We start from the raw sequence: 72,089 nt of genomic DNA on the forward strand, positions 1-72,089 counted from the left end.
ACACACATCCACCCACAGCCTACGATAGCAACAACAAACGCAAGTGGAAAAATATTTCAATGCGAGAACAATTCTAATTGAGTCGAGCATGATTTATGCACCCTACTTCGTTGAGTATTGTCGTGCTTATTGCACCGGAACAGGAAACAAACGTACACGCGTAGATACAAGCAGGTACATGTCGGCACATAACACCTATTACATATATGCACACACAAAAAATAGGCACGTATCAAACGTTTGCACCGGCTGAAAACATTTGCTTGTATGTGAGGGCGTTATACACCCTTGACCCCTGCACCCGGTGACACTCGCCCCCACCTTCACACTGTGTTATGTGCCACATGCCGATATAAATATGTAACTATAATGCCTATTCGGATACTTGGATGCTTTGGGGCACAATCGCGCTCGGCACGTTTTGGGTGTAGAAAATCAGGATTCAAATTCGAATGCGTATAAATCGCATCACTTCTACGAGTGCGACAGGCATGCCTGAGGATTATGCAGCAACAAAGTAAAAATCATAACGCAGCGTACAGAAGACCTCTCGTCGAGACGCTTAGCGTGTTGCTGTTGACGGAGGATGAAAATCGAACTTGTCAGCGATGTTAAATTGGTTTTGTCATATTTTTGTGTTTTTGAGAAGTTGATGGGATATCTTGTGCTATACTCGTACGTACGTGTGCATACATAGCACAGGCTGACGAGTGTGAGTGCGCACTTAACAGGTGTAGTTCAATGTGAAGGACATCACAGCCATTGTATTTTTAAAGCTAACTGAGAAAGGAAAATGAATTTGGTTGGTTTTCAAGTATTTCGAATTAATGGAAAAGCGAGGTTTGATTAAAAGGGCTGCTCACTCGGTGGCTTTAAAAGCCAGTTGTTTGGAATGTCGTGTACCATGAGCAATTCTAAGGCGTTTTTCAATAGGTGCGCTTCAACTTTTTCCCGATAGGGAGGGCGAACGACGCAATATTTTTTATTCTTCGCTTGTCATTTGTAAACTTCATTAGTATACATTTCATCATGGAACGCTACACACTTGAGCAACGCTTGCAAATCATTGAATTTTATTATAAAAATGCGTGTTCTGTTAAGAAAGTTTAAAGTCGAAAAATCATCTTCAGTGATGAAGCTCACTTTTGGCTCAATGGCTTTGTCAACAAGCAAAATATGCGTTACTGGGCAGAAAGTAATCCACACGTGATTCATGAGGCACCGTTGCATCCCGAAAAAATCACTGTTTGGTGCGGTTTACATGCCGGCGGCGTAATTGGCCCATATTTTTTCGTTGACGAGAACGATCGCCACGTTACTGTGAATGGAAATCGATACCGCGACATGATAAACGATTATTTTTGGCCGCAATTGAATGGTATGGACTTAGACGACATGTGGTTTCAACAGGACGGGGCCACAAGCCACACAGCACACGCTACAATTGATTTGTTGAAGAGTTAGTTCGATGAGTGCATTATTTCTAGAAATGGACCGGTCGAATGGCCGCCGCGCTCGTGTGATTTGATGCCTCTAGACTATTTTCTTTGGGGTTATGTGAAGTCATTGGTCTACAGTAACAAGCCGGCGACGATTTGTGAGCTCAGAGCCAATATTGAACGCGAAATTGCTGGAATTTCGGCCGATTTATGCAAAAGAGTGGTCGAAAATTGCGTTCAACGATTGGACTTCGTAAAACGTGCACGCGGTGATCATGCAAAAGAAATTGAATTTCATACTTAAATGTATATGTTCAAACTCGATAATAAAAAAAAAATTAGTTAAAAAAGTCACACCGTTTGTGGTTTATTCAAAAAAGTTCAAAAGTTGAAGCGCTCTTACTGAAAAACGCTTTACATATTGTATGCCAATTGGTCCAAGTATTGTAGGTGTTGTTGTAAATTTTTCTAAATATTCGTTTATTCGTTAACAACAATAATTCAATTGAGCAAGATTTCGAACAAACTTTTATCATTCTGAGATTTCTTCAATGTTGAAAGTTCTGGTGGGGTTTTTTTAAGTTTAAGTTAAATATTTTCGATTCTTTTCAAAATATTTAGATTTTTAAAGAATGAAGTATACTTGAAAAAAAACTTTTTTGGTTTTTCAAAAATGAAAATTAACTTTTTTTGTCAAAAATTTTGTTGGAAACCTTTTTTTGTTATTTTTGAAAAACATTCCCGCCACATTGTTCTCTTATAATTTTGATTAACAGATGAGGCTATGTATTATCAGTAATCCCTGAAAGCTTCATAATGAAATGCCCATAACTTTTCGAGTTATATTCGTGTAACAAACCAGCTGAAAATCAGTGCAAAATACTGTTTTAACGAAGCGCTGGCAAGCAGACGCGTATATTGGTAAATCGATCGAGGGGTCGCTACATACATTACCATTCTCTGAGTTGACGCGAGGCCCATCTTTCCAAGGCCAGACCACAGGTTCTCGAAGGAATCCCAAATTTCTCATTTTGCGTTGAAACCGTCTCGAGAGTTCCCTGTCTGACCAGCTCATCAGCCCTGTGACCGGGGACTCAAAAGAGCCTAATATCGAAATACTCGGATGTAGTCGAGAGAGAAATCAGGCGTTCCCTGACTATTTTCGAACACAGAAACAACGAGGCCAAAGCTTTAATTACCGCCTGGCTGTCGAAGCAGATATTTACCTCAATTACAGCAGTTACAGAGGTAAGCAACTAATCCACTGCTATCTCCGCTTGGAAAACACTGCAGTGATCCGTTGATTCACATTTTAGCTTGATGGGCCGCTCCTCGCAGAATACTTCCCAACCAACCCTTCCGTCCAACTTCGTGCCATCCGTAAACATGTTTGCTATGGTCCGTCACTAAATGTTGCACACCGTCCACTCCTCCCTTGACGGAATATGAATGGAAAAGTACCGCGCGAGCCCAGATAGAGGGTACATTAATCTGATCACAATCTTAAACTCCATCTATATCGAGAATGACCCCTGCGAATCTCTGGAAATTAAGTGAGGTTTTAGGCAAGGCAACTCTCTTTCGTGCGACTTCTTCCATCTCATGCTATCTGACGTACTACGAGTATGAACTCTTAATCAAAATCCCAACACCACACATAGAACAAGAATACGATAATGCTTTCGTATGTGTAAAGCGCTGCTTACCCAAGTTTGTAGAAGGAACTTAAACGAGGGCAGGGCAAAGTACGCAAGATTTGTGACCCCTGAAGACATCGGCGAAGGGTACCAACGTAGATGGAATAATGAACTGTATGTGGCCTTAGTCAAATCCATAAAAATAGAATAATCGCGTTGACTTCGGCATGTCGTACATTGGGATGGTGATGTCGCGGCGAAAATATTCTTCTGCTCGGCATTCACGGGGGCTAGTGAGAGCAAGAACGCTCTCTGCAGTTGGTATGTGCAACTGACGGAACTTGGCAAGAACAGAGTCAAATAAGAGGAAGAAGTTTGGAAGTCTTAATGCTTCCCTCTGTGAAAGTTAATGGGATTAGATGTCGCATCCTGTTGCTCAGGCGCTTCATGAACTTTATAGGAAACTCGTTGTTACTTAAGAGGATACCAGATTCCCAATCACTTCTGTTGTAAGAGTGAAACTTGAAGTTGTAACCAAAGATGATCCATGTGATGTGATAGCCATAGCTTCTAAATTCGATCCCTACTCCATTAAATATAATATAAGCGTATGGCTTCTGTTCGTCATCCATACCCTATTGCGGACCGTAAATTTTAGGAAATCTTTAGTGGCAAAGATTTTTAAATATATGTATATCTGTTCCTTTAAACCTGGACGTACCAATCGTTGAACCTCTTGCAAGTAGAGCAAATGGAATGTGGTCTTAACACTCTTGCGCTAGACCAACGCGCACTCTTATAACCGGTTATAGTAACCAGTGCTTATCATTTGTATGGCTCCACCGGTACACAGTCTTTGGAAATTATTCAGTAGCCTAGATGGCCATAGGGGCTGTCAGTGTGGAACTTTACCCTCCAGAGGATGCTCGTCAAAAACCTTGGTAAGTTCACACATCTGATTCGTCAGTGCAGACCGGGCAAAAGGAGGAATGAATATGCTGGTGGTCGAAATGAATCTGCTGGTGGCCGAAATAACTACATAAACTATCTTGTTTTTGAATATTTGTTTAGTATGGCTTTTCATAGGCTAAACTTCCTCTTAGGAGTGCCTCGTATAACTGTTTTTTTTTATTAGTAAACGAAATTCAGGGAATCTGTAATCGAATTGGTTCATAACTAAGTACGTTTTCAAATCTTCTACTTGGAATAAAATCTGATAATAGGGAATAGACAAAAAAAAAAAAAGAAGTTACTCGTCTTAACTTAACTTCTCTTACTTACTTAGAAGTGCTAATTTTAAATCAGTATGTGGCCTTTGATTACTTTGACTTACCTACTGACTTACAGAACTGACTTACAGCTCCCAGTATAGAAAACTCCACTATTGTACAAACTCCACAATGAAGAACAAGAGTGAATAATAATAACCACATCTGACCCGGCCATTTTCTTTTACTACCGCACATATAATATCATCTGCACAAGGTTCGAATTTTTTTCTTTGTGACTGCTGATTGGAAGTTGTGGCAAGGACCACCAAAGAGCACCCCAGTCGCCCTACCACTATGCCTGACCTGCCATGACTTCCGCCCTGAACAATAACACGTACCCATGTATGCATAAATATCGTAGCGGAAGTGATTTCGTACTAAACATCCTCTGCAATGACAAACAGTTTGTCAAATTGTGCACATAATCACTGCTATAATTTATTGCCGCCATTTTCTTTGCTGCATACTTGAGCGCGAACTCATTTGCCCCGATATTCATAAAGGCGCGAAACAATATGACAAAAGGGCAAAGCCAGTATCTTTGGCAAGATGCTACGGGTTAGTAGCAGTATGTAATTAATTACACAAAATTTGCTCAGATTCCCTTGTAAATAATAATTAAAAGCAAAGCATAATAAGCAAAACACTTGTGAGCAAAATATGTTAGCATTTATGAGTAGCTTATCTGAGAGTGCTTACGTAGATACCCCGTAGGGAAAACTTGCGCTAGTGAATCGAGAGTTATGGCTCGATTTTGCCAACAGTGAATAGCTTTACGATGTATGTGGCATGAAGCGATATTTGCCTCTTAGCGTGGCTAGATTGCTACGGCTTCTGGTGCAATAAGTCTGCTTATTAGGGACGGGCGCGCAGATGTTGTATGCCAGTAAATTAGCGCAGCCATGTCAAGTGTTCCAAGTATTTTGCACATTGTCATCGGACATTTTTCTGAAAATTGGCTTGTTTCAAAGCACACGGAACAGGCACTAGCAATAGAGCAAAAAAAACTTTTCTTTGGTATTCTGGTTTTGCTATTTATCCCTAGAATGTCAAACAAAAATTTATAGATTGAAATAATTCTAAATATGACAATTTCGAGACTAATCAAATAGAAAAATTTCAAATCGACTACATATTTGTTCAACGGGTCTTGGTTTATTTGTAGGCTAACTGACACAATTTTGAATACAAAACAAAAAAAAAAATTATAATAATAGCTTCGAGGTTTATTCAATGCTGGACGTTTTGGAATAATAAAGAGTGACTACCATTCGGCAGTGCGTAGGTTCGAATCTTCGTGCATGAAACAGCAAAATGATAGAAAAAGTGTTTTCTAATAGCGGTCGCCCCCCGGCAGGCAATGACAAACCTCTGAGTGTATTTCTGCCATCGAAAAGATTTTCATAAAATATATCTGCCGTTCGGAGTCGGCTTAAAACTGTTGGTCCCTCCATTTGTAGAACAATATCAAAACTCACCCCACAAATAGGAGAAGGAGTTCACCCAAACACCTAGCAGAAGTGTTCGCGGCAATTATTTACTTTTTTATTTATAGATTTTTTTAAACGAAATCTCTTCAGTTCTTTTTAACCTTTAGCAATTTTTTTTTTTTTGGGTTAAAGCACACCCTATGATCTGAAAGTACCGGAAGTGTTTAAATACAACAAAACAGAGTTAAATTTCAGGCAAATTTATTTTATATCCTTCAAAATATGACCCGTCTGAAGCAACACATGTGCCCTAACCACGCACCCCTTGTAGGTCGACGAAGGGATGGACTTAAGCTCCTTCGTCGCATTCTCTTTGATGTCCTCTATCGACTGAAATCTCCTTCCACGAAGTGGTAAGTTCAACTTGGGGAAACAAATAGAAGTCGCACGGGGCCATATCAGGTGAATACGGTGCTTGCACGATGGTATTTACTTGGTATTTTTTCAAATAATAAAGCGCTTTCGTTACTTATTTTGCCTCGAAAGTTTTCGAAGCTAGCAAAACCGCCTTTCATAAAATTGTTGACAGTTCCCTTTCGAGGATGGAAATGTTTCACGCCTAAAAGAATCCTCTAATTCTAATTATTTAAATTATTTAAAATAATCTTCTTATTATTTAAATAATTAGAATAAATTTAGATTAAGTAATTAGAAGATTCTTTTAAGCGTATTGGTTGAATTAAAAAAAAAAATGGTGTAGCTCCCTTAAGACCTTGTGAGGTCAATTACTAGAAAAAATATTTGACAACATGAAATTTTGTTTAAAAAATCAATTTTTGAAAATATTTTTAGGAATTTCCAACAAAGGGATAGTTTTGTGATGAAGCAAATTACTTTACTGGATTTTATGGCTTGTTTGGAAAATTAGTAGTAAGGCTTTTTAATAGGGAGCATTCTAGAGCACTCTTACAGGAAAGCTTAGAATTTTGAGAATTGCTGCTTTTCAAATAAAAACTTACAGTTTCAGTAACAAACGACACTCCTTGCGAAAAAATATTTCCTTCCCATCATTCGTTGAATTTTTTACTTTACCCTCATCAAATCATACTTACACGTCTGACTTGGACGTAATGCAATAATATAGGCCGTCATTATTTGATTGACTTTCCGAACCAAGTAACATACAACAATTTTCCAAAGATTTCTTATGTGCTAATTCCACAGCTTTATACGTAATTAATGATTTTTTTTTACGTAAGAACCAGACCATCTAATTTCTATGTAAATTCCGTTGCTGAGTCCAAAAATCCACTCAATGTTATTATTATGTAGCTTTATCACTTATGTTCGGTCGGCAAATCGTGCGATTAGAAATCAACCTGTTTGGCCGAGCTTCTCCTCTTATTGGTGGTGTGAGTCTTTTAGTTTTCCACAAATGGAATTCCGGCTACGAACGGCAGATAGTTTTTATGAAGAGCTTTTTCTTGGCAGAAATACAATCGGAGGACGAGGGGCGGCCGTAATTAGAGAACACCTTTTCCATTAGTTGGTGTTTCGGGCCCGAGATTTTGAACTTAGGCACTTCCGACTCGTCGTCAGCCATGAATCCATTTGGCAACGATGGACGAAAAAATGTATTACTTTCATTAGAAATATTCAAAAATATTATGAAAAAGCACAGGTTTTAAAGAAAAGTCTTAAGTGCTATCACAAAAATTCATTCTGTGTAGGCTCGTGGATAATATTTACTGAGTATTTACAATATATTCTCATGCGAATAACTTTTTCTTCTATTGTCTCTTTATAATATATTTTCTAGATATGCTTGCTTTAGGAAATTAGCAAAAACACAATTAAATAGGTTTCTTATACATAATGCCAGTGCCAAAGAAAGTTTGACTATTTATTTAAAGTTTTATAAAAAATAATGGAAATTAATAAATAAATAAATAGCCAAAACTTGTCTTGTTTTATGCTTACTGTATATTGCTTCCAATATAACTTGAAAATTTCCATATTTTTGCGAAAAAAATGGCGTATGGCGCAGAAGCGTGGACGATGACAACATCCGATGAAGCGACGTTTGGAGTGCTTGAGAAAAAGATTCTGCGTAAGATTTTTGGACCTTTGCACGTTGGCAATGGCGAATATCGCTGGCGATGGAACGATGAGCTGTATGAGCTTTACGACGACATACACATAGCGCAGCGAATAAAGATCCAGCGGATACACTGGCTGGGTCATGTCGTCCAAATTGATACAAACGCTCCGGCTTTGAAAGTATTCGATGCGGTACCAGCTGGTGGTAGCAGAAGGACAAGAAGGCCTCCTCTGCGTTGAAAAGATGAGGTGGAGAAGGACTTGGCTTCACTTGGTGTCCAATTGGCGCCGGTTAGCACGAGAAAGAAACGACTGGTGCGCTTTGTGAAACTCGGCCAAAATCGCGTAAGCAATTATCGCGCCAATTAAGAAGATGAGAAACTGTGTAACACTGACTTTAAAACCTAAGCCTCAGCATGTCACTGTTACGTGATATTCCGGCTTAAAAGTGCGAAACACACTACTTTGGACTATATTGGAGGTTATGAAAGATCATGAGTTATTTATTTTTTAGAGGCATTCCAAATATTTTAAGGCTAAAGCTTTGAATGGCTCATATGAATGAAAATATGTCACGAATACACCAATATACATAAAATTTCCGCTTTCTGTTCTTTAGCAGTTCAATCATGTATGTCGAAAGAGACAGTCTTTGAAACGAAAAACTTCCAAAATTAATGATTGACTATTCGTATAAACCAGAAATAAAATCAAAAGCGGCTTTCATTGCCTTACCATTACCATATATGAGTTTAATTTTAAATATTTTTCTACATACAGGGTTGCCCATATTCGACGGACCCGACGGATTTCAATGACTTTTTGGGCCCGTTCCAATCGACGAGGCTTGTCCGCAGGCAACAATTTTTGCGTCAATTGAATCTTATACGAGAATAAATGCAAATAAATGCGGATGATTCGTTGTAAAGTGGTCCGAGCAATGCCCAACTGCTGAGAACGGCGATTTTGGGATGTCCTTGGCGACGTCTCAACACTGGCCCGTACAAAAGCAATATTCCCATCCGATCGTACAAACCTTGGTCGTACCTTTCGTACAAACGTTTAATGGTGTTCTTAGAAGGCGCACTTTTCACATTATTTAATTTTTTATACGCACGTTGAGTTTTCATAATTGACTTCTTTTGTTGAATGCACCAGGACGTTCAATAATGTGTGTGACTGACACATAGATGGCGGTACTAGTACTAAATCAATATTTTTTTCGAAAGTTGGCAACCTTTTTAGGCTTACTGTCAAAATCATATGTTAATCCGACCATTTGTTTACAGTGCTTTAAGTGACGCTACTTTTGAGTTTTAAAAAAAAATGAATTCAAAGCAATTCCGTGTGCTGATTTATTATTGTTTTTTAATGAAAAAAAAAATACTGTTCAATGCCAGGAATGGCTTGAAAAACATTATTCGGACTCCGCTCCATCAAAAAGAAGCATTTGTTATTGGTATGCCGAATTCAAACGTGGTCGTACAGACACCGATGACATTCCATCTACTGGAAGGCCAAATGACGCTGTTATGCCGGAAAACGTTGAAAAAACATTGAAAATCATTATGTCCGACCATAAAGTGAAAGTGAGGGAGATTGCTAACGTTTGGGTATGAAAAAGGTGTTTTCCAAATGGTTTCCAACGAATCGATGATTCAAAGAGCTGTTTGGAAATGTTTACGCGCAATAAGTCGGAGTTTTTGCGTCGGTACATCACAATGGATGAAACATGGATCCACCATTTCGCTCCAGAGTCAAATCGGCAGTCTGCTGAGTGGCATGCAGCCGGTGAAAGCCGCCCAAAGCGACCAAAAACGCAGCAGTCGGCTGGCAAGATTATGGCGTCTGTATTTTGGGATGCGCATGGAATAATATTCATCGACTATCTCCAGAAGGGGCAGACCATCAACAGCGACTATTATATAGCGTTATTGGAGACGAAATCGCAAAGAAACGGCCTCATATGGCGAAGAAAAAAATGTTGTTCCACCAAGACAATGCACCGTGTCACAAATCAATGAAAACGATGGCAAAATTGAACGAATTGGGCTTCGAATTGCTTCCCCATCCACCGTGTTCTCCAGATTTGGTCCCCAGCGACTACTGGCTCTTCGCAGACCTCAAAAAGATGCTCCGTGGTAAGAGATTTGGCTCAAATGATGAAGTAATCGCCGAAACTGAGGCCCATTTTGAAGGCAAAGAAAAATCGTTTCACAAAGGCGGTATCGAAAGATTGGAAAAGCATTGGAATGATTGTATCTCCCTAAAAGGGGACTATGTTGATGAATAAAAACGAATTTTGGCAAAAAAATGTGTTTTAATTAATTAGTCACACACATTATTGAACGAAGTGTTAAATTTCAACAATTTGGGAGCGCTCGCGTGGCGTGTACTGTTCCATGGTAAAAATCTGCTTGGACTGATGATTCCAACGCGGTATGTCATTAAGCGATCTAACGTCTCTGCCGAAAGATACGGGGCTGCCAGATGAAACCGTCGAATATTGGCAACCCTGTATATGACTTGGCCTTCAGTTGCATGTTTGCGGCGCAATCTTTTTTAATGTATTTTGGTATTTTTTATTTAATTTGTCTATCGGGTTTACAAAAATATGCGAGGATATGCACGAATTGCTACAGGGAGATTGGTCAAGAATATTGTTCAACATTTACACCTACGATCGCCATCTACTCGCAATGCTGCTAAAGATTTGTTTCAGAAACTTGTTGCTGGCAACATTTTCGCTGGCGCCTACCAACTGGCATTCATTTCAGCACTAGAGTTATAATATAGTATTTGACTGTAATTTGACTGTAAAAACGTTTGCTACGAGCAAAATATGGTGCATATAGAACTCATTAAGTGCAATCTATCTATCCACCATTTTGTCTAGCCTGTCGATTTCGTTAAAATATTAATGATTTTTTGATATCGACACTGCCCGGTCTTAATCTTACCCTACATTAGATTTTAAATTATCAGTATTACACAGTGAAAACCAGTGTAATTCGTAGAGCAATTTTTCCAATGTTTTATTCGATAATTGCTTTAAGAATTTCGAAATTTTTCCCACATGTTTACGGTATTTGCTTTAAGAATTGATACAAAAAGTTCCATTTCCGCTTTCCATTTTAGGATTTTCCATTTCACACGTAAAAACACTTTATTTGGCTCTATTACACATATCACCTTCGGCATATTGCATTCTGGTTCTTAGTTCAAAATGTATATCGGCCTGTGTAATCTATAAACAGTACAATAAAATGCGCAGTTGACTAAAGTTGATTTTTTCTCTACAAATATGTATGTATGTGCGTGTGTTAAATACACACGTGCAAGTTTTTTATAGGTGCACGTATTCGTATGAATTTAAAGATGAAGAAAGGGGGGGTGGGGCGAGTTCTCAAATGACATATATAAAATTATTCATCCAAAGGCCAACAAATGTGAATCCAGGGAAAAAACAGACACACCTACCAAATATAAAAGTATACCGCATTTACAGAAATGCCGCTAAAAATAAATAATGTCAGCATAAAATGATGACAAACAAGTAAAAATAAAATCAAAAAACGCCTAGACACAAATTGTGTGGGCCGACGATACGCATGGCGACACCGACAGGAAGAGGGTTAAAACTGGGTTTTGTTCGGGCCCCCACGAAACACTCTACCACTTGGTTTCCGCTAAAAGTTGGTTATATAATATCGCATAAGTAATATCAACGCCAGCAATGTCGCTAACACCAACGACACAGCACCCCAACACCACTACCCATTACTCCTCCGATCTCAATGACTTTACGCCCCCTCAGTTGCTGTACTTAGTTAAGCTACAAAAGCGCTTGTTTTAGAGTTTACATAACAAAGACCTACACTTAGCTGGAATATAAACTAAAGCAAAAAAGAAAACAAAAAAACCAAGAAGACAACAACAACCAAAAACACTCTCCTAATGTCACTTTATTTGCTGCACCATAAAGTTATTTTGATTTTATAATGTGTTCTTATTCCGTTAGTGTTGTTTATGCCATAGTTGCTGCCATTTTTGAGTCCTTTCGCTGGCAATTTTCTATTTCCGGCAAACTCATTTTCATTTTAATGTGCCTACTACCAGAAGTACTCCCAGGGAAACGCGTATACGGCCAGACAACAACCGGCACGTCGTAATTGGAGGGGGGAAAGTGACTTGCAGGCATCATGAAGCAAAAGTGGTGGTGACTGAACTCTCCTCCTAGCTTTTACAGAAGTGAGCAACAACTCGTTTGCTTGTTGTTGTTTTTTTTTTGTAACTTTAGTTGCGAATACGTTAGGTAAATAAAATTCTCAAGTTACATGTTGGCTGTCGCTTTTCACAAACAGAGTTATTGCTGCGGTGATGGGGCGTTGTTGATGTTTAGAGTGTAAGTGAGGGTGGTAGCGAAGGCGGTGGTGCTTTGTTTCATTGTTTAAAAGTAAGCAAAGTATAGTTTGCATTTTAAATATGGCAACTCTTCCGCTCGGTAACCGGAAATTAGTGTCTACTGTAGTAGTTGTCGACGTCAACGAGTTACTTTGTTGCCTGGCTGCCTGACTGCCTGACTGTCTTATTGCATGGTTGCCTACATCATCACCACTTTATTTCGTTATTGTGCTATCATTGTTGTTGCACTTCTAAGTAATATACATACATTAACGTACTATATAAATGCATACACACACATACATATTTACCTAAATACATTGTTGCCTTCCATTTCGATGTGCTTTTGATGCTGATTTTGTGATTTTATCGGAATGTCAGAAATTTCGGACTTCCGCTTGCTTGGCAACAATTCGCAAAGGTCAAAAAACTTGAAAGGATTGAAGTAAGTTTATTGCGCAAAGAAAATGTCCAAGTTTGCATTTCGCATTGTCGAAGTTCTGGCACAAATTCAAACACATATTTACAGTATCTGTTCAATGAGTTACGAACGCTAAGGAAATATTACAAATTTCAACCTCCACTGGCAACAAAAAGAAAGTGTTCAATATACGAAGGTAGGTCAAATAGTTCGCCGAACGGGGTGATTGTTGAGTACAGGGATAGTTTTTAACTACCACTACTTCGTGACTTTGAACAACTACAAAACGAATGAACCGTCAAATCGGATCTTCAAAGCCGGATAAGAAGATAATTGTGGACCCTTTTTGGATGTTTGGCCGTGTTCCTCCCCCTATTTGCGGTGTGCATCTTAATGTTTTTCCGCAAACTGAGGGACTTAGAGTTTTAAGCCGATCCCGAACGCGAAATGTTTCTTATGAGGAGCTTTTTCATGGCAGAAATGCACTCGGAGGTTTGCCATGGCTTGCTGAGGGTCGACCGCTATTAGAAAAAACTAGTTCTGTCATTTAAGTGTTTCACACACGCGACAACAGATAAATGCTTTATTAATCGCAGATATTCGAGATATGTTATGAGTTCAACATTAACTTACATTGTCTCTTTGTACGTTTTAAGCAAACGTTTGATAAACCTAATAGAAAATATATTAATTATCGCCTGAAAATAGTGGGTATAACACAAAAATGTAAACACTTGGTATTTCCGATGAAGTTAAATATCTAGGAGTAATCTTGGATATGAAGGGGACTTGGGAGACACATGTTTCACTGAAGGTCTTTTCCATTGTTTTCCTAAAGAAACAAAGATCAACACCATTAGCATAAAAAGATGTCATCTGGTACTAGAACTTTTTGTCAGGAAAAGGCCATGACTTAAATCTGCATAGTTTATCCAAGCAAGTTAAGTAGTTCTGATTTCGCTTAAAATACTTGTTTGCTCATTCATTAGCTGGTCCACGTTACATTTCGCCCCTCTGAGTTCATGGTTATACCGTATACGGTATGTACCGTCTTCTAATCATATAGGCCGCATGTTTTCCTAAGGTATCACAACTTTAGGTTAGAACCTGTCTTATGACAGTCTGCCGTTTTTGAGATATTGGTGAAGATTTTAAAAGTTTAATTTGTCCAAAAGAAGCTCTGTTATCTGCCTGAACGCGATCTTGTATTGATAAGGATGCATTTTTAATTATACTGAGTTCTACGCTCAGATGTTTAAATTTCTGTACGAGCTGAAAATTATAACTTCCGATTTTGATGTAATTATCTTGAAAGGATCGTATCATTTACTTGAAATTGAAATTTGAATAGGTCGAGCCAAGGAGCACCAAGAGATTTGGTGGCTCCTAAAACACTCAGGTTAAAAAGCCCATTGTATTTAGAGCTCTGGAAAGGGGGTAGATAGTCAAGGAGGGAAGGAGAAAAGTATTAGAAAAAGCGATAGGTAAAAATAGAGACAGAGATAGAGATATTTAGTCCTGTCAGAATTTTCCAGATTCTTTGTCAAATCTGTAAATATCCTTCAGGTTTAGAGAACGAATATTACTCATTCTCATGACATCGGAACCCAATACTCGTAGTCGTGCTCTAGCAAAGGCAGGACACTCACAGAGAAAGTGCTCAGTGCTATCCACCCCCTCCAAGCATGACAGTCATACCGGGTCGTCGATGATTCGAATAGTGGCCATATGCTGACCCCATGGGTTGTGTCCTGTAATGATGCCGACCATCAACCGAATGTCTTTCCTTCTAAGTTTTAGTAGAAAGTTTGACAGTTTTCTGTTCGGACTTGTCACAAAACACTTTGCAGCGTTCTAGACCGGACCATCGCTCCTTATGTAGATTGACTATATAATCGCTGATCCAATTCTTGATTCCTGCGGAACTGATTTCGATTATTGGCTCTGGCTCTTGTGGGGGAACCCCTGATCCACGGTTGGCAATTCATCGGCAATTTCCTTTCCTTGAAGACCAGAGTGTCCTGGAATCAATAAAAGTCCAAGCGTGATTTGTCTTGCGACAGAATTAAGCTTTTTTACATTCTTGAACAATCTTAGAGGTTTGCTTCGCGTTCTCCAGGGCCTTCAGTGCAGCCTAACTGGCACTGGAAACTCCAATCTGTTGCCCGCTTCTTCTCCTCTCGATTATCTATTCGGCTACTTTCAGGATGACAAAAATTTCCGATTCGAAAACAGTTGCCATTTCCCCCATAGCATAGTGATACTTATTACTATCGTTTAAGTACCATCCGGCTCTAAACCCTGTTTCATTATTGAACCCATCGGTAAAGAAAATATCCGTCAAACCTCCCTGAATGCAATGTGGACTGCTCTATTGCTCACGCAATGGAAATCAGACCTCACATTGCCTTCCAAATGAAACTATGGGTATCAGGTCGTCCTTAGGTGCCAAAAACAGTGGATAGCAACTTAAAGATTTCTCTGTGTCCCGAAGTTCGGTCTTGGTGCCAGAAACCATATTTATGGAGTCTATACATTGCTTTTATTGCTTTTTGTTGTATTTTAAGATCCAAGCGGAGCAAATCAGGCATAGCATTTAGGGTATCGCCGAAGATTGTTCTCATGGCAGCCGTAATGCATAAACATACGCTTCTTTGCAGCCTTTATAATTATCGGAGTGTGGGCTTAACCATGCTCCGTCGCCACCAGACCCCAGAGGCGTAAATGGTGATTAGTCTGATAGGTGCTGTGTATATCCATAGGACCACAGCAGGTTTCAGACACCAGGTCTTACCAAAGGCTCTGCGGCATTGCTGAAAAATCCTTAATGCGCGATTCACCTTCAGTGAAACATGTGTCTCTCCAAGATTACTCCTAGATATTTAACTGCATCGGAAATACCAAGTGTTTACATTTTTGTGTTATACCCACTATTTTCAGGCGATAATTAATATATTTTCTATTAAGTTTATCAAACGTTTGCTGAAAACGTACCAAAGACAGTGTAGGTTAATGTTGAACTCATAACATTTCTCGATTATCTGCGTCTAATAAAGCATTTATCTGTTGTCGCGTTCCGCATACAAAATTAACTAGAGCATATTTGATAGAATTTCATAGCTCACATTGAGAAGGGCTATCCTTCTATAATCTGCACTGTTTAATTTGTCCCATGTCTTATAAATTGGAACTATTCAGCTTGTATACCATTCTTTAGGCATATCTTCTGTTTGAAGTATTATCTCATGTTTCAGTTCAATCAACTCTTCCCCGCCATCTTTTGTGAGCTCTGCATTTATACAATTATCTCCACCTGACTTCTCTTTGTGATGCCGTACCGAATTGGTACAAAAGAAGAAAGTGGGGTCGAACGCATAGAGGCTCAGTCCCAGAAGTAGTCGATGTAATGGCACAAGAAAGGTGCAGTTCCATCTAAGAAGTTCCAGGCGTCGCAACCATCTATCTATTGCTTTTTGGGATTTCGAAGTAATAGAAAAAGCTGTCACTCGTATGTTGCAGAGGCGCTTCAAATGCCCAAGTCAAAGGGTCTATTCACAAGAGTCACATTGAACCACCCTTCCAACAGTCCAGATTTAACTCAATCAAATGTGAGTTTCACGTATAATTGTGGTAAGTTTTTAGCTGCGTCCACAAAATGCTTTCATCGCACGAAATTTATTAGTTCGATTTTTCGAGGCCGAGGCTATGCCTACCCAAAAGTGTACATTTTAAAATACTCGTACGCATAAGCTCTTCTTTTTCTTCTTGATTGGTGCTATAACTGATACCAGGGGCTGCTGGATCTTTATTCGCTGCACAATGTCTATTTCCCCGTAAAGCTCATACAACTCATTTTTCCACCGCCTTCGATACTCGCCCTAGCCATTGTGCAAAAATCCGAAAATCTTTCGCCGAATCTTTCTGTCAAATACTTCAAGGGAAGCCTCATTGGGTATTGGTATCATCGAAGCATCTGCCCTATACGATAGGACAGGCATAATCAGAGACTAATAAAGTATTATTTTTGTTCTCCAGAGAGGACTTTACTACTCAATTGCGTTCTTAGTTGAAAGTAAGGGGAATCCATTCACCAAAAACACCTGTTATTGGAAAATCCATTAGCTTTTGTTGGAAAGAGAGACTCTCCGTTCAATTTCAAGAACTTCAAAATAATTACTGTCAATAGAGATGTGGGTATCGATACGCAAATGCGCCGACTGCTTGTTTGATGAAGTCTCTTATCTTCATTCACCTGGAAGTGGCGAGCACGATTCTTCTGCATATGGTTCACGAGCTTCGCCTAAGTATCCTCTGGGTAGCTTCCGAACAATCGTTTGAGGGCGTGCTAATGTGAGTAAGCGAAACAGGCCAGGATATCTGGTTGTGCGCTGGCTTTGAGACCCATCGCATAAAAACTCTTCCCCAATGAAAAATCTAGCAAAGCCTCCTAGAGGATTCACTACTCTGATGACGACCTTTTTTATATCGTTCGTCATATACTGAGTACATAGATAAGAGGTGTGGGTCCTATATACTGAAAATAATGCAGTATTCCAACTTTTTTTGAAAATTTCTACTTAATATCACCTTAACTTTTACTGATTTCATCTCTTTGTGAAACTTCTATTATTTGAAACAGTGTTGGAAGTCTTTTCTGTCAGCTCGTTCAGGACACATGTCGCTTTGTTGTTGTTGTTATTGTTGTTTAGCAGCTTATTACACCCTGCTAGACGTCTTACTCCTCTAACGGTAGGCGCTGGACGCGTGGTGTTTCGACAGGTTGGGTACAGAGTGAGTAGGCTTGATAGGCCATGTGAATAAGTGGTTAGTAAAGCGCGGTGTACCTCCACATGTCGGACATATGAATATTAAGTATGCCGGGATCGATTCGAGATAAGTAAAAGTTTAACATACTAAAGGGTGGTTAAGTTTCAAGGGCCGGTGTTGATTTTAAATAAAATACAATTTTTTTAGGAAATTATTGTCTTTTCTCTTTATTATGATAATACTGGTACGATTCAATTACGTATGGAGCAAAATATCGGCCAAATGGTCAAATGGTCGTCATGCTAAGATGTAGCTTAATGCCTGTCTACAGACTGTCAAAAAACAACTCTAATGCGAACAGAGGCTCTGTCTATAGCGATTTTTTCACAGCAGCGAGAGGCACTGCATCCTATAGAGCTGGTGGTCGAGGTAGTTGACGCATGCGTAATTTTTCTATACCTGCGCCAGTCTCGTTATTTAAAAGATACACCTGGTGTACTGATACATATGTAAATCTTTATGTTGGCTTTGATGTGCTTCATTTCTTATCTATTTTTTGTACTGCAGGTATCTGATTCACTAGTGCCAAATATGAGTGACATTTGCGGCACCTTGTATAGCCTTTAAATAGAAACTTTTAAATTAAAGCACTTTTAATTAATTGAATGACTTGAATCAGGTGCCAAATTAAGGACGTCTGTACGGACTGCCTACAAGTACATTTTGCAATACATAACTTGGCCAATAGCTTAATCCAGTTTTTAATTCAATCATTTAGTTTTCAAAATAAAATATGTCAAATAGTTCATAAAAAGGAATTAATGAAGTTTGCACAGAAAAACCAATCTGAAAAGAAAAAAAATATTTTGTAACGTCAAAGCACTTTTTTAACCTGGCGCTGAGTAAATATTTAAATATTTATATTCAAAATAAAACGTGGATCACCAAAAAAGCGTATATCTGAGGTAAATATATAGTATAACAATGTTAAAATTTCAGTCCATTACGCAACTAAATTTATTCTTTTTTTCCCATTTTTTAGTGCACCTGGACAATTTTCTAAACGTCAGTGCCAGTGTTGCCAAATTCATCCCGGCAAACACTCGGGACCTCGGAATATTTAAATTACATTTCGGAATCTCCTGATAGACATTAGGCAAAAACTATCATGAGTGTGCCTTAAATAAGTATTGAGGCTGCAAAGCACAAAGAAAAAATGTTGGTACTCATAGAGTTGCCAAATACACGGCTGAAGCAAATAGGCGGTCGACACGGGACTAAAATCTGACAAAACTCGGGACAGCAGTTAATAATGATCTACTACGCTTCTTACTGAAGGAAATTACTGTCCTCTGAAAACTGGATGCTTCGTTCATTTATAGAAGTATAAACAGTTACTGTACATCGATAAAATATAAAAATCAAGGGCGTAAAAGTAAGTAGGTAACAGGTGGCGCAAAAGTAACCTTGCGATGTGTTTTGGCTGTAATTTAAAAAACAAAAAATGGAAAACTTTAAATCTTCTTGTGGATTATTTTTATTTGATCTTCTAATTTTTTTTATATCAAGTCGAGAATATGATGTCATGTAAATGGCCGCCGCCACAGCTGATTGCCATTTGAGCCCTTTTTATGGCATTTTCTATCACTTTGGCTAAAACTTCCGGCGATAGGTCCTCACATTCTTGACGGATATTGTCTTTAAGAGCTGCAAGAGTCTGAGGCGTGTTGACATAAGCCCGCGACTTCAAAAAGCCCTACAAAAAGAAGTCTGGAGTGGTCAAATCAGGCGATCTTGCTGGCCAGTGTAAATCGGTAAAACGGGAGATTAGACGCCCGGGAAATGCATCCTTCAGCACATCGGTTGTGGCACGTGCATTGTGTGCCGTTGCACCGTCCTGTTGGAACCACATGTTTTCCAATCCCAATTCATCAAGTTGCGGCAAAAGAACTCGTTGATCATTGCTCTGTAGCGCTCACCATTCACAGTAACCGTTTGGCCCGCGACGTCTTCGAAGAAAAAAGGTCCGATGACTCCTCCAGCGAAAACAGCACACCATACAGTGACACAGTGACTTTGAGCGGGTGTCAGCTCTTCGTGGGTTACACGCGGATTTTCAGTGCCCCAGAAGCGTAAATTTTGCTTATTTACGTACCCGCTAAGATTGAAATGGGCCTCATCACTCATGATTATTTTTGATGAAAAATCATCATCCTTTTGGTGGTGATTAAGGATGGCTTGAGCGTATGTTAGATGCGATTGGCGGTCAGCAGCTAACAGCTGATGCACCGTCTGGACTTTGTACGGAAACATCTTCAAATCTTGTACCACAATTCGCTGTAAAGACCGTCGACTGATACCCATTTGCGTGGCACGTCGTCTGGTCGATGTCGACGGCGCTTCCATGACATCCTCGGCTACAGCAGCAATATTCTCTGCAGAACGGCTACTCCAGGGTCTGCCACGCCTGGCAGCATCTTGTGTTGTGCCAGTCTCTTCGAGGCGAGCGGCTAAACGTCGCAGTGTTTCACCAGTAATCGTTGGACGGCGAGGAAATCTGCGACGAAATTCACGTTGTGCCAAAGTCACCGACCGATTATTGGTCAAATAAATAGTCAGCAATATTCCGCGTTCTGGAGCAGTGTAGCGTAACATTGGTTATTAACGTGTATTTCGCATGTGTTTCCTACACAAATGTCAAAACAGAACTGACATTAGCCAATCGCAAAATGTATAGCCTTTTCTGATAGGAGGATTACTTTAGCGCCACCTGTTATATGGGTTAAAACTAATATATAAACCAAAGAAAATAATAGCTATTAAGAAAACAATATAAAAAATCGAATTTACGAGTGACTGAAGAACACTAACTTCGATTTTGCAAGTGTCTCTTGAATAACTTTTTTAAGGTCTGATAGGTTATTAAACTGGTGTCCGCCTTTATAAACTTGCTTGCTAAGAATTTTCTGTTGGATTTAGGTCTGGGATAACTGGAATATTTTCGTCGCGAAAAACACCTTTTTACGCTTAGTACTGTAGATTGGAGCATTACCCTATTGTTATGTCCACGACTCACGGTGAAATTCTTTGGCAAAATTCCATAAAACTTTATACAAGACCTCTACGCAATTTTCTTGGTTCATCTTTTGCGAAACAAAATTAATTGAAGCCTTGAGTCGGTAGCTTAAAGCGTCCTTGGTCATAAGAGAGCCACCGTGGAAGTTTTGGGAGTGACGTGTTTGTCATGTCCCGCGAATATCTCTCCAATACTTCTGACAACCATCAGGCCCATCGATATTAACAACTTTTTCTTTCGTCGATAAAAACGATGGATTGCCACTCATCATTCCATAGCTTATGATTATCGGCGAATTCAAGTCTAACTAGCGATTTAGCAAGTCAATTTCATTTCCCTCTATGTTCATATGTCACGGAACTAAAACACCTCAGATTCTTCCCTGCAAGAGATTTGATCTCCTTGAATTGAATTTCCATCATGGTGTCGTCAGAGCCATGGTGTCGGCTTGACTATCGCAAAAAATGTTAATATCTCCCTTGCTCCCATGTTTCCTAAACATTCTGTATGTCTGCATGGTCGCAAAGAGTTCTGCCAATTTTAAGGAAACTGATTCATTTGCAGATTTAGAGAAAACCCATGCTTGGACTCCAGATTCCATCTTGGAGACGTTAGTGAAGACACAGGTACCAGATTCACCCCTCTTACCAATCCTGCCTGCTTGGAAAGATTGCTCTGATACAAGCCTCAAACTCCAGTTTGCAGATAGAGAGAGATCTTTAACATACCGCTACTCGGCTCTAAGCGAATATGACAGAATCAGCTGTTGGGCTGACGTCACTTGAGGTTTGTTTACAAAAAAACTGAGATTGTGTTGATGATATACGAAAAAACTCAACCAACGACACTTCGTTGCCGTCTGAACAACGACCGATTGGACGAGTATGTGAATCAACGTGTAATGATTGTGCGAATTTCGGCTGCCGAATCGCCAAGTGACGTGGCAGCCGAAGTTCCCCGCACAATTTTCATTTTCACCATCGTTAAATAGCAAACCTAGTAATCTATCATCCCTTCGGTGTTAACTGCCTAAAAATGCTACCATGTCCATTATGCAACTAAGTTTTTCCGTGAAATTTTTGAACTTACTATGAAAAGAAGTAATAGTTTATCCCGACATCTAAATCGCGGGACTGGCATTCGTAGTTTGTATGCATACGTTTTTATTTCCGTTTTTTTTTTTTGCATTTGCACTATTTCATAATCCAATTATTTTCGCTACATTGTAAATGTGTCGTTGGCCTCATTGTAAAATTAATTTAAAAATTGTTTTCATTCTCTAGGCTTTCGCTGAATTATCTGCAATATACACATATGTACATATATATGTATGCGTGTATGCATGTACCATATGTACGTATGTATAGGACACGCTTTATTCGATCTAAAATTGTGCATATTTACAATTCAAATTCGCAATTTGCATTTCACTACTAAATATCAAACATCAATTGACGTAACTACACACACTACTACATATGTAGCTTCACTGTAGTAACATCATCTGTCATCCGTCAATCCATCAATAACTACGAGTGCATACTCGTACATGTGCCAGTGTTTGTCATTTTGTGTGGGAAGTGACTGGTGGTTGAATGCTACAACGTCAATTGGCATGTGTCAGTTGAAGTAGGCTCAGCTATTGCTTACCAACACACACACATGCACAAATACATATGCATTCATACCCTCTTCGGTGTATGTGCTTATACAAATGTACCCGCCAAATGATGCCAAAGCTGTCGTGATGATGCAACAGTCATTGATTGTTATTTAATCAGCAGAGAAGGGCGGACGTAGGTTCATACGTTAATTAGCAGTTTTAGTATGTCGCTGCGGGTGACTGTTTTTGCGTACAACTTTTCGAGTTGTAGCTATTTTCAGCGTAAATGCAGCACTAGCTCAAGCATCAACTTTTCCAACTAACTATACAACTTTCAAGCACCCGCACACAGCGCCTAGTAGAGGCAACCACTTAGTCGTCGAACCGCAAACACAAATGTCGACTACTACACAGTTGTTTATAAGCGTGGAGCAATGAGCGGGAATTTCGCTCTCGAAAATTATTTAGTAGGCTTCTATTGACGAATCATTTATGCATTTCATGCACTTTACTGCCATCCACTACAGAGCACGTGGATTAAGTGTCTATGCAATGGCAATGAAATCGCGATTACTGCCAATAGATGAAATGAAATTCATCACATTACTTTAGGTTCGATAACTGGCGACGTGAGAGGTGATACCTATTGATTCGTATAGATTATTTGATGAGGAAAAGAGAGAGAGAGAGAACAGAAATTTGCTCATATCGCAGCATTCGCTACTAGAATATTATGCCATTTATTCACTTGATCTGCAACTACTAATACAGCAGCACTATCCCTTCCCTCATCCCCCTCTTCGTAGCTATTTCGTCGACGCTGTAATCTTCTACGATTACTAAGCTTTTAAGCGGCTGTTTTGTGTGCTGATTTTCAAATGAATTTGCGCCTACCAGCGAAGGGTGGAAAAAAAATTAGATTAACTGGAAATTATTCTCATGTTGCAAGTATATTGAACCGGAATTTATTGGGTAGGTGCAGATTTTCTAGTGTAATGCGCCGATAGAAAATATATACATACGTAAGTGTTTTGCCAATGAAATTTACAGATAATCTATCGACAACGGACGCTAATACTAACTTACTTTCGCGCATACACTTAGTGTCGTAAGTCTAGGCTATTTTGTAGTTAGATGAAAAAGTAACATGAAAAAGTTTTTAAAATTTTTATAGGTTTTTTTTCTTTAATTTTTAAATAGTCCTTATATAACAAATTTATAAAATAAAATGAAAAATTTATTTTTGTTCACCCCTTTTTAACAAAGAAATAATAGATTTCATTAAAATGATCAAAAAATAGAGACTCCAAACGTTTACACAAAATTAAATTTTTCAAAAGCTCTGGAAACTATCCACGTTTTATTAGCTTTTATGGTATCTATGACGTTTCAATAATCCCCTAAGTCAATTTTGCATAGAGTTTACCAATTTGGTACTCACATAGCATCTCACATAGCATCTTTCGAGAACTCTTTTCTAGTAATTTGTTGTTTTCTTATATTTCTTTCCAGAAGCGCCCAGAAGTGTGCAATAGATTTAAACCTTGTGAATATGCGGGTGTTGGCAATAGTTTGGGGACTTTATTGAGAAGCTATAACTTTACTTTATGAGCAGTATGCTTGGCATCGCTGTCTTGTTGAAAGCAGTCTTCATTTGATAGCCCCAGCATCTCGGTGTCTTGCTTTAAATTTTTTTTTAGAATTCAACCAAATAAGCAAACTTATACATTTTTGAATCAATAAAGTGCGATTTGTCCACGCCACCAGCTGTCGTATACCTCACACCATTGCCCCAATCCCACTAAGTCTCACTGTTGGTAGTAACTTTTCTTTATTCGGCGCTGTGCCAGAGTTACTCCCCGCAATTTTATTATTCTTTTGAAACCAAAAATACAAAACTTGCTTACATCCGTAAAAATAACCCTTTTCCAAAATTCTGAAGGTATATAAGTTCAATTTCGGAAATAATGCGTTTGGTTTATTTATTAGGGCTTCTTCCTAGCAACTCTTGCATAATAGCCAGCTTTTCTCACTCGTCTACCAGTTGAAGCACTAATCCATATATTTTTGAAATTTACTCTTTGACTATTTTTGACGAATGTGTTCTGGAGTATCGTTTTTATCACTGTAGGCCCCTCATTTATAGGCGAGACTTCCGCTTGAAATACACTGTAATGAACAGATAGACGAAATGATTGGTTAACGGCAAGTTTAGCAGAGTAATCCACTCCAACAAGGTAATCTAATTTTTATCTACCTGTATAGATTATTATGTATATCATTTTCGTTAACAACTAGTCTGTTATCCCATTTCCTCTTTCGAAGGAAGGTATATATTTCAGTTAATGTCCTTGGTCTTACAGAGATCCGATGTATCAGGCATGCAGGAGAATTTTTCTAAAATTGACGAATTCTGAGTAGATCGATATCTCTTAATCTGAGAGCTGACTTGGCACCTATTTGCTTGCCGAATTGCTCTATAGGTAATAGATTGAGAATAATATTTAGTGCCTCTGTAGGTGTAGTCCCAAGGACCTCGCAGATACAAGGACTGGACATCCCTTGTGCATGTTTTATTGCCTTTTTGATGTATAATATTTCTTAACTAAAGCCAGCGATCATACTAGTATACGATAGGTCAAAAGTAGTCTTACTATCGCTGTGTAAAGCTGACGTACAATAAAAATGGAAAGATCTCAACTTAATCCGATTCAATGTTTGCAAGAGTAGAGTGCTATGGCGCTCTTCTTACTCTATCTGCGACATTAGACTTCCATCTGAGTTTTTTAGTTCTAAGTAGCGGGCTTCACTAAACGAAAGTGACATCCAGCGAAAGTGGTGTCTAGTCGTCAGAAAGTGGTGCCTAACGTCGGAGTGGTTATTTTTGGTATTCTGTGCTTCCTAGCAAATTTGATGAGTTCAGTTTTATAAGGTTTGACGCTTAGCCCGTTTGCTTTTGACTCAGTTTTCAACCATGTTTAGTAAATCTTGCATGAAAATCTGATTTCGCTAAGGGCATTGGGAAATTTCGCTCTTGCTGCAATAGCAACATCATCCGCGTAGGCTACGATGTGCTTTCCTCTCTGCTCTACGCTCTTTAGCAAGCAGTTTAGTGCCAAGACTCAGAGAAGAGGGGAGAACGCATCGTCTTGAGGTGTTCTTCTACTGACTTTGTTTCTTTTTTGAGTTCGAGGCTGCTAGGGTTGCGATCGTAAATCCACTCAAGAGTTAGGGTTGCTTTTTTAATGAATTCAACCAGCGCCTCAGAGATCGCCTTGTCGGTCAATGCCTTTATTATGGTGTCCGGTAGAATTTTATTGAACGCGCCCTCGATATCAAGGAAAGTTAAGCTAAGCTTTCCACCTAAACTATTATTTAAAGACCCAATTTCGCAGACTTAAATTCAAGTGCGTTTATTGGACATCTGCCATATTTCCTCTTCCTTATTTTCACCTGTGCTACTAAACAGGCTACATCTCACGCTTACCCCAATTTAATTGTATTGCATATTTTGTACCTACACTACGTTACCCAACCACAATACCATTTTTGGGTGACCCCAACTTATCTATATTTTTTCCGAATATTAGTTTATACGAGCAGAAGACGAAAATACTACAGCGCGATGTTGCTGCGTTTGTCAGCCAATTGTCATGGAATACTCCATGTGCATGAGCGGTAAGAGTCAATGCACGTGCCCGAGTGGGAAAATTCATATTTTATTTTGATGAGAACATTTGCACGCCAACTCGTTTTTTATGCTCACTCTTATTTTGTTGTATGTGTGCATGTTATACTCGCATTAATCTCGGATGTTCGGATGTCTGTGCGACACGTGTTGTTGTTCCAAGTTACTCACCACTTGGCTCTTATTTCACTCAAAGAGCATCAGTTAGTTAACTGCGATGTGTGAAAAAGTAAAAGCGAAAATCGCAAAAATATAACTTAATTTTGTTGACAACCAGTGCGAAAAGCAAGTGTTCGCGCAAACACTCATACGCACACATGCACACAGTGTACGCAAAAGCGTGCCGACAAAAACAAGAAAAAAAACACAAATTTTTAGTGACAGAAGTAAATAGGCGACAAAAGCCAACGTCGCCGCCAAAGCAACCAACCGTGAAAAAGCAGTGAAAACTACGACAAAAGTAGTCAGTGATGGTGGTAACGGTGGTAGTGTTAATTTCGTTATAAAGAAGAATGTCGGACACATATGGAGCGACCGATTTCAAAGCGATATATAATGCGGTTGGAAAGCGATCAAATAGCAACAGCTTTAATTTGCACCTACATATACAAGCACGTAGATACATACATATACACCTAAATACATGCACACTTATAAATTTCCGTTCACACGAGCACGTTTCATCGCTGCCATGCTGTACGCACGCATAAGCATAAATAACTATTCATGCACGGTCGGTCAGACAGACACATACACATGCACACTAGAATACTGTAACAAAGTGCATTCTATAGCATTCTGCCACACAACAGCTTCCGTAGCCGCATCCGCCACCACTCACATGCAACTTATCAGCTTTTTCTTTTCCCCATTTGATATCGCTGTTGTTTGCGTCTCAACGTGCCACAAAGCACTTTTTCGTCTTGACTGTGTAACGCACGTAACACATTCATGCATACATGCATGTGCATGTTCAGCATATCAATGCGGAAGAGTTACGAGTGTAGCTGGAAAAATTGCTAAATTGCAGCAAAATAAATTCGCTGCCTAACATTGGATGCCGGCTTTGGACATACATCATTTGGATCGGCAGCGAGTAGGATGCATACCTATTTAAGTACACACTATACACATATGTACATATAGAGGAGTATGTACAGTAGAGGAAGCTTAGTTTAATTTAATTGCATGGAGAATAACTTTGGTTGATCAAATTGAATGGGCTGCATTCGAAAACACTTCATTCGGTGTACACAGAGGCCCATTGTGCTACCTGTGACTCCTTAAATCATTCCGATATTTTGGCAAATCTAATCAGTACTTGGTTTTGTTTTTCATTGTGTTGGGTGCCGGGCCCCAAACCAAGCGCGCAACTATAGGGTTTTTCAATAAGGGCGGGTAGATGTTGAGAATGTCAATCGTGGCGTTTGATGTGTGGCACGTAGCGCCGTCCTGCTGGAACCACATGTCGTCTAGGTCCATATGGTTCAATATGGGCCATAAGAAATTGGTTATCATCGTTGTGTAGCGCTCGCTGCTGACCGTGACCGCCTCACCAACGTCGTTGTCAAAAAAGTACGGACCAATGACGCCGCCGGCCCAAAATCCATACCAAACGGTAACTTTTTGAGGATGCATTATCATCTGGAGAACCTCGTGTGGATTGGTGTCGTCCCATATACGGCAATTTTGTTTGTTAACACAGCCATTCATCCAAAAATGCGCCTCGTCACTAAAGATGGGGTTCTCTTCCAAACGATTCGAACCCCAGTCAGCGAACAAACGGCGTTGTCTATGGCCATAAACTTTGAGCTCCAGGGTCAGTTGGATCTTGTACGGGTGTAGGCCCAAGTCCCGACGCAAAATTCGCCAAGTTGAAGTCTGCGAAAGGCCAAGTTCTTGTGCACGGCGAGGAATAGACTGCCTCGGGTTCTGCTGTACACTTTCACGGACCGCGGCAATGTTCTCGGCTGATCTTGCGTTCCTTGAACTTACGGGTGTTGGCTGATTGTTTACTGACCCGGTCGTCTCAAATTAGGCCACCAAACGTTGAAGAGTCGACTTTGAAGGGACACCACGTCTACCGAAAAATGGGCGCAATGCTTGCGTTAATGAACACTCATTTTGATAATAAAGTTTTATAATTTGAACGTGCTTTTCAATCGTGTAACTTGCCACGATGATTTGGCATAAACAATAATAAACAAACAAGATTTGACAGATGTCACCAAAACAAAATGGCTGCCACAGGGCGCCAAAATCGTACCCGCGCCAATTGAAAAACCCTATAGATATTCTAGGTTGCTTCGCTTTCTCACATTAGCTCGCCTTCAAACAGATTTTCGAAAGCTACCCAAAGGATACTTGGATGAAACTGTGAGCTACGTGAACCGTATGTAGAAGAATCGAATGGCAATCAGGGGCTTTCACAAGTTGCATGGACTTCTACACATGGAACCATCGTCAGAATTGGGAAGAACTTCTCCGCGCCGTTTGATAGCAAACGGGGTTTCAGATGCTGGAAAAAGATTGTGTGAGCCGCAGAACTGAATCACTTAGGCAAAATTTTCTATAAGAGCGTACATATGTTGGCGTATGCCGATGATATTGACATAATCGGTCTTAACAACCGCGCTATTAGTTTTACCGTTACCAAACTGGATAAAGAAGCAAAGTGAATGGGCCTGGTGGTGAACGAGGACAAAACGAAATTCCTCCTGTCAATAAAATAACAGCCGGCGTACTCGCCTACCTGCATCCACATCACTGTTGACAGTTATTATTTTGAAATTGTAAACTATTTCGTTTATTTATGAACCAGTAATAATAATGTCAGCCTTGAAATCAACTGAGAATCTCTCTTGCCAACAAGTGCTACTTTGGACTAAAAATAGAAGCACATCCTCGAAGTGCATAGCATTCACACAGACTGTGCTGAAGAGAACCTATCTCTTTCCCAGCTCCTTCGGAAATCGCCATGTGGATCTCAGAAACTAGCAGCCATACGACCAATAGTTCAGTGCATTGTTACTATTCCCATAAGAATACGTATAATTTTGAGAACCTTAGTTCTGTATTCTTGGTTCATTGAGTGTGGCCCAACTCTGCGATAGTATGGAGCTGTTGAGAAGATTCCACTCACTATTAATAGCATATTTACTGACATAACCTCACCTCCCCTTCCGAAAACTGGTAACTCTGCTAGCAGTCAACTGCTTAAGCTGTATCTTAGACCCTTTTGTTGTGCACTCATAAGTTTCGCCATCACCGAACCACCTGTTTTGGAAGCAAATACACCATCAAGCTCACTCGCCTGACTGAAATAGCGATTGCAAACATATTGGCTTGAGAGCATTGCAGTTGTTTGCAAGTCATAAGGCTTCTCTCAATAAGAGTTGCAAGAATAAGACGTCTATTCACAAATCATTAGTAAAGATTGTAAACTTAACTCCTGCGCAACATCTTTCGTTTTTCAGCAGTAAGTGTCATTGCCAATATGGTGCGATGTTAGCCTCTGACAGTTGCAGTACTTATGGGGAACATTCGAACAGTTATAACCATAAATCTTGCGGATAGTCTGGGAAAATGCGATAAAACGGGCACAAATGTGTATCGACGTTGGCTGCAGGTACTTGGTGGATATCATATTTTCCACTTAACAAAAAAAAAATCATAAAGTTTCGTATAAAATTTCTATTACTTAAAACATTTTTTTTTTTATTTAGTAAAAAAGTTATTCAAAAACCAAATTTGATGATTAATTTTGTTCCCCCTTAGCAGCCTGTGCAATCAAGTCCCTCATACTGTATATCCTTTTAACTGAAGCTGGAAGAAAATTTACTATGCATAGGAGATAAAAATTTGTTTATTTCCAAATAGACTTCTTCTTACGCATGCTTATGAATGCATGTGTGTATGTATGTGTGCTAAGGAGTACTTGACCATGCCATATGCATAACTTATTTTACATATACATTTGAACATTTTTTTGCCTTTGTATGGAAGCCAACTGGTCTGCACGATATTGCATAAAATATTAATTTAAGAACAAGTAAGGAAGGCTAAATTCGGTCCGGATCGAACTTCATATGCCCGCGCCCGTTTTCGTAAAATATTATTTCGGCTGGCTGCTAACTTTTGGAATCCCATAGTTATTGCTTGTAACATCAGAAGCACAAACGGACATTTAGTTTTATCATATAAAAAGTTGGTTTGGTTCTCATCTGATGCGATACATGAAGGTTGGGATGATTGTTGACAGATTTCGTCCATTTTAATACCAACTTTCCTTGCCTTGGTTAAAAAGTAGAAGGTATGCCAGATTTCACTGAATTATATTAATTTTCCCGCGAGTTCACGTGGGCACGGGCGGACGGATAGACATAGCTTAGTTGGCTCCCCTCATCATTCGGAGCATTTTAATGTAGGCATTTATGTCTATCTCTATCTTGATTCATTTATGCTCTTACATGCAACAGTTTCACTTCAAGGAAGGAGTTTACCGGGAAAAATTTTAAAAAGGATTGTTCCCAATTCAGAATATGCCATAGTTATTTGGTGGTCACTGTTACATTCATTTAATAAGTAGAACTCAACACGTTCAAAAAGTTGTTCTAAGTTTAGCAATACGTGTTCTCAGAGACTATATCACCATACAGTAGTCGTTTAGAAACTGCCCCCTTCTACCAGAAAGCCCATTGAGATACCACTAGTTTGGACTCAAGTTCCCACCTAATTCCCAACGTGGTGAAAGCATTTCGTCCCTAGGATAAACGATAAAATACTGTGGGAAAGAATACTGGCCCAGACTGATGAGGGATCTAATTCGGTGTCCATTCGTACCCGGCCACACCTAGTGTATTCTGTGGTCCATCTACTGCTGCCTTGCTCGATGTAGACCGATCAAATCTAGAGCTTAGAGGCCCACATGCTGGGTAGAGTTAATAGATTTAACAATTCAACAACTACTTTAAGGGTAGTTGAGTTCTGTAAATGAAGGCAGAACTATGTCGGTAGTTATAATAAGTCTTTAGCTAGGATGACCTCTGAGGCCAACTCCTTTGGCACGGAGTCTGTTCAGCCACTCCCTTCAGCAGCCATCATAGCCACAGTTAGCAAACGGGTTACTTTAACCCACAAGCGAGCTTGACAGGCTGAGAGAGGCTGCAGATGGACAAAACTGATGTTAACTGTCATGTCCGACCGACTGTCGCAGTTCCTGCTATCACTAAGCAGAGGGGACTGTAGGAGGCTGGTTGGACTGATGACGAGCCACTTTCTATGGGCGAAGTTCATGGAAAAGGTTGGCATCTCAGACACTGCACTCTGCCCGGCATATGGATAGGAAGATGAGACAGCGGACCACTTTCTCTGCATCTACCCGGCCTTCGCTTGAATCAGGCTTGAGGCTTGTGGTACTAATGTATTAAGAACTGCCTTGGTACCACAAGATCTACGCAGATTTCTTCGGAGGTCAGGTAGATTTAGAGGAGGGACCTATGATCGTATGCCTCCCCCGAACGGCAGATGGCTTTTTATGAGGAGCTTTTTCATATTAGATATTTACTTGGAGAGTTGTCATTGCCTGTTGAGGGGGGATCACTATAAGAAAACTGTTTCTATAAATTTTGGTGTTCTGTGCCCAGTGTATGCACTATATATAAACGTATGTTTATTACAACATACCTTCTGCTCAAATAAGAACGAGACGTTATCAATAAAACGGTCCGCGGATGACATATGGCAAAAATAATTTTTTTGTTTTTTGGTAGGACTGTTATAAGCTTACATGGCAAATTTCAGCGTGATATGTCACATAGTTGGTTTTCTGTGCTACTGTAAACAAGTCAAGCTCGAGTGTGTTCTTCGAATTCTCTTTTATGACCTCAATTGTCTCAAAATGTTTCCCACGGAGCGGCAACTTGAGCTTGGGAAACAGGAAAAAGTCACATGGAGTCATATCAGGCGAATACGGTGCTTGCGGAACGATATTAACATTATTTTTGTTCAAATAATCGCGAACAAGACGTGATGTGTGAGCTGGTGCATTATCGTAATGCAAGAACCATGACTTGTTGTCCCACAATTCCTTCCTTTTAAGACGAATGTTCTCGCGCAAACGCTTTAAAACGTCTAAATAATATTCAGCGTTAACCGATTTTGCGATTTGTGTGATTTTCAAGCACAATTTCCTTTACTTTTCCGATGTTTTCGTCGTTTACTGATGTTGCTGGACGACGTTCATGAGGCAAGTTTTCAACCGATGTACGGCCCTCTTTGAACGATTTGTACCACTGGAAAACACGTGCACCCGATAGAGCAGAGTCCCCATAGATTGTCTGCAACATTTTTAAGGCGTCTGAAGCCGAAATTTTGTTGGAATAACAAAATTTCAAACAAATTCTTTGTTCAACTTGAATTTCCATCGTGAAATTCGAAGAACACATTCGAGCTTGACTTGTTTACAGTAGCACAGAAAACAGACTATGTGACATATCACGCTGAAATTTACCATGTAAGCTTATAACAGTCCTACCAAAAAACAAAAAATTTATTTTTGCCATATGTCATCCGCGGACCGTTTTGTTGATAACGTCTCGTTCATATTTGAGCAGAAGGTATATTAGACTTTAAAGCTGCCATAAATTGACATTTTGTTACCGAACTTTTTAACTCTCCAGCTGTAAGCAACGCATATCTATGTACGAGGGCTGTTTGACAGGATGACATTACTGGCGCGTATCGAGGTTAAATTTAGTATATTAAGTAGCATCTCTTGGAAGAACACACATCAAGTTTCAGTCAGATCGGTTCATTTGTTTGTGTTTGGCTTGCGTTTAATTCGAGGAAGTAGAGTGATTTCCCTTTTCCATTATAACAACGCACCAGCTTACGCCTCAGCAGCTGTGGTCGCAAAATTAATGGAAAAAGGCTTCTAATTTGCTTCAGATTCCCCCTATTCTCCAGACTTGGCCCCTGCGGATCCCTCGGACTACTATTTGCTCCCCAAATTGAAGAAAAGGTTTCCGTAGAAAAAATGTATTGGAACAAGGAAGTGATTGCAGAATGGAATGACTATTTTTCAGACTTAGACAAATCTTATTATTCGGAAGGAAACAGCGTTGGACGAAGTGTATAAGCCTAAAACGAGAGTACTTTATGTGGAAGCATAAAAGTGGTTTACCCCAAACCATTAAGTAGTTTTTCAAACGACCCTCGTATGTGTGCAATAACAGTTGTAGCCTATCACGTTGAGCTCATCTGCGCTCTCCACAAATTAGAGCTTTGTTTAATTAGTCATTTCGATACCTCACTTGCGCCACTCTCCGTCTCGCGCTGCATATCCATTTGCTTAATTGAACAATCACCATTTGTTGGCCTGATTTAATTTTTATGCCACAGACAACCGAAAGACGTTTCGTATTGCAGTGCCATGTAATTGCGACTGTATCAATGCCAAATGCACATTTCCACTAAATATTAAAAAAAAAGATATGAAATGAAAAAGTACTGGATTATTGCCCGTCATTAGCTGCACACTTAGTAAGCTTAGTTCGTGCATTCGGCCATAGGTGGGCGAGATTTTGTCGTCGCATTGACCGCTGCGTTCGAGTAGCTCTGCCATAGAATACGCGTAATTATCTCATTGCAACGAAAACGTCCATAAATATTAATAAAGTACTAACAATACATAAAGGTTGCAACAAACGCAATTGTGCGGGTGGAAAAAAGCGGAAAAAATAACAAAGCTACATTTACCGAATCTGCCATTAGGGCGCGCAGGTGGAAATTGGTGTGGCCCCAGGCAATTGACCGCTCGAGTGGCTACCATTTTGCCATTTTGCTATTGCTGCGTGTGGGCTACTTTTTCCGCTCAGTCAGATATCTGAATATTACAGCGCACATAATATTCGCTGGCACTACCACTCGCGCGCGGTAGGTATGCATGCATGCTGAATTCCGCACGCTACATGCCATTTTCAATGCTCTGCACCTGTATTCAAATTACAATTTAATTGCAATTTCGAGTAGTGCACACAATTGGCGCCGCATAAGGCCGTTGGCAAAATGTACCCGGCAGTGAAGCTGAATACCCCCAGCGCAGAGCGCAACTAGCTCATTTTCGATTGAAGCTCAGTCCGAAGTATAATCCAATAAACTATTCTTAAATTTTTTTGACAAGACCTTTGCATATGGCAATTACATATTATATAATATATAATATATTTACCCATAGTTCCTAGTGCGACCTGCTTGTAGCGCTTCTGTTTCCAGTATTAGTGATGATATCAGACCTGAAAACGTGCACAATTTTGCGAAGACTGCGATTGAAAAATACCTGGAGTGCTTGCATATCACGCACTATTGTGTTCCATGTCTCACTTCGATACAGAATAACAAACCTTACATTGGAATCAAATATCCTCAATTTCGTGCGCCTGTATATATGTCACGATCCCCACATTTTATCCTAAATATCAGGCACAGTGCGACTCTTCGATATTCGGCTGCTGAGGCGCCATTTTTACTGATGACGCTTCCAAGCTAGCAGAGCGTATTTACTATTACGGGTTTAAGGGGTTATACGCAGTTATGAAGCAAATAAAAGACGGGTTGTCAAGGATTTATCCTGAAGAAACTTCAGAATATTTTAATTTGAAAATTTTTGGCGGTTATAAAAGCATCCTTCAAGAACGTAACAAAATTTTTTATTTATGAAAATGTTGATTATAGAGCGCGCTGCAGGCGATTTCTGGAACCTCCTTTAAAAAAAGACGATTTACGGTGTACATCGTAACTCAGGATTGGATTATCTGAAATCAAAAAACCAAACAAATTTTGTTAATATATTAGATTATCTAGTAATTAATCGTTCGGCTAATCAAAATAGTGAATTTTCACAAAATGGCAGCTTTTAAAAGAAATGATTTCGATTTTTACGTTAAAATTTGGCCGTAAATTGATTATAAAATGGAAAATAAGTATCAGATTTACAAAAGGAACGATTAATTACTAGAAAATGTATCTTTAAAGATTGAGTTAAAACGGTTGACCGATCAAACAAGCCGTTTTCGATATATCGTGTACACCGACTTGAAAAATGCCGTTTTGAAAAAAAACACGTTTAAAGTTTCAATACCTACCTTAAAACGTGCCAAGGCATCTATACATATTTAGGTATAACTCCGAAAGTATTGCTTATATCTACTTCAAATTTCGTGCGTATACTTTTGAATATATGTACATACCAAAAATGCAATAAAAAAAAATCGATTTTTTTGAAAGTCATAACTGCGTATAACCCCTTAATGCCGTTTATGCGAAAGGTTTGCGAGACCGCAGTGGCTTTGTCACCTTTGTCTTCATGATGTTGATTTTTAAGTCCACTTTCTGAATATTTGTATGATAGCAGTCATATTTCGTCGGCGTAGTCAAAATCTTTAAGGTAGCCGCCCAGACTCCAGGATATACCTCTGTTAGCCACGGATGCTTGACGCTCTACTAGATATAGTACCCGGTTGAAAAGGAGCGGGGTAAGCACACATCCTTGTCCTATTCCTATCTGCACTGGAATGCCACCGCTTGGAACATTCTAAAATCTCACTCTGCAAGTGGCATCTGTGTATAATTCTTTTATGAGATTCGTGATGTTTTCAAGTGCTTCTTTAAAGATGAGGACTCTCCAGATCGCATCGTGGTTGAATGTTTTAAAAGGAGCTTTATAATATTTGTACTTAAATAAAACACAGAATAACTTAGCTATGGTGCTAAAATCTACTCGATATCTCCCATATGACCGTGCTTGTAGGCAATGATTCCTTGACGCCAATTTTCCATTACTCTTCCATACATATCGACTGAGATCCTCTTGTGAAGTTTCAGTGCTTGACGAAAACGAAATAACGAAAAGACTTCATTTCTTGCTTTATGTTGAAGATACAAAATTAAGTTCTTTATGTAAAGTTCACCACAACACGGCCTCATGTAAGCTCTTTCCAATACCTGTAAACAGCCTGCTATTTATATCGCTAGCACTGGCTAAGCTGGAGCTAGCCGTCTCTATTTGGAGGCTATATCATCGTTGCGACGTGAACGTATTCAATAGAAATTTCTTCGTTCAGCACTCGGATCTTTAAACTTCGGTGCTCTGAGGTGCAAGGTGTGCATTATTAAATATAAAATCTTTACAAAGTAGAAGAAGTATTCTTTAAATCTGCTTAAATCTTTTCTTTTCTACCATTTGTTTCGATTTTTCTCCTAGTCATAAACCCAGCGGTTTTACTTCTGAAGCACAGGCGCGAAGTTCTCAGGACGTAATTTTTGTTTAGCCGAAGGCCCTGGCAGCCAGCGCTTAATCCGTAAGTGTAATAGTTATTAATAATTGTTAGGCTTTTAAATAAATAAATAAATAAAAAATAATAATTTTTGTTTTGACGTATCGCTAAAACGTACAGGAGTTTGTTAAAAGTTGAGAACTGAAACTACAGAAAAACTTCGTTAGCTGAATTACCTTCACTAAACTAATTGATTGAAAGAAGATATTATTGTGGCCTAGGGATCGAAATGGTTGATTGATTCTTTGATACTCGAGACAATAATCTTAATCTTCAGGGCCCGGTGGTCTATAAATTTCAAGAAATCGATTTTTTTGTTTTGTCGATATTTCGAGAGTACAGTATCTTAAGAATATATTGTGAAATTCCCAATATTATAGCTTCTACAGCCCATTAACTAGGTAGAGAGCGGACCGCGCGCTCCTGTACCTCGAATTTTAAGCTCAATTATCTCGAAATGTCTTTTTTCGGCCTGGTGTTGTCAAAAGAAAAAAACTATTTAACCGAATCGTCTGAAATTTTAATAACTTCTTCACAACGTCAGTGGCTATCGCCAGTACTAGAGTTATATATTATTATTATTTCACTTTTTTCTTACTAGAAAACTGAAAAAACCCGATTTTTAGAGTGTCAAATTCAAAACAGTGCCATTTTGTCAATTTTCTATTTTTTTTTGTTTAATTCTAGTACGGGACATAGCTACAGTCATACTGATTAATAATTTTTTTTTGGTTTTTGTGTTTCAGATAAATAGAAGAGTCAAAAAAAAGACAAACCGTCCAGGTCCAATTTTTCGGGAGGGTCAACTTCAGCGCCATTCCTAAAATTATTAAAATTAAATTTTTTTTTTTCATTTTGTATGTAAAAGAAGTTAAATAAAAAGCCTAAAAAATTTAAATATCGTTTTTAATTTTTTTTATTGTGAAAAAAATTCCTGAAACTACGCCAAAAGAAATATGAATGAGTAACCAACTTCGACTAGCCCCAGTGAGCCTTAGTTAGTGCAGCCATGGCACTTGACCCAACGTAACTAACTAGTTCTTTCATTAAATTGTAGCGAGTTTTTTCCTGTGAGCTCGAACTTACACAAACGCAGCTAAATGTTTTGTGTTTCCCATTTGTTGCAAGTTTGCTGTTTTCTACGGCAATGTTTTTGTTTTGGCCTCGGGCCATTTAAGCGTTTTGAGCAACTGTGGTCTGATTGCTAAATTATTAAATTTTTTATGATAATCGAGCTGCAAGAAGTGCAATATTAAATATTGTGAGCAATTATTTGTTTAAAATCAGTAAATCTGAGTTTCCCTCATAAACTGGGCAGCGAAGGACTTAATTTTCCACCTGTGCCATAGAGTAGTACAAAATCGAGTATCGGTAATGATCTGCTATCATATACGGACGTACGTGCACATGTATGAGTAAGTGCATGTATGTGCATGACCGTACCGTGAATAGTTTGTAAAATGGCGGTGACCTGCATGCGAACGAACGCTTAATTTTCCGACAGTATGTTTTGCATTTTGCGCAGTTTGTTAGAAAAACACCGGAAAAGTATAATAAATTACAATGGTTTTGTGTTTTAGGAAAAATTTATGATATTGCGACTAAATGCTGCAAAAGCGACTGTCGCACACACCCACACACACACACTAACAATTGACTATAATTTCGACAATTAAATTGGAGTTCATAGTCAAGTACATTTTCACATAATTTTATTTCGGTTTGCAAATAAAGCGCAACAAATTGTTTAGGGCGTTAAATGTTCAGTATTTCATTAAAAATCTATTTCAGCTTTATTGCTTTCACAAAACAAAACACAAAAAAGCAAAAATAAAAAAATTAAACACACGATTCCCGATTGGTATCCGGTTTTCTAATAAGTAAGGCTAGGCTTAGAGGGTGGCCCTCCAAGATGAGAAGACACACTTGGACGATATTTTAAATGCATCCACTGTGATCGCGTTGAGGGGAAAGGTAAAGCAGACAAGAGGTACAGGTTCGAGCGAAGAACCGAACGATGACTCTTTATGGCTGTGGTGAATGCTGCATGTTGAAGATTAAATCCAGAAGACGGCTAACTGCAGCCGGCTATATACGCAGGTTTTGCTAACTAATGAGAGCTTAGATGTTTAAATGTTAGTCCCGCGCACCTCAACGCTCAGGCAGCTGCCGCAAAAGAGACTCGAAGCATTGCTAATTATCTCCGCGTGGATGTTTAATAAGGCGTTTAAATGAGGAGTCTTTAGATGCGATGGGTTGAAATACAAATTGAATGAGAACTGGAATGAGTTGTTTGCACGACGTGATTTACGTTGAATAGGAATTTGGCATTTGGTAATGGTTATGGTTGTACGGGTTACGTTAGGGCCCTTATGCACTGTGACCAGATTGTGAGCAATCAAACCAGCTCCTTAGGAGGGAGCATTTGTAAGTCTTTATCGAGCTTAGGATTCTGCGTCTCCTTGGGTCTAATGCCTCACAATTGATTATTAAGTGTTCCATGGACCCCCCTTCATCACAGCAGAACCTGAATAGTCAGAGTGGCCTGTAAAGGCCCCACAGAGTAATCTGAGACTATGTTGGTATTGAAGTTTCGGAACTGTTTAGATTGATTAAGGTCGTTTGTGCCATTTCAATATTCCTTGGTTTTTACTTGGGCCCATTTTTGGTTTCCTGCTTTAGGGGCTTTTTGTTAAAGCCTTTAGTGTTGGTCCAATAAATGACCCTCCCGGCCTTTCTTTGGCATAAAAGTCTGCCTTCTCGTTAACTTCGTGTTCCCCATGTCCTGGTGACCGTGTCAGAGAGATCTGATTAAGAGTTGCCGGTTTGTTGAGTGCACTGTTACACTCTATAATGACTTTTGAAATAAATGTAAAGCTATTTAAGGCTTTGAGGACTGATTGACTGCCCGAAAGTATTTAAATTTTTGCTATTTTGAACCCTCTTTTGAATACGATTTCCATCGTTTCGGTTATGGCGAAATGCTACACGTAGAAAATTGTAGGATCTGTAATCAGTGTTAAAGATTTGTGTGCCCTGTGCATCGCTATCCCTGCTCCTACCATCTTTGCAAGGTTTTTTAAGCACTCCGAACGAAATGAGAGATGCGAGATAATAACACTTGGTACAATGATCATGCATTCCATTTTATTCATTTTATTAAAAATATATTATGTACAATATATTATAAGCGACTACTGCCGTCAGTGCTGGTTTGGTGCATGACTACCATTGAAAAGAGCACAGATTAGGCAGGAAGCGAAATGATAGAAAACATTTGTTTAATAGTAGCCATCACTCGGCAGGCAATGATAAGCCTCCGACTGTATTTTTGTATGAAAAAGCTCGTCATTAAAATCATTTGCCGTTCGTAGGTGCCTCGATTTCTGAAACAACGTCAACACTCACACCACAAATAGGAGGAGGAGAGCTCGGCCAAACGCCTAACAGAAGTGTATGCGCCAATTATGTATTTTATACATTAAAAACCATCGTAAACTAAGCCAATCGCAATAATTTCACTATCAAAATGGACACACTCAGAGCTCAGAATCAGAACAAACTCGTGCTTGATCGAAGTAAAAGTTGAATAACTCGAAATTGGCTTGCGACCAACTCAGTTGAAGTAGCCCATCTAAAAGGCCACTCAACTGACAATTTTTGCTTTCAACTAAAAATTACCCGAGAATTCACATCGTATGAACACCGTATAACAGATAATCTACGGAAAGGAGAGTTGAGGCTTTGCTACTCTAAGAAGTTCTCTCTCCCTGAAGCCAAGTGTTTTTGCTCAGCGCTCGCCCAATGGCAGATGTGTGTGCTCACAAATGATATTACTCGTGTTTGTATTCGTCAGAAAGGGGACTTCAAATATTATTCCGAGCATCTAATTGCATTATATCTAATCATACAATCTTCTGATTCGTCTCCCGATTGGTAACCGATTGATTTGGAATGTTTCGAGAGAATACATCCGAATCGCACAGACTCATGCCAATAATTCACGCTCTCAAAACTTTCTCCACAACTATCAATTTTATAATAAATAATAATAAAATAGCAATCATTTGAGGTATGTAAAAAAATATTTATTCTATATCTGGAGAGGCAGGTCTTTCTTTTCTTAATAAGCAACAAAAATGTAAGAAATTTTCAACAGAACTGGTCAGAAATCCTCCTTTAATTACCAATTCGAGGAATATGAAGAATTTTTCTTTCTGAATATAAATTTACCAAAACTTTTCCTTACCCGGCATATGCAAAATTTTGTTTATAAATTGGACAGATTTGGATGAAAATTTATTTACCCATTTTTGATTACGCTTAATATTTTTTACTGATCGTTTCTTGAAAACACAGAGACACGTACTTGTGAATCTGCCTTCATAATATGTTTTTTGGTCAATTGAATCAAGATGAAAAAAAGAGGTTGTCTGTAAAGTCGGTTTACTGACGATAGTTTAACGTGATAACGTCATAAGAAAATACTGATTGAATGGTTGCATTTTTCAAAAGAAAATTTTAATTTTATTTGTTTGATAGATATTTTGTATGGATATAGAGAATGAGTTAACATTAACATAATATAATATACTTTAACATAACATAACATAACATAACATAACATAACATAACATAACATAACATAACATAACATAACATAACATAACATAACATAACATAACATAACATAACATAACATAACATAACATAACATAACATAACATAACATAACATAACATAACATAACATAACATAACATAACATAACATAACATAACATAACATAACATAACATAACATAACATAACATAACATAACATAACATAACATAACATAACATAACATAACATAACATAACATAACATAACATAACATAACATAACATAACATAACATAACATAACATAACATAACATAACATAACATAACATAACATAACATAACATAACATAACATAACATAACATAACATAACATAACATAACATAACATAACATAACATAACATAACATAACATAACATAACATACCATGCTGTTCAAGCAAGGTAACGACGCGTGAGCAAGATAACGACGCATTTTTTGGTGCGTGCAGCCGGCTACATAGAATTATAAGACGTTATCACGTCAAAAAATAATAATAACATTAAAACAACAGGTATTATTAACAAACTTGGTTTTATTTTAAATTCTTTAAGTAAATCAAATTAATAATAATCAATAAGAAGGCATATGCAAATACAAATACGTGAATTTATATATGTACATATGCGCATATACATACACATATTCACTTAAGTAGGAGAGAGCAAGATGTCGAACGTTGCCGTTCGTTTGCTTTGTTTGCTTTGTCGTTCGTTCCGTTCATTCAAGGTAACGACACATGAGCAAGGTAACGGCAATGAGCAAGGTAACACTAATGAGCAAGGTAACGACACATTTTTTCGGGCGTGCAGCCTGTTAAATCGAATTATATATTAAGACGTTATCACGTCAAAAAAGAAAACAAGTATAAGTTGTTTATTTTCTTATAAATTATAAAGAGTCTTTTAAAAGTGGCACCTAGAGCTCAGTAGTGCTTATTTTTTACACGGTTCTTTTTTATGTCATCTTTGGCATTTGTGAAATATACAGATGTACAAATTCACACGATCGAATAACGCAAAAAAAATATTTAACCTTATTATAAAAATTGTTGATCTTTAAGAACAACATATCGCAAAATCTGTGATTTTTTGGTGGACATAATCATCTGAATGATTCAACAATTCAAAGGTTGGTGAACAAATTTCAAGAAAATGATTGTGTCGAGGATAGCAAAACGATTGGCAGACCAAAAACTGGGCTTTCTGTTGTGCAAAGTGCCACAGGGCAAAGTGTTGCTCAGCAAGCTTCAGCATCGATATCTCGACGTTCTCAATAATTAGGCATTCATGAATCGGCTGCTGGAGGATTTTACCTGCATGATGGACATTTAAATGATGTACTTTACTTTTTCACATTTAAGTGCAATGGCTCCTTTTGAATAAATAATAGTCCAACCTGAACAAATTTGAGGTTTTAAATTTTTTATTTTAAAACAACATTGAGGGGCGTCATTTAAAATACTTTTTATTGTTCTATAATTATTTTCAATTATATTTATAAAAATTTGTAAATTTCCTGAAATTCATTTCCTTTCATGCAAAATATTTTCCATAAGTGTAAATTGGCAACTTCTCTAGAAGAGAGCAATCAGCTCAAATGCTTTTACCGAAAAAAGTCACCATTTTGGAGATTACAGCGGCTACAGGCAACAGCAATGACCACATCACTCTCACGAGGAACAACTCACATATCCATCCCATGCACTTACGTTGGTGAGTAACCGCACTGTAACTTCAGATGAGCTATAGGTGAGCGAGAGAGTTGTAGGCAAATGTGAGAAGTTAGTAAGCAAATAAGTAAACAAATTATTGTTTGTTAACAAAGTAAGTAAGGAAGTTCTAAATTCGAATAAGTCGGAGCGTTTTATGCTCTTACTTAATTGATCGTAACAAACCGTAACCGAGCTACAGTCTGCCGAATAATGTCTCGCTAGGTGTCTTTGTTTTCCGCACACCTGTTCCAGTTTGTTAAGCTAAGATAAGCGGGGCTTTCTCCAATTTGGTCCTTCTACCAGACACGAGGACATTCTCTTTGCCGTCGACCGCCAATTATCGTTTCAAACACCGCCATACGGGCGACATGATCCAGCCACCTTAGTCGAGGGTGACTCGTTTGATTATGTCAGCATCTCCGTAAAGCTAATACAGCTCGTGAACAAAAATCTTGCGAAGTACTTTCCTCTCGAAAACTCTAAGAGCGGCTACATTTTATTGTTCGACTGTCCATGATTTAGCGCCACGTTTTATTATTGGTATGGGAATAAGTTTCCGCCCTCGTAAGGGAGGTGTCGCTGCTGATACTATTTTTGTGTTCGCTCCAGTAATACACTGGTGATTTGAAGGTGTATATGTGAGATCTCGATCGCAGTAGTTGACATTCGTTTAAAGCGTAAAGATCCTTAATTATCTGACGTCAAGAATGTTTACGTTCGAGGGAAGAAACAGCATTTGCGGGAAGTCATACTTCATTATTATCTTTTAAAGAAAAGTGCAGCTGAAATGTGGCGCATATTCGTTAATCGCTCCATCAAATACAACTTGTAAATATTAGTTTCGACGCTTCCAAAGCGGCAATTTCGAATTGAGTGATAAAGATGGCGAAGGGGCACCGAAAAATGCGCAATTCGAAGATACTTAACTACAACAATTATTTGATGAAGACGCATGTTGAACCCTTGATGATATGTCTAAAGAGTTGAATGTGTATAGATCAACCATCGGTGAACGTTTGCACGCGATGGGAATGGTCCCGAAAGCAGGTAACTGGGTACTGGGTGCCACATCAATTGAAGAAAAATTTAATTAAATTGATCGAAAGCCGTTTGGTGGCGTGTGAGATGCTTCTTGAGCGCCAGAAAAGAAAAGGTTTTCTGCATCGCATCATTACTGGCAATGAAAAATGGATTTATTATAGCTTCGAAAAAATTGGAATCTTCCAGGTGAAGCAGGTTCACCGACAGCGAAAAAAAATATCCATGCTTCAAAAGTTATGTTGTGTATGTGGTGGGATCAGAAGGGTGTCACCTATTATGAATTGCTTAAACCATCTGAAACCATCACTGGCGATCGTTACCGACTGCAGCTAAAGCGTTTGAATCGAGCATGACCACCCCAGGCCAGACGTTGCTAAATCGGTCCAGAAATGTTTAGAGGAACTGAATTGGGAAATCTTTTGCCCCACCCGCCGTAATCCCCAGATATTGGACCTTCGCATTACCATCTGTTCCGATCAATGCAGTCCGTCCTTATTGGGGAACGGTTCACTTCTTACGAGGGCATCGAAAACTGACTCAATGAATGGATCAAGTCAAAAGAATTCGTTTTTTGATGTGAAACATCTATAGGCTCACTTGTAAACCGAATCGTTGGCGTGGCGACGGGTCGCCACGCTATACTAAGGTATACATATATATATTTTATGTGTAGTAGTATGAGAAGTGCTAAGCCAATTTCAAAGGAACAACTCACAAATGATGTGGGTTAAAGTGTGTTAGTATGTGTGCCATGTTAGAGAGACAAATGTAGAGTTGCTAAAGAGCGGCAAGTTGGATGCTCGTGAGTGCTTAGTAAATGTTGGTGCGTTATGTGTTTTTGAATGTGTTCGGTAATTTGCTATGTAGATAATAGGAATTCGATTACAGAGAATTCATGGGAAACTGGAAGGCTGGCTAGAGTGGACACCTTTGAGGCGCGCTCTCTGTGCGAAGAAATGACGAAGGTCAGTGTTTGAGTTGAAAAATATCCAAAGGTCACAGAAAGCAGAGCCACAGCAGAAAGAAGTTTCATTACTCAATTATTTAAACCAAGTGGAACTATTTTGCAATGCCAAATTTATTGCTTTATTAATTCGAAATGAAAAGTGGAAATTTATTTAATAGAAAATTCGAGATATGCCAGCTCGTAATGAGCAAAGGTTGAAATTGAATAAAAAGTTTAAGCCTATGGAGGAAGGCATATTTTAAAGACACATTTTGATTATCATACAAAGTGACACAAAATAAATCATGCTATCGGATTATTTATATTTTTTACAAATAGTGCAGTACGTCAATCATAATTGAAATTTGTGAAGTGTAGAGCTGCTGTATAAAAACAGACAAGCAATGGCGGGCGTAAAGGTTTAAAAGTCATCACTCAATATAATTTCTTTATTTATTATTATTTAAATTTTATTTAATAATTTTCAAATACAAATCTGGATGATTAATTTTGCGCCACCAGAAACGTCAAAAAATTTCAGCACTCAAAGTCGTTTTTGTATTTAATTTTTTTTTAATTTTATTTAATAATTTTCAAATACAAAACTGGATGATTAATTTTGCGCCACCTGAAAATTCAAAAAATTTGAACACTCAAAGCACACTTCAAAAAGAATTTCAATTGCAAATCAACAACAATCCAAGAGAATCTACTACCAAATATGGAACAACAATAGATGCTGTATTTGTGAGATATCTTGATAATATTTATTTCATCCAATACTTTTGTAACGTACTTTAGTTATCATCGACCAATCGTCACAGTAATACCGGCAGAGGAAACATCGAATATAACTATTACTGAAGTCACAGATGAAAATATTTAAATTGTGGCTTGATATTAATATCGAATTTTGATATCACATGTAAATAAATGTTTATTAAATAAAGCTACCATTTTCTGTAAGAAAGTCGTAATACTTCATTTTTTCATTAGGCTATATTTAATTCCTGTAATAATATTATCTTTTATGCATATTACTTGTACACACACGATGTTTCCCATCTGCCAGGCGTCCCACGACGGCTCACATTTTTCTTCAAAGGAATCCGTATGCTGCCGTTTCTAAGCAAATCGAGTAGGTCTGATGGTAAACGAGGGCAAAACGAAGTCCCTCCTGTCATCAAACAAACAGTCGGTGAACGCACGTATCGGCACCCACGTCACTGCTAACAGTTATGATTTCGAGGTTGAAGAGGTTTCGTTTATTTAGGAATCAAGATGACATTATCATCATAGAAGTCCAGCGGAAGATCTCTCTTGCCAACAAGTGCTACTTTTGACTAAGTAGGCAACTGAGTAGTAAAGTCCTTGGAGTGTTTGAGAGAAAGATACTGAGGAAGATTTTTGGAGTTTTGCACCTTGGTAATGACGAGTATCGCAGGCGATGGAATAATGAGTTGTAAGAGTTTTTCGGCTCTGAAAGTATTCGATGCGATACCAGCTGGTGGAAAGAAAGAAAGGGGAAATCCTCCTTCGTGTTAGAAAGATCAGGTGGCTGAGTTGGCTCAGGTTGGCAATTAGCGCCGATTAGCACGAGAAAGAAACGACTGGCGCATTTTGTTAAACTCGGCTAAAATCGCTTAAGCGGTTATCGCGTCAATCAAGAAGAATACAGAGTATCTTTAAAAGGCGAATTGAAGTCAAAATAAAGAAAAAGAAAAAGTTACGAAATGAAATTAAGTGTTTATTTCAATCAGTCTTTAAAACGTTCTTTAATTTAACTGCTGACCAAAAAATGGCACTCAATGCTGCTTACACATAAATACATACCGGTAGATTCAAGCGAATACCGTTGGGCGCAAAAAGCCTAACGCGTTATCTGCTCTTTTCTGCCTCTTTTGTTCTTTTATGTTGGCGTTGTTGCCGCATTGTTTTTGCTGTTGCTGGCATCTACCATAGCGAACGTGACTTACATATGAACTTTTTTTACTTACAGGGAACGCTTGGTCAACGATTTTTCCACAAATTTAGCCGCCGCCACCAAATCCAAATCCATTTGCTTGTTGTCCGACTGACACCTTTGGCCGTTCGTATGTAGAGATTATGCGATGCGGATTGCGGAGAGGAATCACGTATAGCTTTTGGGCAGTAAATACAAAGTAAGCTTGGATTTATTTGCCAGAGTGCAACCGACGCCATTGTCACGTGTGCCGTTCTAGTGTGAACCACACGCTGACCCATTTTTGGTGTCAACATAAAACTTAAGTGGTTGGGATATTCCTTATGTACATATGTGTGTGTGTGTGTGTGTATGTGCCTGTGTACATCCATTTGTGTTTCGCTAGCAAACGTGTGATAAGACTTTTGATACTGGTACTCCTACTAAATTGAAATATTTTATCTAAAATGCTGGCGTTTAATATTTCAAAACGTGTTTACATTAGTAGGGAAAGAGGAGTGAAAAAATTAAACAGCTCTCATAAACCAAACAGCAAGTACCTGTTTCCATTAATTTTTAATAGGATATAAAAAATGGGAAGATTATTTATGGTAGTCAAAACAAAATTATATAAATAAATACTTATGCCACAGAAGATTCTACCTGTGTAGTGTTCGAATCAAAAATATTTTGCGCACGACTTGTGGACATTTATTGTAAAGTAATATTATATAAGTTTGGCAACTCTCGCTTTTACTTTTCTTCTTTCCATTATTCCATTGTACTTATAATTGACATTTCTTTTACTAAATAAAATAATCGGCATCTTACGTTGTAACCACGCGTGTTTTTTATCTCTGCTCAACAATATTTATGCGTTGGCGGTAGTGAATATCACGGACGATGAAATGATGAGCGCTATGATCTTCATAGGGATATGTTTTAGCGCAGCAAATGCATCTCTAGCGTTTGCACAGGCGGGCGAATGGATGCAAGCACATCAACCCCAATGCACTCAATGAGATACCTGCTGACGATTTGAAGAGGACCCCCTCCCCTCTGTGTTGGAACGTTCTTTTGGCTCCCCTTAACAACTGCAATTGAGACCCTGAAAGTTCAAAATTGAAACAAAACTGGAAACCATAGTCCAAAATTTTCAAAGCTTAGGGAAAATTATAACAGAGATCGTATAAAATTATTGGATCATTGGAAACAGGTCACTCAAGTTGATAGATTCGCCGACTTTAACAAAGCGCGCTAGTCGTTTCTTTCTCGTGCTAACCGGCGCCAGTTGGACACACTAAGTGAAGCCAAGTCCTTCTCCACCTCATCTTTCCAACGCAATGGTGGACTTCCTCTGACTCTGCTACCACCAGCTGGTATCGCATCGAATACTTTCAGAGCCGGAGCGTTTTATCCATACGGACGACATGACCCAGCCAACGTAGCCGCTGGATCTTTATTCGTTGCGCTATGTCTATGTCGTCGTAAAGCTCATACAGCTCATCGTTCCATCGTTTGCGATATTCGCCGCTCCCAACGTGCAAAGGTCCAAAAATCTTACGCAGAATTTTTCTCTCAAACACTCTAAGCGTCGCTTCATCGGATGTTGTCATCGTCCAAGCTTCTGCTTCATACGTTAGGACGGGCATGATTAGAGCCTTGTAAAGTGTTAGTTTTGTTCGTCGAGAGCGGACTTTACTGCTCAGTTGCCTACTTAGTTCAAAGTAGCTCTTGTTGGCAAGAGAGATTCTACGTTGGATTTCAAGGCTGACATTGTTATCGGTGTTAATGCTGGTTCCTAAGTTTACGAAGTCCTTTACAACCTCGAAATCATAACTGTCAACAGTGCCGATACGCTAGTGAACCGACTGTTTGTTTGATGACAGGAGGTACTTCGTTTTGTTCTCGTTCACCACCAGACCCATTCGCTTTGCCTCTGTATCGAGGTGCTAGTTATATATATATGTATATATAATTAATTATGTTTATATATGTACATATATATAATTAAATATTATCTAAATTCGACTCTGCTGTCGTTGTTGTTCGTGGATTGCAGCTGGAGTTGCAGTCCTTGGCCGGTTATAAATCTCGGTCGTTCCGGTAACGTAGAACCGACTGTTGTGATAACAAATCATTTTCTGCTTAAGGCTTTGTATGTCGCAACAGCTCCAATTTTTACAAACCCTTATACCTTGAAATTGTTGCGATCTAGGTCACCCTTAATTTACAGGATCGAGCGTGCGCAAAAGGTGTATCTAGAAATGTATTAATACACTGATCATTTTTTTGATCCTCTCCTATCTTACACATCTCATTTGCTATTGATCAACTTAAAATCTTTAAAAAGTAGGAGATCTGCCATTATGATCAAACGATTCTCGGAATATTTTTAGAAAATTTAAAACACAAGTTTTATCCTCAAAAGTGATATTATCGCCTTCAAAGTACTCTCCATCAATTGCAACGCACTTATGCTGGCTTTTGATCCAGCTCTCGAAATGTTTCTGTATTTCTATTTTTGGTATAGCCATCAAAGCCGCCTTCGAATTTTCCATTAACTCCTTTCGGCTGTTAAAACGCGTTCTACGTAGTGGTTCTTTGACTCGACCAAAAAGTAAACAAAAACGCAGAGAACCATATGAGTTGAATTCCATGGCTGTTGAATGCTGTTTGTTTCGTTCTTGGTGAGAAATTCACGGATAATGATGGCACTGTACAACGGTGCTTTATCATGGTGCAAAATTTTCGAGATGCTTTCCTACAAATCTTTTTTTTTTTGGCGAATCCATCCATTGTAATCCATAAAAACCGTGAACATCGCTTTCTTTTTTGACTGAAAACGATGTGTGTTTTTGGCCTGGGTTCATTTGGAGCTCTACACTCATTCACCTGTTGTCTGGATTGAGTGTCGTACTGATAAAACCACGTCTCGTCTGCAGTAGTGACGCATTTGATGAATGTTGGGTCGGATTCCGCCTTAGAAATTATGTCTTTGGCAAGTCCTTTGGGACCAACTGTGCAGCAACACGGCGCAAACCCACATCATTTACTATGATATCCTGAACTGTTCCATAAGCTAGGTTCAAGTGCTCTGCCCGTTCTCTGATTATTAATTTACGGTTATTGGTCAACTATTCTTTCAACGAACGCATTGACAGTTTTTCCTGATGGACTCACGATCTCTTCTTAAGCGTTTATGGCACTCGTAAATGGATTATTTCCTTAGAGTGTAATTGCCGAAACAGTTTCCCAACATCCTCAAAATTCAACTCTGGTTACAAGAGTGTTAATCACACATGTGATTAAATCAGGAATCTTCTAAAATTGTTGAAAAGTACATACAGGTTTTAGGAGAGATAAGGACAAGTTTCCCAAACGGCATCGCAATGGGCTATGAGCCTGAGGGTGCTCCTCAGGGGAAAATCGCTTCAACCCAACCTAATCACAAATGCGACAACCTAGCAAAAAACAGAACTCAAATCAATTGATTTAGTGCGTCATCTGCGGTGGTTTCGTGATCTATTTGATCAATAGTTTTCTTGCTCTCTTGTTTTTTTATTCTATTAAGGGTGACATTGACTGCCCACTTCTGCTTCAAAATATTAAGTTTTTTACAGCTCCGAAATTCTTCGTAACGCTCTTCCTTTTCATCTAAATAACTTCAATACAATTTATGGTGGTAATGCGCCCATTGAACGTGATTTTCGTGAATCTTGTGGGATCTCCAATTCTCATTGCCTAGAATTCTCTGTTTCAAAGGAAGACATTTCTGTACTATTGACCTCCATCAGCTTGGTTAGACGTAAGTAAGTACGAAACTTTAACTCACAAGCAAATAATTTCATTATTCTATAGTTTTAGTATGTAGTGAAGTTGATATCTTGTTTTCTTGACTTCTTGAAATAAATAAATAAAAATAAAATATGTGGTGACCTTATAAATATGCCAATCGCTATAGATGCAACCACATTTCTGTGTCCAGGTACCAAATTAGCAACATTAAGGTTAACAAACGCATGCGTACGCAGCGAAGGAGTGCAAAGCAACAATAAAAATAACCATAAATTTAACTGATTATATCGATTGCGCCAACTGACATATGACCATACATACACACACAAACACGTATACAAAGCCATGCATATGAACAAATGCACAGGATAAACACGCAGAAGAATTTAACAAAAGAAGAATTATGTAGAATCAAAAAGTGAAGTCCTGGCAAATGCATTATAACCCATGAATTGGGCCATTGACCTACATGCGTAAACCCGAGGGAGGGATGGCATGACAAGATAGTAAGTAGGGTAGCAAGTAGGTATAGGGAGCAAGCAACTGGCCACCATTATCTTTATTATTTCTGCAAATAGTGAATTAATGGATGCCTCAAATCGAAGTGGGTGACCGGGAAGTGCAAATATGAGTGTTGCAACTGCAGCATCTGGCAGCCGGCCACTGTTTGCTGCATTGCTGCCTTTTACTAGACCAACTGGCATGCCTACCACTGTGCCTGCGTGTTCTTGCAACGATATGTGCGCTATCTGCGGGGCATGGGTGCGTGTGTTGATGCTGTCCACTGCAGTGTCCAAACGTGCGTGAATCGGTGTCATAAAGCACCACCGACCGTCACCATCGCACCCTTAGTCGCATAGCAGAGCGGAAGGATCACATGAACGCATATATTTGCGGATTTATAGTATTTTTACTCGTATACGAGTGTATGAGGGGAGGTGCACACGCCAAGAAATGCTTAAACTATTATGGCTTTTGGTGCACTCGACAGTTGGCGCACTATACAGGCCACAGTAGGAAAGTCTATCTACCTTTTTGGGTACTAGGGTGATCGGTTATTGGTATTTAAAACGCGATATTTGCTATAAATGAAAATGTACATAAATTGGGTAGAGTTATTGGAGTTAATCGGATAGTTATAAAGAACAATCGAAATGATCTTGGCTAAAACTTTGTGTATGCAGACGCTCCATTCGTTTGCCTTCGGCCGCCGTAGCCGAATGGGTTGGTGCGTGATTACCATTCGGAATTCACAGAGAGAACGTTGGTTCGAATCTCGGTGCAACCAAAATTAATAAAAACATTTTTCTAATAGCGGTCGCCCCGCGGCAGGCAATGGCAAACCTCCGAGTGTATTTCTGCCATGAAAAAGCTCCTCATAAAAATATCTGCCGTTCGGAGTCGGCTTGAAACTGTAGGTCCTTTTATTCATTTGTGGGTCAACATCAAGACGCACACCAATAATCAATGGAAGGAAGAGATCGGCCAAACACCCAAAAAGGGTGTACGCCCCAATTATATATAATATATATATATATATGCGTTTTTACAAGCTTTTGATAATGGTGCGATTAAGCTTTTTGAATTAAAAGTTTAGTCTGTTGGTTTGTCTTCTTGAAACGCTCAGATTGAGGTGTTCCGCATAAAAGCTAGACGTAAGCTACGGATACTCTTCTTCTTAATTGGCGCGGTAGCCGCTTATGCCATTTTGGCCGAGTTTAACAAAGCGCGCCAGTCGTTTCTTTCTCTAGTGAAGCCAAGTCCTTCTCCCCCTGAGCAAACCCGGCCACCGCTAGAAATTGACTCGCTGCACTATGTTTATGTCGTCGTAAAGCTCATACAGCTCATTGTTCTATCGCCTGCGGTACTCGTCGTCACCAAGTGCAAAGGTCCAAAAGTCTTCAGACGAACCTTTCTCTCAAACACTCCAATGGATGCCTCGTCGATGTTTATATTGATTTCTAGATAAACGAAGTTTCTCACAAACTTGAAATGATAACGGTCAGCAGTGACGTGGGTGCCGATATACGAGTGCGCCGACTGTTTGTTTGATGGCAGGAGGTACTTCGTTTTGTCCTCGTTCACCACCAGACCCATTCGTTTGACTTCTTTATACAGTTTGTAAAAGGCAGAACTAATAGCGCGTAAGTTGAGACCGATGATGTCAATGTTATCTTACAAAAAATTGTGTCTGACTGATTATGATGATGTCATATAATATCTTATAAAATATCTTTCCAGCATCAGGTTATAGAAATCACACGACAGCGAGTCACCTTGTCTGAAACCTTGTTTGGTTTTAAATGTCTCGGAGAGATCCTTCACAATTTCGACGGCGCTGCAAGTATTGAGCAACGCCATGTTGCATAGCCGTATCAGTTTTGCGGGGATACCAAATTCAGACATCGCGGCATATAGGAAACTGCGGAATGCAGCTTTTTAATCGACAAAATGATGGTGAGTATCGATTCTCCTTTCATGGGTATTTTCTAAGATTTGGCGTAGTGTGAATGGATTTTCCTGGTCTAAGGCCTGCGCTTCAGCTTTCCGCACAAGACGTTCGCTAGGGCCTTAAACACGATATTTAGAGGCCTAATCCCGCAGTAATTGGCACAGATTGCCGGATCATCCTTCTATGGATTGGGCAGAGCACTCTTAAATTCCAATCGGCAGGCATGCTTTCATCCGACCATATCTTGCGTAGGAGCTGAAGTATGTGCCTTACCAGCTCACGCTGCTTTGTTGTTCTTTAGCCGCGTTATCGCTATTCTCACCTCGACATTTTCAGGTAACGGAACAAGAGTGTTCACTCGAGAGTGTACAAGAATTTATCTACCTAAGTTATTGTCAACCAATAAGGATACATCATTGAAGATAAACGATAGAGTTTTAGCAGCAAATAAGTCTTACTTTTCTAAGTTGAAGGCGCTTATGACTAAATTATTACCACCCGACCAAAAGTTAAGGATATACAAAACATTGATCCACCCCGAGCTTATCTATGGTTGTGAGATATGGATGCTAAAAAGTGATAACATTAATCAACTAATTGTATTAGATATAATCAAGAGCTGGAACTATTGTGAGAAAACGAAACTGTGATAAGATTTATAAAATCTCAGACGATAAGATGGCTCGGACACGTGTTTGCCCAGGAAAGAAAAACTCGAAAAGCAGTTGACTTACGCCCGATGAAGCGGACGCCACAGAAAGAGATGTCTCGAAGATGTGGCAGTTTACCTTAGAAAACTAAACGTGCGGCGGTGGAAGGAGATAGCCTTATATAGAGACAGATGGCGCAAGGTTGCGAATGAAGCAATGATTCAACAAGGGCTGTGATGCTAAGAAGAACAAGAATAAGTCATAAATATAATAAATGGCTTGCTATCAAACCAAATCTTCGAGCCTTTAATTTAATAAATAACACCAACTTATGCGTCGACTAAGAAAGTGTACGAGTACACCTACTGATTTTCAACAAATATTTCAAATCTGAACTGTACTTAAGAGCTTCACTGGGAGCTCTTCCGCACACTGCTTTAAATTTTAATAAGAAATATAAATAATACTGAATGTTAAGTTAACGCAGATTATATTTGATAATGGAGTTATAAAAAAAAACATTCACACCGCTTTCCAGCAAAATATCTGCTTGGGCTCCGGTGAAGGCGATTGGCAAGTCCGCTTGGTACTCAATGGGATAGTGCCAATGGATAGCTGATCCTAATGCCTTCTCACGTTAGTCGCTTGTGGAGAATATCTAGTTTGAAGGCGTATAGAAAAATTTTTAAAATTTAGATTTCATCACACACATTCATACCTACATGTGTACACATCTATGTATGTATGTATGTAGGCATTTGTGTAAGCCACTATTGGCTTTGCTCGAATCGCTGTCGAATTCGCACTTAACTGTGGGTCTTAGAAATGTTCTATGCACCCTCGCTTACGCATATGGCGAATGTCACGTGCAGCTCGCAGTAAATAAAAACATACTTTAGTATGTGCGCATGTAAATTCAAATGGTGCAAACAACCAATTTCGGAAAATAGCAATTTTCACATTCTCATTCACAAACGCAATGCGAGTACCGGCTAGTTTATTTGGATGAAAATTTGAAGATGTGTTAATGCATCTGCATATAGACATATGGACATGCATTCATGCATCCATACACACACACAAAACACAAAAAAAACCAACTCCTCTGTAGGAGCATATGCGCACATATGTACATGCATTTTTTATATACATATGAATGCGTGTGTGTACGAGTGTTCGAATAATAGTGCGCGCAACCATAGAACAGCATCCGTTGGTGGCAAGGACACGAATCCGTGCAAATGCAATCGAAAATGAAAGGAAAATGCTGAGACCAAAGCAAAGCAAGTGCCAAACAATGGCGTGAAATAAATAAATAAACCAAAGCCTCCCCCACTCAGTGCACACATGCACACAAACACACAGAGCAGCGGGCGGAGATGGACAACCAACTACCCAACAACCACAGCAACAACAAGAAACAGCGCTGAAGTATTGTTGATTGTCCATTGCCGATCTCCGCTAGTTGCATTACTCACTGTTGGTTGTTTTCTGCTGCTGTTTTTGCCGCTTTTTGTGGCTGTGTGGAATTTGCATTTAAACGCACACACACTTACATCCATACATGCATATGCATTGTACAGTACATACTTTTATTTGCAAGTGTGTGCTCTTCAATTGGGTCATGCGTCAATAACAACAATTTGTATTTGTAGTAGAGGGACACGCTCACACTCACCCACATACGCAAATGTAGATACTCACGCAAACTTTGGGCCATAGTCACGCATTATTGCATTGATGAACGCGCTGGTATGCAGAAGGAACTGATGTAAGTATTTAGCTGCTTGTACGATTAACAACACATTTACACACATATACTCGCACATATGTATGTAACGCACACGTGTTAAGCTCTTCCATATGTAAGCATATTCGTGTATGCTGCGCTTGTCCCACTTTTCATTTTGAGCTTGATGTTGATATCAGCAGGACACACACAGCGGTCCGATCCGACATTGGGGCCACTCCACATGCAACCAAGCATCGGTGGTACACATCATTTTGCAGCATCCCCATATATTTATACATAGATGAATTATTAATTTTTATCTTACACCCAGGCGTGCAAAGTTTAATTTTCGTCACCATAGCTGACTTCCGTGAGCCGAGACGAACATTTCAAAGCAGTTGTCCAAATTAAAATAAGGACTGAGCGAATGGAATTGTCCAGTACAAAAATTAAAAAAGGTTTTGATTCGATTTTTGTAAAATTCGTTATTTTATTTATTCATTAATGTCTAACAAAATTCAGAACAGACATTTAAGATATAAATTCAAAACCAAAATGCAAATCTTACAATATTTAATATTAAAAAGGTGAGTAAAATTAAATTATCAACAAAAGAAACCCTTAACTTACTAAAAATATATAAAGGGTGATTTTTTAAGAGCTGTAGGAAAGTTTTTCAAAAAAACACTCGTAAAATTCAGAGAAATGCATGACATTTTTATTTAATCGATAGTAAAGTCCATATAATTTAATGTTTGAAGATTATTTCAAGCAAATGTTAACTCGACTGCGCTTCAAATGGTCCATCCTCTTAGTCCAATCTCGGCATACTCTTTCCAATGTTTCGGCCGGTATCTCACATATAAATGCTTTAATGTTGTCTTCCAATGCGTTAATTGAAGCAGGCTTGTCTGAATAGACATGAGCTTTAACATAGCCCCACAAAAAATAATCTAAAGGCGTTATATCGCACGATCTCGGTGGCCACTTGACAGGTCCCGAAAGTGAAATAAAATGTTCACCGAACTCGCCTCTCAACAAGTCCATTGTTACGCGTGCTGTGTGGCATGTGGCACCGTCTTGCTGAAACCACATGTCATGCAAGTCAATCTCTTGCATTTTGGGCAAGAAAAAGTTGGCTATCATTTCACGGCAGCGCTCACCATTCACAGTTACGTTACGATTCGTAGCTTCTTTGAAGAAGTTCGGTCCAATGATACCTCCAGCCCATAAACCGCGCCAAACTGTGAACTTTTCTGGATTCATTGGTAGGTCTTACAATTCTTCTGGCTGATCTTCACTCCAAAATCGACAATTGTGCTTATTTACGTACCCATTGATCCAAAAATGAGCCTCGTCGCTGAACACAATTTTTCGATAAAAAAGTGGAACTTCGGCCAACTTTCCAAGAGCCCATTCACCAAAAATTCTGCGTTGCTGTAAGTAGTTCGGCTTGAATTCTTACACCAGCTGTATTTTGAAAGGCATCATACCTAAATCCTTTCTCAAAATTTTCCACGTTGTTGAGTAACACGTAACAGAGGCCCAATTGCTGCGAACGGCGACGAATCGATAATTGATGGTCATCATTAACACTGGCCGATACAGCTGCGATATTTTCTTCAGTTCGCACTCTACGTAAGCGTGTTGGTGGTTTGATGTCCAATAATGTAAACTTGGTTCTAAATTTAGTCAAAATAGCTCGAATAGCCGCTTCAGTGGGTCGATTAAACTGACCATAAAATGGAAGAAGCGCGCGATAAACTTTCTTAACAGAACACGCATTTTTATAATAAAATTCAATGATTTGCAAGCGTTGTTGTTTGTAAGACGATTCATGGTTAAATTATAGACCAAACTGAAGACGTTTGACAGTGAAACAAAACACGAAACGTGCGTCAGCTGTTTAAACCAACTGTTTAAAAAGATAATAGCTAATAAAGAATTTAAATTTTTCTGAAACTACGAGCATTAAGGTTTTGCAATAATATTTAGCACCCTCGCAGCTGCTGAAAACCTGTTTATTTTAAAGTCGTGAAAGTCAGTGGGCGCTTTCCTTAATGCGACTTCTTAACTCAAGCCTAGTAGTTTTGAATTGTATTTCTTCTTCTTCTTGATCGGCGCGATAACCGATTAAGCGATTCTGTGACGATTTGGCACTATTTTTTCTCGTGCTAATTGGTCTCAATTGGATACGTCAAGTGAAGCCAAGTACTTCTCCACCTGATATTTCCAACGCAGAGCAGGTCTTCCTCTTCTCTGCTACCACCAGCTGGTACCGCATCGAATGCTTCCAGAGTCGGAGCTCTTGTAGCCATTTGAACTCTCTGACCCAGCTACCATAGCCGTAAGATCTTTATTTGCTGCGCTATGTCTATGCCACCGTAAAACTCATACAGCTCATCGTTCCTTCGCCTACGATAATCATCGTAGCCTTTGCGTAAAGATCCGAAGATCTTTTGCCGAATCTTTATCTCAATCACTACAAGGGGCGCCTCAACGGATTTGTCATCGTCCTGAAGAGAGCCTTCTGAGTGTTAGTCTTGTTCGTCGAGGGAGGACTTTACTACTCAATTGTCTGCTTAGTTCAAGTAGCACTTGTTGGCAAGAGAGATAGATACTCCCTATGGATTTAATGTTCGAAATAACTATTCCTCTCGGATTTTCGATACAAAATATTATTCACCACATTCCATTTTTTCAAGGTCACCTTCATGTGATTAGATCGTGATTCTTTTTGGGGACTTTATGTGAAACGATGTACGCATTTCCGGAGACATCTGTTCGTTGAGTGCTTATTGCATTTTATGCGTAACTTATTTTTTATTATTTTTAGCTAATGTTTTTATTAACGTTCGAGTGGACCAGGGTTTGAGTAAAAGGTGGGTTAGTTGAGGGCAAATAGTGAGGATTGATTTGCTTGTGTGGGCTTTAAGAATATTCAAAAGAAATTCAAAACTTTACTTAAAACCTTTTAGTCTCACGATAATATTTGCTTTGGTGTTCACTGGAAGAAGTCAAAAAAAGCGTTTAGCCTCATCTTCCTAATCACTATAGCGTATTCCACGCTGAAATTCTGGCCAATAATAAGGTAGCTGTCTGGTTAGACAAACATGTGACTAGCTGTAGAGAAATCTTTATTTATATTCTGATAGCCATGCGGCGATTAAATCTTTTGGTGGGGTTGTCACTAATTTCATCATTCCTCACAAATACCGGGCATGTCTTAACGTGATGGCGGAATATTTCCGCATCCATTTGGGTGTAAGGGCATGGTGACATATAAGGCGATTATAAGGCAGACAAATTAGCTAGAGAGGGCACTGTCACTCGCCGCTCTCCTGGTATGGGTATTGTAGGTATATTCCTCTCAACATGAGATGGGTTGATAGACTGACATGCTACAAAAAGAATTTGGTCAGAATGAAAATTCAGATGCTACTTAATCGGTCAAGGAAAAGCATCTCTATATTAGTTGCTTTGTGTAATCGGCGCTATGAGCACAACTCCAACAGCGGCAATAGAAAGAATTCTCAACTGGCATCCAATCAAACTATTTAGTCGAAAGAAACTCAGCCATAAAACCTGCTCTAAGACTGAAGATGGCAAGACAATTCTCACAGAGGCTTTTTGGTCACAGTAACATTTTGGATTCAAAGGGAAGGTCAGACTAGGTGATTCCACGAGTTAAATTTGACGAAAAACTCAGAGGCTCCACATACCATTCTTACAACTTATTTACAGATGGACCCAAAATAGCGGAAGCAGTAGAAGCGGCTGTTTTTTGTCCGCAATTTGATCTCAAAACGTCTTTCAGACTCCCTAATTAGTGTAGGATATTTCAAATGGGCAAGTCGCTATGTATTGCATACCAGGACACAAATGAATATAATGAAATGAGATAACCGTTGAGCTCGCCAAGGCAGGTATTCGCTTGCCGAAATTCGGTACGTCAGCCATACATATATGTACCTATCTCTCTATTTTCGAAAAGCGGACTAGATTTGGAGACGTAGTCGATATAGGAATTCTCAACTTCGTCGTACACACTACAGTTCGGCGTACATTTCGACTCCAAATACATAGCACTGGTAACACAATGGTCTCTAGAGGTCTAAGTGAGATCTTGTTACAGATCAGCCTGCACTGCCTAACCTAACCTAGTTGCTTTGATCACAGGCCACTGTCTCCCAGGTCGACAGGTCTAAGATTGAACGTACCCCATTTGGATTATTGCAGAAGCGGCAAGAACGAGGAGGAGGAATAGTCTGGTAGACATCACTTCTTTGTCCCTGTCGCGAGTGGCATGACGGTAGTTTTGGATACTTAGGCTGATCGTTCTTGAATGGTACTGATGATCTTAGACTTGAATTGCATTTAATACAAAATAGTTTAACGAGGATTAACAGTTCAACTACTTACAATTGATCGACCGCCACTCCCACCTACCTACTTATCTTCCTACATCCTTTTAGACAGTGCATCATAAAGAGCGCTAAAATTAGTTTTCGTAATATTTGATAATCTTTTAATAATATTATTTCATATCTATTCAGGCTATTCATTTGAAGACTTTCCAGAAATTTCAAGACCAAAGTTTATACCAACAAAAGGATTGAAAGTCTCAATTGGAGGGGAGTTCGTTGAAGGCAAGAAAATGTTTGCTGACGTTCAAATGAATACTCTGAGTATAATTGCCAAAATCCAGGTATAAGTTTGTCTGAAGGTATCTCTAAGGAAGTTGGTCATGTAATTTTTGAGAAGCCTCTGCGCTTACTAGTACACTGATATTTTTAATAGTTTTACTATTCTGCCAATTCTATGAGGGCACTGCGGTCGTATATAGCCCCCTCTAAAAATGAAAGCTGTAAAGTTTTAGTTATTCTTTCAGTAATTTGCCTTTTTCAATTTTCTTTTAAATTTGTTTTCTGTTGATTTAACTGCTTCATTTCGAAGCCAGGTGTAGTTTTTGAAATCCCTTCATTGCCCTTGCGGCTGTTATACTCGTCGTGCTCTGTTGGAGTTCGATGAATTTTCTACGCCATCTGTGTTGATTTATACACCACATGTGGGCGTATGTGTATCCGAATATATGTGAGTGCAGAGATCATAAATGCACCCAGTTTCACACATACATACTTTCATACATCACTACTTAATGTTGTTCTACATTCAAGTTCCAGCCAATTGCAGATGAAAGTACTAAGGTTTTGTGTTCTTTGATTTTGCATTTAACTTTTACTTTTGTTGAAGCTAATGGGTTACGGACCAAGTCTACCAAGGCATCAAGTTGAAACCAATTCGATAAATTCCATTTCATTTGTAAATAGGAATTCAGGTACTAAATATTTCTTGTGAATTTTAATTCAGGTTGCACTCATACACTTACAGCGTTCTTGCCTGCATGTATATTAAAATAGAAGTTTACAAAAACTTTCATAGAATCAAAACGAATTTAGTGAGTTCATATTCACATCCAGTCCAGTTATACCACTAATACACACTAATAGAAAAGGATTTCGTAGCAAATTACAGCCTAACAATTATTTTCTTTTTCTATCAGTATGTACGGAAACTATCCTAACAAAAGTAGATATGCTGTAAGTATATCCAAGAAAATTTTCAAAAAAAAAAAATAATAATAATGAAAAAACGTTGAAAAATACACAACTACGGTATTTGAGGACAACTTGAGAGTGAAACTAATTAGCATTTATTTTGAACAAATTTTAATGAAACTCCTCGAATATTTTACACAAGATTACCCTATAATATTTACATACAGGGCCGTAGAGAGCATATCCGGGCCCCGGGGGAAAATTGCAAATGCGGGCCCTTTCCAATTATGTCTAATTCATATAAATACGTATAATCACGAGTCCCCTCTGAAAACTCCGGGTCCGGGGGAAAAAGTACCCGATCCCCCCCCTTCTCGTCGGGCCTGTTTACATATATCTATAAAATCATTCAATAAAATTTCCATTAGCTGTAATTACCTCCTCGATCCGGCTTCGGAAACGCTGGCATGTCCGAATCAAATGAGCCATATTCATATTGGCCATAACGGTATTAAATGCAGTCTTCAGAAAAAAAAAGTGTCATGTTGATGCTTACCGGTTTACGCTTAAGTTTGTCCCATACGTAGTTACCCAGAGGACTAAGATCTGGGAAGTTAGGTGGCCATAAGTTCGGTGTTATGTGGTCATGGACATTTTCAGAAATCCAATTTTGTGTCGCCATTGCTTTGTGTGTTCGAGCAGAGTATAAAACTAAACTAAAAAGTTCTACCCAAATTGGGGGACATCAGAATTCGTTTTAGAGGTATGGTTCCTTCGGCAAAGTTTTTTATTTTGATCCCTAGAGTACGATTTTCACAGAGCAATGAGCGATTTTTAAATCGACCCGCCCTAGTATATATATATAATGCGTGTACTTTTTTTGGGTGTTTGGCCGAGCTCCTCCTCCTATTTGTGGCATGCGTATTGATGTTGTTCCACAAATGGAGGGACCTACAGATATTTTTATGAGGAGCTTTTTCATGGCAGAAATACACTCGGAGGCTTGAAATTGCCTGCCGAGGTGCGACCGCTATTAGAAAAATGTTTTTCTTAATTTTAGTGTTTCACCGATTCGAACCTACGTTCTCTTTGTGAATTCCGAATGAATTACTACACTTAAACATGTATTAAAAATATTTAATATAAGACTAAAACATGTCGTTTTTTAAATAAATACATTGAATTAAAAAATGAAATGAATTAAAAAACAATTTAATTTTGTCCTGAAAAGGTTAACCACACCAAAGTTGTTGTCGTTTGGTTTGCGATAATCCGCATGAAAATCAAAACAGCTGATTTTGTCGTATCGATTTTCGTTATGAAATGAACTATGGGAAAATCGTTAAAATTGTCGTTAAAGAATGAAAGCAAAGCGAATATCGTTAAAAAATGTTAGTGAATTCCACTACAGGAGCCAATGGGCTGAATACAACTGCGAGCTGTAACCAACAAATTTTTAAAGCGTAGCATGGGCCAGTGTGTGGATTGTTTCTACAAGTATTACTTAAGACCAGCACTGGTTTCCTTTCCGTGCTGCGAATCCTACACTATTTGTAACATTTTGAACTTAATATAAAATAAATTAAAGAGCGAGAAGTTAAAATAATTTGAACGAAGATATTTATTGTTATATTGTGATGAAAAATTGTATTTCATAATCAAGACCCGCATACCTCCCTTGATAGAAACTTTTATTTATACTTTTATCTACATACCTCTACATCCTTAGTATTGTAGTACACTCACACAATTTGGTTCCAATTTGGTTCCTTTAATTTTGCTCTTTCGCTTTCGCATTTAAGGGGCTAGAGAAATAGTGTATTTGAGTAGAATAAAAGTTCTTAAAACGCTTAAGTATTGTTTAAATAACTTTGAATTATTTAAACTTAATTAACTTTTCAAAAATATATGAAACTCCAGATCTTTTCAAAAACATTGTGGTTCAGGACTAGAGTTGGCACCATTCCAATTATCGATAAGATCAGTATATGAATCACACAGAATATCTTAGTTTTCGGAAAAATAAATCCGATAGTTTAATTTTGTATGGTCAATCTGAAGCTCCTGGGCGATGCTATGACTAACATGCCAACCAACCTCGAATATTTCTGTGATTTTTTCCACATCTTCGACGACGGGCTTGACTGTTCGAGGTACATCTTTAACATCAGAAACACCTGAACGGATTAGACGAAACCAAAATTGCGCGTAATTAGCTTTTACAGTATCGCCATCATAAACATCATTCACAATTTATTCATTCAGCGGACTGGCTTGCATTTTCGCCTTTATAAAAGAAAAATTGTAAAATATACCAAATTTTCTCTTTCTTGACGTCCATAGTTAACACCCTGTAACTCACAACTGAATGGAACAAACCAAAAACGGGAAAATAATGTTTTTAGTGTGTAATGTCACCTTGACAACAAGCTTAAACGTGAAATTGTTTGATCGTTCTTTACAAGATATTGCCCACTACAGCCATCTATTGAGCAAAATAATGGATTTCTTTTTCCTAAAACTCACCTACTTTTGAGTGTAGCTGCTTAAATATTAAGTCCATTTGAATTTTAAATGAGATGTACTACCCTTTATCCAGGGAAGTTTGGTACTCAAATGGATGAAATGGGTGCATAACGACCCAAACCTGCGATATAACGATAATAACAAAAAACTGATATTTTTGTCAAAAACAAAACAAAATTACTAAAATTTGAACGACTTAAGGGGTTTATCCGCAGTTATGACTTTCAAAAAAATCGATTTTTTTATTGCATTTTTGTAATGTACATATATTCAAAAGTATACGCACGAAATTTCAAGTAGATCTAAGCAATACTTTCGGAGTTATACCTAAATATGTAGAGATGCCTCGGAGATGTGGCAACAGGTATTGAAACTTTAAACGTGTTTTTTTCAAAACGGCATTTTTCAAGTCGGTGTACATGATATCTCGAAAACGGCTTGTTTGATCGGTCAACCGTTTTAACTTAATCTTTAAAGATACATTTTCTAGTAATTAATCGTTCCTTTTGTAAATCTGATGCTTATTTTCCATTTTATAATCAATTTACGGCCAAATTTTAACGTAAAAATCGAAATCATTTCTTTTAAAAGCTGCCATTTTGTGAAAATTCACTATTTTGATTAGCCGAACGATTAATTACTAGATAATCTAATATATTAACAAAATTTGTTTGGTTTTTTGATTTCAGATAATCCAATCCTGAGTTACGATGTACACCGTGAATCGTCTTTTTTTAAAGGAGGTTCCAGAAATCGCCTGCAGCGCGCTCTATAATCAACATTTTCATAAATAAAAAAATTTGTTACGTTCTTGAAGGATGCTTTTATAACCGCCAAAAATTTTCAAATTGAAAAATTCTGAAGTTTCTTCAGGATAAATCCTTGACAACCCGTCTTTTATTTGCTTCATAACCGCGTATAACCCCTTAAGAAAAACGTTGGTACCACGAAAAAATATGCGTGGAGACTGTGCTGACTTTTTTCGTATATCATATTCGTCAGCAAATCGTTTTCATGACCCATGTGACGTTAGCTAATCAAATCAGCTGATTCCTTTACATCAGCTGAGTGTCGATTAAAGGTGAAATCTTGGCCATAACCTCTGTAAATTTCTTCTTTCTTCAACATTTAATAAAAATCTTTAATTTTATTCAACACATTTTATTTTAATAACATTAATAATACATAAAATAAATAATAATTAATTATTTTCCTAAACGAATTTGGCCTGTTCTCTGATGGTTAATTCTATTGTTTGTGCATGCATCCATGACTTAAAGCCGTCAGCTCCTGTACTGCCGCTTTTTCGTATTCCCTTATATTGTTGTATTGGTTTTCTAGATCACATAGAGGTGACGATGAGCGTTGTTCGCCAATTCCCAGTCTCCACTGCGTGTATTCCGTCCCCTTAGTAATCTCATCAGCACATTCGGGAAACTCCAGCCACAAAGTTTGCGCCAGACATAAAAGCATACGTCCTCGAGACATTCTTTAATTTAGTTTTCTCCTTAATTTGAACACTTCTTGCACGAGCGAGTCGTTTGTTAGATTCCAAATGAATGTGTGAAGTCAGGAGAGAGCCATTTTATAGGAGCACAGGCCACATTTTTCTATTCTGCTTTACGCGGGTGCGACAAACACTGCGCTGCTTGCACACATTCAAAAGTGCATTGCTTGAAGCGGTAGGCGTATTCGATTCGCCATTTCTCTGCTCACTTGACAAAAACTTTGCATGTTAAAGCAACAACAAATTTGTCTAGCAAGATTCGCCTCTAGTGGGCAAAGACGATAGACAAGAGAAGCACGAGCAAAATAATTAACGAGTTGAAACAACAAAAGATATGTTATTTCAAAGTTGCATTTAAATTTAAGAATTGTTTTATTGTTAATTCGACCTTGAGCTGAAAGGAGTACGAAAAATATACACATTTAAGCTAAGTAATGACCTGAAAAACATATCAGTAACAATTTTTGTTTTCGGTCAACGCAGGTAGGTACAAACTTTTTTATTTTTGTGTTTTTTGTTTCTGTGTTTTTAAAAATAATTTTGCAAGTAGAAGGATAGATTAAATCTCCCCAATTACCTCTTTCCGCATTGAAGTTGTTACGCGACTGATGTGCCAATCTTTTCCAAGAATGCTTGAATAGTAGGTTGGGGCTTCTGAATTCCATGTGATGAACAAGTGACTTCTCATCATTTTGTTTGTATACCTGCAGCACTGACGTGAGCCGGTTGTCAAAATTGCAAAAAATATTATAATGTAGCGGTTCTCTGAAACAGAAATTGCAATTGCTCTGACTTTTATTAGTTTTCATATTCGCTCTCTCTACTGCTCTGAACTCGAACAGATGATTAGAGTGGAGCAGGTAGCATGAAACGCGGAATCAAATGGTTTGCTCCGCTCCAAGCTACGTTTCGTTGCTGCTAGTAGCTGTTGAAACAAAAAGAAAATTCATGATACCCTAAGCTATTTATATATTCACTATTTTTTTAACGATTTAATCATTTACTTAATTTCTTATAATTTCATATTCTATAGTTTGGAATATGGCGCTATATCACAATCAACGTCATATCATACATATATTTTATACCATAATATATGTACATATGTATGTATATGCGCAAACGATCAAAAGACTATTTCTGTTTCAGAATCTATTTAAGAATCGATTTCAATATTTAATTTTGAGTAGAAACTATTAAATATTGAGAAAGCAACAATAGTGAGTAGATACGAACAGGTTGGGCATTTCCCGGAATGCAGTGATTAATACTTCCTTCAAACAAAGGCTTTCTTTGAAAACAGGAAAATACAGACATAATTTTTGATACGGCTTCACTCGTCGATAATTTAATGGCTTTGAACCTTTTCCCATTTTTATAATATATATTTGGGACAGGTAAAATCTGCACTCATTACCTCATTTTACATTTGTAAAAACCAAGACTAACGTCAGGTTTTTCCAGGGTGTCCCTGCTCTGTATTTTCAATAGTTTAAGTCCTTTGTTGTTGTCGCATTATCAGTCGCCTACGTGCTAAAATTCGTGAATATGGAAAAAGGATCAAAACCATGGTTCATCGATGAGTCAAACTATAACAGTAAAACTTCAGATTTATATCTTCTTCTTCTTCTTAATTGGCGTTATAACCGCTTACGCGATTTTGGCCGAGTTTAACAAAGCAAATAATGAAGAAAATAAAAGAAAAAGATGTGTGTATGTTCAGAAACTTTTAGAATATCAATCGGAGAATAAACCTATTATTTATATGGATGAAACCAATTTTAACTTATTTATATCCAGAAAACGAGACCGGTCCAAAAAAGGAAGCCGTTGTACGTTTATTTCAGCTGGAAGTCGTGGAGCTAATATTCACCTAATTGGATGTATAGGAAATCTGGGTTTAATTCATCATGAAGTAAGAAGAGGTGCATTTAAAAAAGCAGAAGCTAATGAGTTTATTCGTCGTTGTCTTCGTAATGCTCGAAATATTTACCAATCACCAGTAATATTGGTAATAGATAATGCACCTTGCCATACTTCCATTGAGGATGTCTTTGCAGAAAACGAATTTGTTGATCACCGCCTGCTGAGATTAAGTCCATATAGCCCAATGCTCAACCCAATGGAGCTTGCCTGGTCAACCCTGAAAGCTGGTGTAAAACGTGAGCTGGCAATTGAACTGCCACAAATTTTGGCTGGCGAAAATAGAGTAGATATGACTCAAACTGAGTATCGCCTGCAACGGCTAGAAAATGTAATACAACCGAACATCGCCAAATTAAGTATAGCTACTTATGCCAAATATGTCGCCCATGTCCAAAGATTTATACCAGATGCGTTAAATATGAATGACATGTCTTTTTAATCATATGTAATAATTATTTGTATTAATCAATTTAATTTGTTGTGTTATTATATATATGTATATACCTTTTCAATTATTAGTTGTGTTATTTGTTATGATGATTTATAATGTTTAGTATGTTACAATAAATAACTTCAAATTTGCATCAATTTAAAAATGCTTAATTTCTACTTAAAATGCTAAATTCCAACTTAAAATTCTTATTACTAAAGTTGAAATTGTTTATTCCCAATTTGAAATTGTTTAGTCCCAATTTGAATGTGTTTAGTCCCAATTTGAATGTGTTTATTCCCAATTTGAAGTTGTTTAGTCCCAATTTGAAATTGTTTAGTCCCAATTTGAAGTTGAAAAGGTATAGAATAATTGTATATTTTTTTTTATGATATGAATATAAAACTGTTTTGGCAGATTAATGCGGTAAATTTAGAATTTATTTGCAGTGGGTTGTCAAATTATCTCGGAGTGTTACAGTTTTTTATAATTTTCATACTTCAGGCGGCCGCAATTTTCAATAAATGCTGCTGAAACTCATTATTCACGTTCACTATAACTAAAATTAAAGTGGATATTGGGAGTTGAACGTTAGAAAGTATTTTATTCCTACAACCTTTAAAAGATTGTAAGTCCTGCAGAGTAAAAAATACGCGAATCACTGCAATGCGAATTGGAATATTTAAAACAAAGTTATTGTTAAATTTGTGCTATAAAATAAAGCTATAATGTAAGTGTTATTTTTCTATTATTAGAAACATATTTTTTACTAAATAAATGTAAAATCAATAGTTTACTTATTATGCCAAATAGAACAAAAAGTTCACGGAACAACCGCCTGGTGGCGCTCAGAGTCGGTTTATTTGAGTGCTGTCATTATTATTCCTAGCGACACTTTATCGCCATTGCTTGGCATTTGTAAAAGTTACGCCGGCTTGAGTAAATCTACCTCTGCACCTGCTTTGGTTTTTTGTAGTTTTAAATATAGATTTGAATTTGCAACAGCGAGTTTTATTAAATTTTATACTAAAAATGGATGCAATGGTGCGAAAACCTTAAAAATGTTGGAAACTGTTTTGGAAAAGTACTCCAGACATGAATGCTTCAGAGGAGATCGTGAGCCCATCGGGGATGATGAAATTAATAGCAGACCGTCGACATGGAAAACTGATTAAAATATCAATAAAGTGAAATAAAAGTAGATCAAAAATCTCAAATTACCCATCAGTGAGCTGGCAGAGTAATTCGACAATGCTTATGGAGCAGTTCAGGATGTTGTAGTTAATGATTCGGGTTTACGACCTGAAAAGACTGTTGATACCGCCAAATGCATGATGTTTAAAGATGAATCTAAGCATTACAAGTATGCAGATTTCAGGCGAGTGAGTGGAGAACTCCGAATGAACCAATACCAAACAAAAAACCACCTCGACGTCAGTCAAAAAAGAAAGTGATGCTCACGGTTTTTACGGATTTCAATTTATTATACACCACAAGATTTTGCCAGAAGGTTAGACAATAAATAACGACGATTATTTGGGTCTTACGAAACGTTAACGTGAAACGATTCGCCTAGAAAGAAAGGATTTGTGGGTAAATTATGGATTTAGCACAATGATGATGTACCGTCGCATAATGCCCTCATTATCCGTGAATTCAAAGTCAAACCACGAACGAAGCAAATACCATCCAACAGCCAACGAATGCATCTGATATGGCACCCTGTAAATTCCAAGAAAGCCTTCAAATGCTGGATCAAATGCTTGCAGAAGAGCGTTGCAGTCGATGGAAAGTACAATAAAAAAATGAAAAACGATATTTAAATTCTTAAGGTTTTTTATTTAACTTCTTTCACATACAAAAATGAACAAATTTTTTTTTTTTAATTTTAATATCATTAAAAATGGCGTTGAAGTTGACCTTCCCGAAAAATTGGACCTGAATGGTGTTGTCAATTTTGACGTTTGTCTTTATCTGAAACACAAAAAACTAAAAAATTATTAATGAGTATGACTGTAGCTATGTCCGGTACTAGAATAAAAAAAACAACAAATTTGACAAAATGGCGGGATTTTGAATTTGACACTCTAAAAATCGGTTTTTTGTTGACGGTTTTTTAAATAAAAAAACGAAATAATTGCAATAATAATATGATTCTAGTACGGGTGATAGTCATTGATGTTGTAAACAATATAATAAAATTTCAGACGATTCGGTTGAATATTTGTTTTTTTTTGACGACATCAGGCCGAAGAAAGTAGTTTGGAGATAAATGAGTTTAAAGTTTACAGGAGCGCTCGACCGCTCTCTACCTAGTTAATAAGCTGTAGAAGCTATAATATTGGGAATTTCCGCATGAAAATTTCACAATACTTTCGAAATATCGAAGAAAATAAATGTTTTGAACTACAGACCAACACCAAATAGACCACCCTTAACGCATTCCAAATTTTGATTAGTATTCTAAAACATCTTGAGGAAGTTTTAAAATGTCAAAGAAAGAGGTAATAACTGCTACATCATTACAGTAAAAAAATGTCGCTTGTGTCAACTAGATCAGCTGCCCTCAACGGAAGTTTAAGAACAAGCGAACCCTATTCTAAGGTATTAAATGCATATGTTAAGGGGAACTGCGAACTATTTGATATTTTAGTTGCTGTAGATTTCTGCGCTATTAGAAAGCAAATTTTTTCTGAGAAAGCCGCTGGTGAAATTTTTCGAGAAATAATTTTATAAAATATCTGAGACCTTCAACGACTCTATAAATGCTTTGTTTGTCAAACTTCTGCAAAAAAGATCAAAACGACGCTATTTTGTGGAAGCTAATAGCTAAAATATTCCTCATGAAAATGTGCTATTTATGCTCAAGTTAGTTATATCCTGAAATAAGTATTTTTATATTAAAATGACAGGCAACGGCAAATCTCGAAGTGTATTTCTGCCATAAAAAAAGCCCCATAAAAATATCTGCAGTTCTGAGTCGGCTTAAAACTGTAGGTCCCTCCATTTCAGGAATAAAATCAATACGCACTCCTTAAATAGGACAAACTCGGATACTAAATATGTGACGAAGAAAATAGATCAAATCCTTGACTCCGTTATGTGTTACAAAATTGCATTCTGCTATAATTAAATCTTTGCAAAAAATAAACTTTCACTCCATTCCACATTGACTTGTTTGCAAACTTTCGAGAGATGCCGAAATTCATTTCAATCAAAGCACATGAAATATTTATTTTTATTAATTTAATTTTAATTTTATTTTTTAAGTCGCTTGTGAATTGCTTTTAAATTGTCCTAATTTGATATTCGAAAATATTTCTTAGGTCTATTTCGCTTGCTAAACAATCAGATATAAAAGTAAATCTTGCTGGCAACTTTTCCCTACTGATTGATGCATTTGTGGTCATCGTAATTCTATGTAAATATGCATTTCCGTTTCACATGGGTGAATTTTATTTAATTTTGTCCTACTTTCAAGCTGCCAAATGGGTAAAAGCTGAGTGTTTGTACGACTATATTTTCCACTCGGATTGTGTAATAACATAGAAAATGTGTTGAAAGCGATGCTTCCATCAACATTTCGCACCGAACGACAAATATCAGCAAGGTCATTCATCTATCTATTCAACGTGCACACATACACAGAAGCTTAAATGTCTGAAAGCGTGTAGTGGTTGGATGAGCTTTTGAGCCAAATGTGAGTACTTTGGCCACATTTGCATTCACATTTGCAGGAAAAAAGAGAGACAACAAAATGTGGCACACTAAAATGCAGATGCAAATAACTGTAATCCAGGATGTAAAATTCTATGTGCCGACAAACAAGGAATGTCCTTTGCTAATAATTTTGATTTACATTTTATAAAATACTACAAGGGCTCACTCAAACACACAGCCACACACGCACGCACGAATGTAAAGTGAAGTCTTTCGAAAAATAAGCAATGCTTTCCTGAATTCTGATTTTTAGACAACTTGTGTGCTTGAGTTTGTGTGTGAGTTGAGGTGCATTTGTTTTGCATTTCGTTTGTAGTTAATTCCGTTACTAATTCAAAATTCAGTCTCTACCTCTCAAAGGTTTAAATTTTTGTTTGATGCTTTTAGTGAGTGGGCCCTGCCCTGCAGGGATAACCATTGGTACTGAAACATGCAATACGAGTACATTTGTGATGGGCGTGATGACTGATTTCTATTGCCTCCACTGCATCGAAGCTTACAAACCAAATCATTTTAAAAAAAGAAAAAAAATATTTTCTCTCCGATTTTTTTATTTATTTTTTTCCGTTTTTTCTTTCTATAACTAAATAGTAATATATTACATTTTTTGTTAAATTTGTTTTTTATGAAAAATATGTTTTTTTCATTTTAAAAGTTTTTTTCCAAATATTTATATGCAAACATATACATAAATACAAGGAAATGAAACACATCTATGGAAGTAAAAATCCGTCAACAATTTTTTTTTAAATATAAGGTTTTAAATTTTTCGAAGATCTGATGTTTGATAATAAAATTTTGTTCGAAAAAAATGGTGTGCAATTTTAATAGATGGAAGAATCGAATCGCAACCACATTTTCCTTTTTATAGTTATTTATACAATTAATTTTAACCCTAGAAAACTAAACCTTTTTTTTAAACGCTTAGAACTAAAGCTCGCCTATCAGGCTACTTTTTAAAAAAACCAAAATTCTTCTGTAATTTTTGTTAAGTTTTTGTATTGAAAAACATTTTATTTTTTGAGAGTTGGATTATTTAACTATAATATATTATAAAAAAAATATTTCATCAAATTGTTTCTATAAGCCAATTATGTACTTACTAAATTAACACTTAAATTTTTTTTTTTGCAAGGATATCATTTAGAAAAAATTGTATAATTTTTTCTTCTTTAAAACAAAAACATAAAATTCATATTTTTCTTATAGCTATTAGTACTAAGTTTCATAAAAATAAAGAATTTCAAATATATTATTAACATTTTGTTTTGTACGTAAAAATTAATTCAGACTTTTTTTCTTATATCACATGTATAGCAATTTGGGGATCTATGT

This window comes from Anastrepha ludens, chromosome 2, assembly GCF_028408465.1.
Source record: "Anastrepha ludens isolate Willacy chromosome 2, idAnaLude1.1, whole genome shotgun sequence".
Taxonomy (NCBI): domain Eukaryota; kingdom Metazoa; phylum Arthropoda; class Insecta; order Diptera; family Tephritidae; genus Anastrepha; species Anastrepha ludens.